The following is a 72089-nucleotide window of genomic DNA, read 5'->3' on the forward strand; positions in this document are numbered from 1 at the left end:
ATTCTCATTGTCCTACACAATATACCCCTCCATCTCCATCAAAATGGAATATTCCATTTACTGTCCTACACAATGTAAACTCTATTTTCATCAGAATGGAATGTTCCCTCTTACTGTCTAACATAATATACACTTCCTTTCCATCAGACTAGAATATTTACCCCCTACTTGTGAACACAACATGAACTTCCATTGCTAGTTTATTTTTGATAGGACTATGTCTACACTCAGATGTGGTTGAAGATACTGTTTTGTGAGAATGACGAATCCTTTTTCTCTAACCGAGGTTTCTTGGCAGCTGGTGTATTTTTGGTGTTAGGAGTGTGAGCTTTCCTCTGCTTTGGGCCTAAAGTAGACTTAGCACTAGAGACCTGAAAATGAAAATGTGATTTTTATTAAGATTGCAGTAAGTTGTGTCACCAGAATACCATCATAGAGTTTTAAACACTTCATAACATCCCTTTACTTAATTATGAACTAGTCTTCTATGTGAAGAATTTTGGATGAAGGTTATAGAATCATAATGGAAGCATCTTGTTCCTACATAGATACTACTTTCTGATCATGTAGCTTTCACACCACCACCACCACTACCTGAGATTCTCTAGAAATCTGTATTACGATTATTTTTTGTCAAGAAGACGTCACAGTGACCTCTTTTTATTAACCCAAATTCTACATTTTCATGTACTTATTCTGAAATATCCATGCATAAGAAGTGATTAAGATATGGGCCAAAAACTACTGTGCTGTTTCTTTTAGATTTTATGTTAAAGGTCAAAGGTAAAAGTCATAGTAACCCAACTTCAACACATCATCGTCTTATTATATACTTATTTTTAAAGTTTGATATCCACACATGAAACAGTAACAGTACTTTGAATATTTGCTTTTAACTGGCATAGAAAAGTAAAGGTCCAAAGGCAGAGTTAAGATCACAGTGGAGTTCACTGGCAGAGTGGGAATAGTTCTAAATAGCATATACAGCAAAATGGCCTCCCTGGCTGCTATATCAGTTTTGACAAGGTCAAAAAATAACAACACTTTGTTAGCTACCTTTCCTTAACATTCCCACCAATTTTTAGCTCAATGGCTTCAGTGAACCTACTGAAGTTCAAAATATGTTTTTCAAGAAGGTGCCCAAAAAATAAAAACACTTGGTCAGGATTACACAAGATCATTTCATATTTGAGCTCAACGCCACTGGTGAAACTTGTGAAAAAGTTTGAAATGTCAAAAGTTTACAAACGGTTGATGGCAGATGAACCACAATGACTAAAATAACCAACCTTCCGGTCAGATGACTTTGAAATACTAGTCTGTCACCGACACATTTATTTTTGGTTTTAAATTCATATACTGATATACATGTACATATACAAAGTGCAAGTTTTATTTTATTCTATTTTACATGTAACATTTACAGTGTTGTATATGTAAATTTAAAGTTATGCTACAGTGGCTTTCACCTTTTCGTAACCCATCAATGTTAAGTTATGTGTATGAGAGTGGATGCGTATCCACGTTTGTGCTGTAATTCAATGACAAGTGTTTCACATTACATTTTTTGTTTTATATTAATACTTATAACTGGTATAACTAAAAAAATTCGTCAGTATATAAATTCACAAAATATTTTTGTTTATTTGTTACTTATTCATTACTGTCGCGCCATGCAATGAGACACGTATCCGGTAAACAAGTGATAAAAATTTGGTCAATCTTTGATGCAAAATATCTCTGTTCATAGAAACACAGTTAAGTCAAACCATCAGATAAGTCAAATATTTCATTTCATCCTGGCAACTTATCTGTATAATGCTGTATACTATATACCTATATCCTGATTCAGTCATTTAAACACCATACCTAAACCTTGCTGCCGTAGAAAGTTCTTACCACTATAGAAATACACACGTACAGTTGTGTGACATTGGATTTTATAATAGACCAATCTAGGTAAAGTAATCATATTTTGTACCTTATTTCCAGATTTGTTTTCTTTCTCCTTCCCTGGAGATATGACTTGGAAGGTGAGGTTCCGCGAGTTCCTTGGACCCCCTGGGTTCACAACAGTGCTGCCTTTGTTGAACTCGGCAATTTTTGCCAGAGAATCTTTGTCTCGACTAAGAAAGGAGCCACGTTTCTGTCCCTAAATCAAACATTGAAATTGATAAAAACAGCTGAAATTAACATAAACTGCTTTTGCTTTTTAATTTACATACACCAATACAATATGGTGAGGATGTAAACTGAAGCCCCCTCCCAAAATACAATGTGACAAGAAGCAAGTTTTGTACTTTATGTGTGAAAACAAAACTTGAATATCCTCTTACAGTATAAAACTTTAACATCTCCTCCTACAATGCAAGACTTTAACAGTTCCTCCCATAATGTAAAGACTTAACTGTTCCTTTTAAAATATAAGACTTTGCAGTTTCCTTACAATGTAAGACTTTTACAATTTCCATACAATGTAAAACTATTACAGTTATTCTTACAATGTAAAACTGATACAGTTCCTCTTACAATATATAACTTTTACAATTCCTCTAACAATGTAAGACTTTTACAATTCCTCTTACAAAATAAAACTGTCATAGTTACTCTTTAACAGTATCTTTTATTTCATGATCTTTATAATTTAAAGCCATGATATTTTATTTCAGTAAAGTAAATCACATGCATGAACACATCAACTTCACATACAGAATGTTTGAAGAGGTTGGGAGTAGGTGTATCCTTTCTCTTCGGGACAATGTCTGGATTGGTTGGTGTTTTGGGTACAGAACTACTGGTGTTACTGCTGTCAGACTCTGTAACAGAAGTATTTAAGGAGACTATTAACAAATATACAAAATGTTTATCACTATTCATCATGAACGACACTTCTGTTTATACACTGCACTATCATAATTGCGTAATAATTCGAACCATTCAAATGTTGGAGTATATTTTAATATCATTTACCTGAAGTAGAGACATTCAGTTCAGTATTTGAAAAAAGAACGAGATTTTCGAGATAATTTGAAGTTTCTTTGGAAACATTAAATAGTATAAAACTGCCTTGTGGTAAACAGAATCATTTTGTAGTCTCTAAAAAGTTCTAGGTTAAAATAAGACCTAAATCCCTTGACAATGCTTACATTCCTTTACCACTGAACCCTATAGAAGAACATACAACCTTGTTGAGTATAAGATCTATTGACATTTTCATTAATAAATACATCTTATCACAGAAAATGAAATCTTGAACACCTAAAACCTCATTGGACAGAAGATTGCAATATAATGAGGTTTTATCAAATATGGAACATACAATTATCAAAATGAAGGCATATTACACAGCACATACAACAATCCAAATGAAAGCACTATACACAGCACATACAATGATCCAAATGAATCATTATACACAGCACATACAATGATCCAAATGAATCATTATACACAGCACATACAATGATCGAAATGAATCATTATACACAGCACATACAATGATCCAAATGAATCATTATACACAGCACATACAATGATCCAAATGAATCATTATACACAGCACATGCAATGATCCAAATGAAAGCACTATACAAAGCACAACATTATCCTAACGAGGCTCTTTCCATGGCACACACAACAATCCAAATGAATCATTATACACAGCACATACAATGATCCAAATGAAGACTCTATACACAGCAGACACAACAATCCATGGAACACACAACAGTCTAATTGGAGGCACTAAACACAGATCACATGATCAGAATGAAGGCTCTATACACAGCAAACAACAATCCAAATAAAGGCACTATAAATGGAAAAAACAATCCAAATGAAAGTACTACACGAGTCACACAAAATCCATATGACAGCACTTAACTTAATACTTATTCCTACAAAGCAACCAAGTTCAGTTATTCGTAATACAGTGATATTTGTAAAAGCTCTATATCAGCTATTCACAGAAAACCTACCTCTCCTCTTGAGGAATACTTTGCCAAATTTGAGGAACTGGCTTTCCTCTTCTTCCTTTCCTTGGTCCTGCCAAACCAATATACAAAGTTAATCCGAATCATCATTCTCTAACAAGTTCTGGACATTGTGTAGAGCAGGAAAGATGCGGAATCTGCTATAGTTCATGAAATGATACTGAGCAGTGTTATTATGCGAATGTACAAATGGTAAGGAAAATGATTATTTACATTCAAAGAAAAATTGCTGATTTCACAAGTCTCCTAAAAATTATCAATATCAATCTAAAATGTATCTTTTACAAAATGACTGTGTGATCTTTTTCATAACAAAGCAAAACTACTAACACTGTAATTCCAATAGAATTAAATGTAATATTAGGAAAGTAAAGTGTGACTTGTCTCCATACTAATAACATGGTGATAAAAACATTTTCAGTTATTAAACCCATCTGCACTAAAAAAAACAATTAAACTTTGAAAGATGACAGAAAAGCTCACACTGTACAAAACACCCACCATTTGTTCTTTGAGCCATTTCTCTCGCTCAAATCGCTCCTTCCTCCATCGGAGTTCATTCTCTACCTCTTCATCCTCCTTCTCCCCTTCCGACTCACTTCCAAACATGTCTTGCTGAGTGTCATCATCTACAAAGCAAACAATGGACATGTTATATCCAAATAGCACTGAAACTATACACATTACTTGGTATGCTTTGACTTATTGTAGAACATACAACATTACACAGATAACTTATTTCAAGGGTAGAGGGATCATTTAATGCAAGACTCTGATGAACATTTCAGATTGATTAAATGATTATTGACATCTTAGGAATTCCACCAACCATAACAGCCTGTCATATACATAAGATATTGTGACCAAGGTCCAGGATCATGAAACAATCTTAAGTCTGAAGCTGTCCAAAGGTTTTACTTCTGGATAACCCCATGAAGTGATTTTTACACCAAAACACCATGAAAAGAAATGTCATATGTGATTGGCTAAGCAAAAGCTTAAATAACAGATTGTTTCATTAGCCCCAGGCCTGAACAGATTTTTTCATCCCTGGAAATCTTGGAAATATGAATCTAGTCTTTGTAGGGCCAATATAGATGGCTCAGTGTGGGCATCAAATTGCATTGAAAATATATTAATAATCATATAATAGTGTTGGTAAAAATAACTTTGCAAGCTATGCAACTGCAAGACAACAAATTAATCATTTACTGATTACATTTTTTTTCCCTAAATCTAATGGATGCATATCTGCTGCATTAATCTAAACATTCTTTACCGATATTCCTCCATCTGAACTGTCTTTTACGTCCTGCTCCGTCAGAGTGAAGATCCCCATCCTGTAGGTACATCTCCTGAAAGCGCATCAACTCGCGTTTGTCTTCATCTATCAACTGTTTCCTGGAGAGTAAACACAGGTTGTACATCTTACTAAATAGGTTCATGTTACATGATACAGCTCCAATGAGATCTAATTTCTCATCATGCTGTATATCTGTATAAATTGAATCTATGTCAGTTGGATATTTTCCATTTTTTCTGTTTATTGTGATAACTATTTGTTACATTGACAAATGAATTTATCACAATGACACAAAATCTTAAAAATGTTGATAATCTGTTAATTAGGTTTGTTAAAATCCAAGATCGCCAGGTGTTATCTCTTTAGATTTTGCCAACAAAAACCAAAGGAAACCTTAAGAAACAGAGATCGCAAACTGATTATTGTCAAAATCAAAGGCAGCCTTCTGTTGACCAGAATCCTTTTTCGCTCATCCCAAAATAGATAACGCACAAGACGGAACAAAACGGAACTTTCACCAAAAAGTTTGAAAAAAAACCCAAACAATTCTAAATGTCAAAATCTAAGAGGCAGCTTGTCAGCCATTTTGTATTTATAATCTACCTTAAATTTGTACAGACACAACTAGGGACCCTTTTGGTACCGCCTCTCAGGCCACTGAGGGTTGGAGAACATGTAATTTACAATTTTGGTGTTCTTTTAATCATGGAAGTGTTTTTTTTAGTTTTATTGAAATCAGTTCTGGAGTTTTCCAGAATAAGTTGAAAATGTTAAAAGTTTACGAAACACAACTCAACAAAACCTGGAGTATGGGGTTGGATAGAAGTTCTACTGACAGTCCTATACAAAGCCAGAAGCCCTAGGGTGGGACAGATATTATACTGGAATGACTTTTAACAAAACTAGAAGTCCTGGGTGGTGATAAATGTTTTACTGAAACAGGCCTTAACTAAACCTGCAGTGGAGTAGTCATAAACAAAACCTGAAGACATGGAGTGATATAGATGTTTGGGGAGTTTGAGATAGAAATGGGAGTTAGCTTTGGCTGACTTGGGTCCTTATAGGATGTTTTGACATGGTAAATGTTTGTAGATAACTTACAAGTGGGCACGGCCGACCTGGTTACGTAACTCCTCTTCCCCAACTGTCACATCCTTGTCACCTTCCTCCATCTCCATGAAATCATCTTCCTCCGCAATATCCAAGTTTTCATCACTGTCATACTCACTCCCTGTTAGCCACAAAACACAGAGCTTGTGTTCTTGATCATTTGCATTTGTGTACTATCATGCAAAAATCATTATTTCTATTGTTGAAGCAAACAAATGATAAGTGGTTGTGATCAGAAAAGTTTCAGAAATACTGTACTCTATAAAATTTTGAAATTAATAAATAAATGAACAAAGTAAAGGAATTTCAAAAATTACCTGACAGTTCTGCTTCTTCATCCACAAAGTCTTTCTTGATAAGGCTACAGATTTGAAATAAAAATAACTTTACTCTATTTCTAAACAATGACAATTTCACTTTTCAGATCAACTCAGAAAATGTAGATACAGCACTAACACGCTTGAGAATCAATATTGTCTTAGGCTGCAGTTCACATGACTTGAGTATATATATATATATCTTAAGATGAAGTATTAATCTAGAAAGTAAATTTTGAACTAAATGGCACAGCAAGCATATTCCTGTCCATTTTCTAACACCATACAAATAATTACGTAAGACCAACTGAAACTGTATGGTGTTGTATAGTTGTTATTGTATTAACATGAGACATAACAACATGAGAAAAAATTGCATTTCCACATGCTGAATGTAAAATTTAATTATCAAACACCTGCAAGATGGCATACTGTCCAGGTGGTTTTGTTTCTTTCAAGTATAAATAATGGTTGTCTTTGATAGTAAAACAGTATATTGAATGCCATAAGATTCACTTATCAATCTAATCACCTCTACCAGATCAGACAGGAAATATAGTGTACAAAGTTAAAACAGTACTTGTAAATTGATAAACAGTACAAAGTTAAAACGGTACTTGTAAATTGATAAACAGTACAAAGTTAAAACGGTACTTGAAAATTGATAAACAGTACAAAGTTAAAACTGGACAGGTATATTGATAAATAGTAGTTAAAATTTTGGAGGAATTTTTTTTATTACTATGTTAAGGACCTACCCATGTTTATTGCCTGCAGTAAAGCCAGTGAACTTGTGAGAAGCCTCTCCATCCTCCTCATCTCCACTTTCTTCTATATGATCTGTGTCATTTCCCGCATCATTGTCATCATCACTGAGCTCATTCTGTAGGAAAGGATTCAACATTAGGTAAATAACAAAAACCTGTTTTACTTTTTGAGAGAAATCTTTTTATAAGTCCGTTTCACTTTTCTTCTCACCTTGTCATTGTCAAATTTCTCTTCTCCATCACTCACAATCCTAAACTCTTCCTCTTCCACATCATCATCTAATGGTAACTTGCGCTTCATTCCTGACTTCTGGGAAACTTGAGGAGTTTTGCCACTGAAACCAAAACAGAGAAAAATAGAAGTGCTCATTTCAGGTATCTTCAATCTATATCTTTTTCATGTTATCACCTGCCAAGCAATGGATACACAGGTTTCCCTTCCATCAGCAACATTACTCATGTACTTATAGCAGTAATATACAAAATATTTCACTTCAGTAAGAATATATCCTTGATCAAGGTAACCATACCTGCCAGCAAACTGTCCCGAACAGAGTCCCAGAAGTTCATCCATGTTGCCTTGTGTTTGCTGTGTTCCAAATAGACTCTTACAAGACTTCTTATCCTCACTCTGTGTAGCTGTCATTATGATTGTAAAGAAAGATGATTTATTAGTACGGCTAGTAAAAGGTAATTTGAAATTGGCACCTTATATTTTTCTGAACTTCTTAATACTTCACTTCACAAAATCATGGATTTGGACTTGTTGTAGAGTGCCAACCTAAGGTTAAGTAAGTTTCTGGTCATATCCTCTGGCCCTAACCTGGAAGGTATGGGTTCTGCCTTCTGACCAAGACAAACCAGAAGGGCATGAGTTCTATCCCCTGACCTATACAAACCAGAAGGGTATGGGTCCTGTCTTCTGACCAATACAAACTAGAAGGGTACGAGTTCTGTCCCATGACCAAGATAAACATGTTTATGGGTTGTCCCCTGAGCTACCCAAAACGGAAGGGTATGGGTTCTATTTTCTAATTTTGTCAAACCAGATGGATGTGTGTTCTCTTCCCTGACCTAGACAAACATGAAGTTGATGAGTTCTGTCCCCTGACTCCATCCCTCAGGACATCTTTACAAAACATAGTAAGGATGTGAAATAAAAGTTGAAAGCAGCAGTACACACACTGTCAATCATGTAATATATATATTTCACATCATAGTTTATACTCACCTGCAAATCGTCCAGAGCACAGCCCTAATAGTTCATCCATGTCAGACGACTCAGCATTGTCTGTATTTCCTACAGCAAATGAGCGCACATTTTTCTTGTCTGTTGATTCAACCTTTAAAAACCTACAAAAGATTAGAAAAGAAAATGTTGAAAAATCTAGATATTTCTTGTGTTTCATGAAAATATTTTAACTGCAATCAACCTAGTTAAAACATACAACACCTCCCCACCTAAATTTTTTAAAATGGTTAAGTGTGAACTTTGACCCTTTTATCTTCTTTAACCTTGACCAATGATCAATGAGTACCAAAATCTTATGCAATGTTATGGCTTGAGGTTGTCTTACTATCCTGTAAAAATGAACTAAATCTACTATGAGTTAATGAGATATCTTGTGCAAAAGCTTCATATTTCAAAAATTGATGAGTGTGATCTTTGACCTTTCAACCTTGTTTAAACTTGACCAATCATATCCAAAATCTGACCCAATGTAAAGTATGAGGTTGTGATATTATGATGTAAGTCTGGTCGAAATCTGTTAAAGGCTCATGAGATATCTTTTACACAAGCTTAATATTTCAAAGTGGACAAGTGCAGCCTTTGACCTTTTAACCTTGATTGAATACCAGCAAAATCATATCAGGTGTAAAATTTTACCATTGTTTTAGACATGTGATTTCTCAAGGAAAAAGTGTCTAGAGCTTTCTTTAGTTAGCCTTACCCATCAGCATCCAACATCTGTGACTGGGAGTCCTCCAGGTAGAAGAAAGGTACCTGGCTCTGTGACTGCATCTGTGTTGTTGGAAGAGCTTGGTTGTTTCCATAGAGATCCTGAGAGTCTTCAATGGGTGGAGGCAAATTGGGTCGCTTTTTCTGTGTCTGGATATGAAATAAATGTCACACATATAGTATTGATAGACATCTCCATTTAAAATATATTCTTGCAAAAAATGACTTGCCTAATATTGAATTCATATAACAATGAACCAGGTAGGATGACATTCTCTGATCATTTTTGCTAACAAATAATTCAAGAACATGGGATAATATTCTACTTTTTTCAGTTTCAATGAAAACAGACAATGTTGGAGAGATAACACTAATTTTTTTCACAATATACAGGTATATTGTTTATCAATGATAGATAAATTCTTTATGTTATTTGATCAAATATAAGAGGTATTTTTTCTCTCCAAAATATTAAAATATCAGTTACTCTTTGATTTCTGGAAATAGGACATTATTTTTTTTGCCAGACATAAAACCAATCAAGATAATATTAAAAATGACATGAATGACACTTGAATAAACAGATGAAATAAAATAATTTAGCACTGAACTGCTCTCACAATAGAATGCAACTTACTGGGGAAGTTGTCATGGAAACCAGGTGTTTGGAGAAGGGAGAAAACTCATCTTCTGCTTTTGAGTTTTCAACACTATTTGGTACTAGAAAACAAGGGACTGGCACTTCTGGCTCAACATGCTTTGCATCTGAAATCCATAAGATTACAGACAGTTTTTACTCAAAATTACTTATCGTAACATGTACTGCCTTCATACAAAAACAGGGATTATACACTGTGACAAATAAAATGCATTTGTAATTTTGCTGGTATGACACATGTTGTAAAGGTGAAATGTTTATGGATGACATGATAAAAGAAAGAGCACAATGATAATAGACAAGGCTGGCCAATAAGGTCAGATGGCCTCAAAGGCTAAAATAGCACAGCAGGTATTTTCAATATCACCAGTAACTTTTTATTCCTCATGAAATTGACACTAATGGTACTATATTCTCTTTCAAATGATCAAACTCTAAACAAACCACTACAGATTCAAAATGTACCTTGTGTCTGTTGGGCATTGTCCTCCACATTAGTCAACTGCTGGGCATTGTCCTCCACATTGGCCGATTGCTGGACATTGTTTAATGAACATAAATCATTACTGTCCTCATCGTCACTGATTTGTAAAACTCTACTTTTCTTTTTGGCTGATACAGCTTTTATCACCACTTCTGAAAGTATAACATCATCTGATGTGCATTGAAAAATACTTCATAAATTTCCTTAAAGAGCCAGACCCACCCCTCAACCGATATTATTTTATGTAAAAAAAAAAAATTCATAATTTTCTATTTTTCTCAGGTAGCCAAAGTTCTTACATTGTAATACCGCAATTTTAAAGTAAAACGCGACCAATCTTACGTAATAAATAGTTTAAAAAAGAATTTGATATGACTCAGTGCTAATTCATAATTATGCTGGAAGTCCTGCCCTCTGACGCATGCAAAGAACTGTAAATAAATCTGCGGTCTTCCAACCTGGCAGAAAGCGTGCAAGGGAAGCGGGGAAGAAAACATGTTTTGACGGCCTCTGAGGCGAAAAGAAGGAAGATGGCTGGTTCATACTCTGTATCACTCTCTATTTGTCTCTCTCATGTATTATCACTCTAAAATCATATTCATAAATACTCTTGTCATCGAATATTCGCTTTAGATAGATCCTTTTCGCGATGTTCTATATGTTCATTACTGATCGTAGCCCCTATTTGAGGGCCTCTTTTCCTTTTTATCGTAGTTTTTCTCGTAATCTGCACGTTTTTGTGTCATATCTAAGCATTGAAAGATGTGATCAATACATACATTAGATGATTCCATAAAGGATATATAGAGTACTGATTGCATTTATCGGTAAAATTTCTTTACAACCAATGTCATGTGGACATACTACTCACCTCTTCTTTCATTTTTGTTTTGGTTCTGACCGTGTCTGAACGTATCACGTGACTTTTTCTCATCAATATTCATATCCTGGTGTAGATTAATGAGACTAAAATATCTATAACGGAGTGGGTCTGGCTCTTTAAATGTTTTGACTAAAATTAATATCTTACTTTTCTATTTATCTTTCAGATATATTATTTTTGACTTGAAGGTGATTACCACTACAATTAATATTATAGGTTGATTACCTTCTTTTTCATCATCATTATCATCCTCCTCTTCGTCAGACAATTGTAACTTCAGACTGAGGCCGACATCATCCTTCTCACTTTCTTCATCATCTTCTGCCTCATCATCCACAAATGGATTCTTCTGAAAAACAATTTGAAATCCAATATTCTGTTAACTGGTAAAACAAATTGAGAACAAAATTTCTCCCATAATTTTGATTCTGAGAGTATCTTTCACATGAATACATGTATAATGTTATTTTACTGCAAATAAGCCACCTCCCTACCATGCGTCCTCCAGGACACAAAAATGATACTACAAGAGACCAATATATATTTTGAGATAAGCCTGACGTTCAATTTTCTCATTTGATAACATAGAGATGGTAAGAAAAAGGTAATTTCTTCGCACTTTCCTTCAGAAAAGATACAGTCACAAATTAGATATACATATCAATATTAAAATCCATGAAATACATTACTCTTGTTAATGACATGCGAAAATCTAAAGGAATTCTCCTTTGAAAATTTTGTTTGGACCTTTTCATGGACGTTAATTGAGAAATAATGGGTGAAAAACATTAGTTTTAGTTTTAGGCTTAATGGTTGCACTTAATATATTTGATATATTATTGATAAGATATATTTGATCTGACTTTGTAATATATATTTAGACCGTAATTTTCACTACTATGTGTGGATCAATACAATATTCAACAAACTTCAGCGTAGACATTGTTATCAGCAAATAGTGATACATACAAGTTGTCAATATCATCAGTATTTGCGGGTACCTACAATCAAATCAGGATGACAGACCCTATTGGGTAAGGAGAATGCTCGAAAAGAAGTCCTCTCTATACTTTCTCTTAATGTATTTTCACTAGAGGTAGTGGCTTATTGGTGGTGAGATATGATAGGCAATGATGTGTACCTACAAACATTATGACATCTTCTAAAAATTTCATCAATTTGTCAGTTTTGATCTTCAGGTTGTGTCATTTATCTCAGTGTAAACAACTTTCAGATTGTCTAATTTTCTTTCAGTGCACACAATGTTATAACCTAGCCTGTTTTGATCTTCAGGTTGTGTCATTTTCTCTTAGTGTAAACAATCTTCAGATTGTGTAATTTTCTCCAAGTGAAAACAATGCTGTATCCTTATCTGTTTTAATCTGCAGATTGTAAAATATTCCTCCAATGTAAACAATGCTGACAGCATGTTTTATCCTTCTTTTCACCTCTTTAGGTTCCTGATCCTCCTCTAATTCCTCATCAGCATCTCCAAATTGTTCCTCAAACTCATCATCTTCTACATCAGTGTCAGAATGCTCTGACATTTCTGCTTCATCATCCAGTAAAGCTTCCTCATCATCTCCTTCGAACCCTGCCTCATTGTCAAGGTCATAAACTTGCTGATGCTTCTGTCGGTTTTTCTCCCTTTTCTGAGCCATAACCACTGACAGCTGAGACTTCAGAGCCAGAAGCTTTGCTCCTAAAACATATTATATAATTCATATGCTTTACAATATCTAAATGCAGGAAAGAGTTCTCATTTGATTTTCTCAACAGTTCTACCAAATTTGCCTGGTCCAACCTTTCTTTGACATACAATAAATAGTAATGGTGACCTTGTCCTTAGAACCTTCAAACACAAACTTATATAAGACATTTTAAAGTTTAATTTTGTATTGACATCATGTAAGTCACTCAAGTTACACTACTGATTCATGATGATATAATAGAAAATGACACTTAAAATGTGGGGCACAAAACACGGCTGTAAAAATGAAGTGAAAAGCAGTCCAGATTTGATAAGAATTACTAACCTGGTGTGTCTAGTTTATATAATGTGATAGCTACTACATTACTTATCTGATAAATAGTACAAACCTGGGGTGTCCAGTTTAAGGAGAGGGTTTTCCTCCACTGGAGACATGTGGTAAGTAAATGTGTTTTCCTTGAGTTCCTCACGATCAGGTGCCATCTTCTCTTTCTGTATGACACTGTAATGGTAACAGTTTCTTTGTTATGAGGATGGAATGATAACAAAATTGTCAAGATAAACTATTCACATTTGATTACACTAGGTAGCTCATTGAATTTTTATAAAAAAAAATAATCAAGGAAAATTTACCTGATCTGAATGTCTTGATCAGCTTTCTTCTCTTTCTTTTTTGAATGTTTGAGAAACCTGTCCATGAATATTGAAATTTCTCTGTTTTTGGGGGTAGAGCCTCCACTGTCCTCATCCAGACTGATGAATGAGTTGGGTCCTCCACTGAGACGGGGAAGGGAATGCAGGTCAAGGATTGATACGTTGGTTAGGTTTGCATTAGTTGTGTCCTCTGTCTGACATTTATGTTCAGTATTTACACTGTCACTAACAGCACTACCATCATGGTCTGTGTTGTTACCTACCTCGGTGGTATTGCTTTCTTTACTCAAGTTTTTTTTCTCCTGTACACAAGAATTTGTATTTTCATTTGGATTCGGTTCTTCAATACCTTGAAGTTCAAATGATGACTCCATTTTTAGCTTCTCTTCTTTATTAGCATTTGTTTTCACTTCTTCTACAAGCAACTCCGGCAGTTCATCAAAGTCTTTGTTCTCTGATGCTTTCTGCTGTTCCTCAGACTGTGCACATGTCTTACTCTCAGTAAGTTCTTCACAAGTATCACCTTGACTACCAATGACCTTGCTAGTGTTTGAATGTGGATCAGGCAGACTGTCAGAATCATTGTCTGCTTCACTGTGGAGTACCTCAGATTTAGATTTAGTAAGCTGTGAACTAACTGATGGGTCATCGTTATGCGTATCCACTGAAAGGTCTACCTCCATACCATGACTATCACTAGAAGATAACTTGGGACTAGAAAATCTGGTCTTGGATAGAACTTCCTCACACAGCTGTGCCTTACTGTCAAAATAAATTGATGGTTTACGTACACAGGTATTTTTTGGTTACACATTTACAGGATCATGCCTAAGTTCCAGATGTGAATTGCGACAGATGGACACATACAGAAAACTATCACCATTCTTACAGTACCTCTACTTCTGAAGGCAAAATATAGTTCGAAACCTAAAAATGCTAAATTTATTCATATACTGACCTCAGTAATACTAACTTTATTTGTCTTTTCATTTGGATAATCATTTTACACATCAACGAGTGGGATGTTTTCCCATCATTTGTGATGTTCTCAATGTATTTGAAATGAATTCTATTTCACTGAAATACTAAACTAAACTGACCGTGAGTGACTGGCACCCTTCAGGGCTTTGTACTGCTGCTGTTTTTGAAGGGCCCGACCCAGGAAGTCCTGCAGTGGTCTCGGGCTAGGATTGTAGTAAGGAATGTTTGCACTGGACTCTGCAACAATAATTTGATTTAATTTTTCTACTGGTAGATAGAACAGCATTATTAATAAAACCAAACTTAGCAGAGGTTCACAAAAATAATACCCCAAACTCATTGATCTTTTTATTTTCAAATAAAAATCTGTCCAGGAGTTCACGAGATATTTTCTACACAAGCTTTTTATTTTAAAAAAACAATGAAGGATAATCTTTGACCTTTAACCTTGACCCTAGGCCACCAAAGTAAAAACAAATGTACAACTTGACTATGCTAGGTTCCAGTGTGAATATAACCTAAAGTTCTCCTGCAATTCAAGAGATATCTTGTACACAAGTTAGCAGAAACTAATGCAAGCACAGATAGATGAGCGGAGACCATTGCCAACAGATACACAAAGTGATTTCTGTATACCTCTCCTCTTAACTAAATAGGGGTAAAACCAGGTTTAGTAACATAGTAAAAATGAAGAAAACAGCATTGCATCCATTTAACATATATTATCATAATACAGGTATTTTACTCGGTATTTGCAGGGTCTAGTAAAGGGAATAATTCCAAATCATAAACTTCTGTCTTTTCTCCAAATTTTACACTGATTTGCCCATGAAGTAGTTTGTATGACAAAATGAATTTGGAGTTAAAATGTACCAGAAAAGTTATCATTTAACAGTGTGATGTAGAGCTCCTCACAGCCTGTCCAAACAATACATAAGGAATTATCACAAGTTATAGAAATGCTCACTATTTTGTGATTAGCGATATAGGAGAATCTTATGTACCATGTGCTTCAGTTCCCACTCACCTCTGACCATCCTTTGGGTCTCACTGTGTATACTCAGAATGGCTTCTTCCTTAGCCTTTCTTTGTGAGCGTACAGTCTCTTTCTTGGCTGCTCCCTAAAAATAAACCATTCTTGTACAACACTACATTGGTGTGGTTGGGTTGGGATGCAGGCATTTTTTAACCAATGGAAATTTTTCTTACAGCTTATAATTGTTCTTACAAAATAAACTGTTTTCAAAATACAGTTTCCCTCCCTTCAAAATACCTGTTTTATGGTCTGTACATAGAAGGAGATAAGTGTATCAAAGTTCTCAGTGTAATATATACTATCCAAGACCTCATAAAATTTTAGTCTTGGAGCTTGAAAAATATATCAAAATACCTTTTTCAATTGTTTCAATAGTTTTGGGTCAATGGCACTTTCATCAAAACCTTCATCATCTGCTTCATCTGGGCTACTCCGGGCCGATTCATCTCCTGTAAAGAAGATGGGATGGGACACATCTTTTACAATCTGAATTTCCTGTATATACCACAATACAAATCTTGACCTCCCCGATACCGCAGGGATACAACATTAGTCTGATCATGTTGTATGCACAAGGACATAACATCATTGACTACAATGAACACATATCCCCAAAACACTTTGAAGGACAGAACATCAAGGTTACCATATTTTCCAGGTTATAAGTCACACTGGGGTATAGGCCGTAGAGCTGATTTTCATAATTTTTTCCCCACTTTGATCCATATATCAGCTGCACTGAAATATAGGCCGCCCCCCATTCTTACAATGTGGTAACCATTATGTTGACCAAAGTTTGTTGATAAACAACAAAAGGCAATTGTCAGTGAAACATTCAAGAAAAAGTTTTCAAATGAATTTTCACAAATAATCCTTTACCATTTAAAATACATAAAATATCAAATACCAAACTCATCTGGCTTCAGGCCTTCAATGATTATCTATGCACAGATTGCTTAACAATCTCTTCACTAGTGTCTGTATGGTTAAATATTAACGAAGGCCCTTGCATGCTGACCTAATGCTCACAGTCCCATAATATTTCTTCTCGTCATTTACAAGTAGCCATTCCTAGCATAAACAAGCATGGTGGCCATTCTAGAATTTGACCTATCACCTGATGACCAAGGGTTTTTTCATTCTGCAAATTTTTCCTCTGTCCACATAAAAGCCGCATGCCAAACCCATCAGAAAAAAGGCTGTGGCTTACAATCATGAAAATATGATACATATTCTCAATATCAATATGATCTCATGACGCATCACAAGGAACCAGTAGTCACACATTCTAGACTATTAAACAGAAGGAAAAAGGGTCCGGATTACAACTAAAGGAAGAAATAATAGACAGATTGTTGTTTCAGCATTGACATGTAGCACTGGTGTAGCATTATACATTTGTTACTTATATCCTTACCACTGTCTCTGTCACTGTCACTCTCAGCATCAAACAGGTCTCCGTTTCCAAAGACTGGCTTCTAATAACACATCAAGATATGTAATTACCAAGAGTACATTTAACCAAATAACATTTTTACAAAATGGCCTTTCCTGTGACCTTACTAATTCATTAAAATAAAAAAAAAATCTATGTCATAAGAAACACTTTTGAATTTGACTATGGATTCTACTGTACAATCATGTTTTCAAGGGCTCAATTTTCATGCTTTTCTGAAAAATGCCTGAATCATGAAAGCTTCATTTTGTGGATGAATATAGCTAAATAAATCTACTTATACTAATTTTAACAGTTCGTGGACATATAAGTTCACACTTACAAAACCAATGTAAATAAAACCACCACAAAAAATTATGATTTTACAGTAATTTACTTAGGGAACAGAAGTGTTGATAGACAGAAACATGATTACTGAGCTAAGAGAAAATTGTAAAATGTATGATTATGCATGCATTTTTATATGCTTACCTTAAGCTCAGAAGTGGATGGTCCAGGATCTGTACCTAAAACATTCAATTTTAATATCAGCTCAATAAAAAAATGTACAGGATTTCAATTTTAAGGACGATGCAGTTAAGTCACATAAATAAATAATAAATAATAAATTTCTAACAATGCAGTGATTATTCTTTATTTTCTTTTTCTTCAATTTATTTTTCTACAGAATGAAATTATGGTATGCTCAACAAAATAAAACAATTATGGCAAATTTTAGGGTACACTGGATATCAAAATCATACATTTTAACATCTTGAAACATTCGTGTAGAGGGAATGATAGCCCTACTTACCTTTGCCAGACAAACTAGAATCATTGCTCGACTCATCCATAATCTGTAACCTCTGAAAGGAACAGATTAACAATTAATTTATTGACCATAACAAGATAAAGGATAAGATTTTTATCACATTATATAAAACTGGTTTAATTCAATGTTGCCATACCTTTTTCTTCTTCTGTGCAACAGCACTTAGGATCTCTTCATTGTCACTTCCCTTACTGTCAGAATCTGAAACATGTGTTTTTGTAAATAAAATCTTGCTGGGGGTTTATTCTTACATTCAAACTGAATTACTATTCAAACATCATGAATGTCTCATGATGAGTAGTCATATCAACAAATATGTTGTTAGTGAGGTAGCCAACACTTACTACAAGGAGACACCCACCTCAAAACGACACTTACTGTTCAATAAACCCAGTAAACAAAGTTGCAAACATATCAACTTTATGATAGAATGGCAGTACTCTTTGATGAAATGAGAGTTACAGTGATATGATAGAATGACAAAGTTCTATCATTGCAAGTAGTCATATCAAACATTTTGATATAATGAAAAAGTTTTTACCTTCATCAGTGTCATTTGAGTTGAGAACTGCATTCAGAACCTCTTCTGCTGTCTGGAACAAAGAACAGTAACTATACCTAGCTTATATGTATCTCAGGAATTTTTTTGAAACAGATCAAGTCCAGTCATTTTATGAATTGTCAACAACTTTTCACCTATTTTGTAATGTTTGGTATTCATAAAAGTCAATGCTCTCCCAATTAACCAACTATGAACGACCAATTAAAAAATGCTCAAAGGGCTGCCATTTCTCCCTGTCAACCTCTAAATCCAATTTGCATAAATGGAGGAAAAGAATTTCTCATAAAAAACTAAATCAACACTAGTCAGTGTTATTTCTTATTGAAGTTTTCACAAACTTTTCAACTAATTTATTGTTACCATATACATCATTTTCTATCAAAAGGAAAAGTATCTCAAACGCCTATTGGATAAATCAAGTCAGAAACTTGATTTCGAAAGTCCATGGTTGTAGGCCTCCTGAAAATGAAACTTAAAAGCATCTACAAAGACTTCAACAGTTGAATCTATAATAATAAGAAATGGCATGACCTCCAACACCTTCTGACCTTTGATCTTTTATCACTTAGTTGTAATAAAAGCTCTTTACATAACAACTGCTTACCTTTGTAACCTTGTTTCTTGATTCGATTAAGGAATCTACAAAAATTAAAATATTTCACCTGATTTTATGAATAAAAATACAAAAACGTTTGCACAACAAAATCTGTATGCAAGAGATTTCTTACAATTTCATTTTCACATCTTTGTCCGCATGCAAGTCAGCGTCTATTGTAATTTTAAAATTACTCTCACATATTTTTTTCAGGTTTAAGAAAATCAAGTGGCACAACAGTTTGCATTCATCCTATGTCAAGTGAAGAATTACCACACCAAATTTTATTGAAGAAAGCTTCACTACATTTCAAGATAATCAAGCTGACAATTTGTTAAAGCGATAAGTCAAAAATCATGCAAGCAGACAAGTTTTAAATGCAGAAAATAGCAACCGGCAGTAATTTTAACTCATTCAAATCGTGGAATACAAATGATGCTTTAAGAAAAATTCAACTACAAAATGACGAGAAAGTATTCATTAGTACATGTTTAGTCAAGAAGGAATCATGAATATGGTTTAAGTGCTCATGGAACTTACCAGGAATGGAGGAATCATTATTGTCATCATCCAATATCCTCGTCATCTAAAACAGCACACATTATATTATTTCAACATCACACAAACATATAAGTTAAACTATATATAAATCCCATATGTTTAATGCACATGACTATGATTATCTTTGATACTGCAGGGCTCTCGATCTGCCAGATTTGGGGCCGATATTCGGCCCCATTCCTAATGCAAAATAGTATCTTTTTTTCCCAATTTAGACCCTAAGTTTTCCTAATTCTAAGGAGAACACCATTATTTTTCCCAATTCAAAGGGCCCCGGTCCCAAAATGGGGTGTGAGAGCCCTATACTGTTTAAGAAATATGTGTAGAGATACTTAAAGTCCATGAAGAGTTCTAATAAACACAGATGTGCCCAAAATTTGTCAGATTTTTGCTCAATTTAACACCCACAACAGGCTACATCTTTTAAATACCAAAAGTGAATATTAAGAAATATTCATAATTGAAGAAAATATTCCTGTATATTTATCTAACATGATGACTTGGATAACAAAATTTATTTGCATTCTCTACTTTAATGACAATAACTTCTCCTATTTTGTATCTTTGACAATAACACAACAGAAGGAAAATATAGTCTTCAAAATAGGACACTTACTCGTTTCTTTGGTTTTACTTGAATATCTTCATTTTCGCTATCTTCACAATCTGCTAAATGGAGAGAAGGATTTTCATCTTCACAACTGATATCACCATCCCCTGTTGAAAGAAAGACATACAAAATAATATTCCAGTGTTTTTTCTGCTTATGAAGGCCATAGGACACATCATGTATGTCAGCAATTATAAAAAATACAAAAAATGCTCTACTGGAATCTGCATTTAAGAACCATTCATAATATACTTGATCTTTCAAATTAAGAATTTCCTTGAATTTCAGCTTGCTACACATTTCTTTGATATTTTTCAATTTTCACATAAAACTGTATACATTCTTTGTTGAATCAAATGACTGGAAATATGATGCATCTAGAGATGGAAACAGGTATAAACAACCTGACTGGGAAGGGATGGCGAGGCCTTTTTTTTAATTCAGTTTATGCATATTTGGGAAGGGGAGGGGGTTGCACAAAAATGCCTGTGTCATTGCTGTTTATTTTTTTGCAGCTGGACAAATTTTTTTCCCCTCTAAAGTCTATTCATTTTCACAAAAATGAAAACCAAAATGATTGGAAATTATATCTTCCAAAATCGAAAAAAGTATTTTCAAAATCAATACAGGCAAAGGTTGCAGTGAATTCAGCACTGTGGTGCAATTGTTGTACAGAAACAATAAACTCCGTTGCATTGTAACATATTAAAATAAAAATTATTTACTTATATCCGTCTTATCGTGTACAGATGAGTGTTGACTATCTTCGTCCATTCCCGAGTCTGTCTTTTCTGTGGAATCGATTTCTTTCATAGTCGTCGACACTTGTATCGTCTGTAACATAAAAACGTAACACTTTTGACGGGTACTAACAACATAGATACAGATAAACACATATCGTTTGTGATGCCGTCCTCCACAGCAAAGTCATCACATGAGCAAATAGAACTAATTTGTAATAAATTAACAGGAATATGATAGAGATATAAACACATTCCACTACGATAACATACTTGTGATTAAGAAGGTTGATCGAAGAATGAGGGAAACCGAAGACTTTGTTTACATTTTGCACAAGACGCTGAATCGATACAAATCAAGTGAAAACACATTAAAAAGATGGAATATCAAATTACATAACTTACTTCTGTACTCTGTGGGTCCTCCATAATGTTGATTTCCCTTCTTTTCTCTTCGGTTACAAATTAAATATCTAGCTAAATTGTATTCGCAATTTCTACCTCCATTTCTCATTTCGCGCGTTATTGTTGCGCATGTGAACCTTCTACTTCCGGGTCTTGTCATTTATTTGGTCGACACGATAGATTTTCCTGACACTGCAGAAAAATGACACATAGTTTTAAAAAATATTAATATTTTCCACACTGAATTGTTCTATTCACTTGTGGATGACAGTGTGTGTGTTTTTGGGGGTTTTATTTGTTTTTTATTCCTTTTCATTTCTTTCTTTTTTTTACACTCTTATCACGTTGTAAATTTCGTCATTCTATTTCAACACATTGGCATTATTAATGATTCTCTGGTGTCAAGATCACGGAGAAAATAGATTATTTTGAAAAGGGACCTCTTTCCAACAAATTTAGACATTGTTTGAACAAGTCATTTTATTGAGTCATAATCAGAAACCAGTTCTGACCAACCTGACTTTTTTTGCGACGACATTTTGTACGGAAATATTGGTTCAAAATAGCATCTTACCAAAGAATGACTATAACAGGGGTAGTCTTTTAAATGCCCGCGACTGGAGTCGAGTCAGGCAGCCCCATCCTCGGCTTCCACCGACTGTCACAATTTAAGCTTATCGCTATAGTGAGAGAGGAAACGAAGGGTAGTAACTCTGTGATATCAGAATGAGACCTGGATTGCTAGTTGTGCGTTCCACCAATGTCTCCCTTTCCGAGTAGACAGAAAGAGGCTACGTATTTACCACGTCTACTTATTTTTGTAACACCTGTCTGAATTTATGGGCATTCTTATCAAACTGATTTTTTGGATTTTTGTCACAACATAGTTTCAATTACGCAATCAATTTTTAAGCGCTGTTAGCAGTGCCTATCCAAGGCATGTTCATTGTTGACCGTGTGCCACTCCTGGAGATACATTAGGATATTATATTAAATAATTAAGTGATCATCAAGAATGATACCAATCACTCGAGGCAACCCTAAAGACATACGTAACCCGTCAATTAAAACTCCGGAACGTAAACGTCCGTCCATTTTTTCGTTTAGTCATCATATTTCACCTCACTAACAAGCTGTTCTAAGTCAATTAAAAATACATCATGTTAGGAGTTCCAGGTCCTTGACTACTCTAACTTTCCATTGATAAGGAGGCCGGCATTTTGAGGAAAATAGTTGCAATCGATGGACATAAAATACCCTCTTGGTCCTAGATGCACTTTCAGGAACCCAACTCCCTTCTTAGAAAATAATGCACCTACAACAACATCAGAATGGAGGATAGCAGCACTAAGAATGGGAAAATGAAATATCATATAAAAAATATATACCCCAACATCCTCAGAAATACCCCCAGCATCCTCAGAACAGGAAATCCAAGGTCGTCGAAAAGTTCACCGATTTTTTTTTTTTTACAATCCACGTACCATCAACTTTACCTCTGGAGTACAAAACATGACAAGTAGACCCGGATTTCATAGTGCTGTGCTTGGTAACAATGTTTGATAGAGAGAGGGCTAAACAACCAGACGAATCGACAATAAAACACTTGCTATAAGGACCCATGCGACGCCCAAGAATCTCGTACCATAAACTGGCGACAGGAATGATAGTATTACTGAACCATATGATGACAGGAAGCATGCTTAAACAATGCTTCCCTATGAAGACTGGTAGGCAGGGTTCTTTACGCTGTCAAGCAAACTTAAATCTTCCTGTGTACATTTTCGGCCCCTATGAGCTGTGAATCGGAAGCAGGGTAGTGACTCTGGGGGATGTTGTATCGACATCAGAAAAGGCTGGAATCATCTCAAGTCCTTCTTTGTGTACATTAAGTTGTCACAGGAAACTAAATTATTCCATGGATTAGAGTCGATGATGCCGTGATGCAAGGTGTAGGTAAGGGTGTTCCTGATATCCCTTGCTTGGATACCACCCAGTATGCAGGACGATTGAGTATTAGGGACTAAGTGTCAACTACAACAAGCTCAGGATAAGTTGGTGGTAAGTTCGCTTTGTCGACAAGTCCTGATGAAGTCCACATAGTACGGGCGGAACCGGTCGACAAGATTAATACACCTACCACCAACTTACCCTGAGCTTGTTGCGGTTGATACTTGCGTTGTTGGGAAACTAAATTTGCACTACATGGTAACAATGATAATTTCGTTGTAACTCAAAATAGTTCACACGCCATGCCATAATGTCTACCAGAATTTTGTTCCTTAATAGTCTCAATACAACCTTCAAAGTATGATACCTAGATACCACAACAAAGACTTGTCAAATTATGCTAGCAGATTACTCACCATTTCCGTCCTGTGCTAGGATAAAGGCATCAATGTCATTGGACTGTGCATACGTGTCTCGTCCCTGTCATGGGACTGTGTATAGTGTCTTGTCCCTGCCAATGGACTGTGCATACGTGTCTCGTCCCTGTTATTGGACTGTGCATACATGTCTCGTCCCTGTCATAAGATTGTGTAAACGTGTCTCGTCCTTGTCCTTGGACTGTGTATAGTGTCTTGTCCCTGTCATTGGACGGTGTATACGTGTCTCGTCCCTGTCATTGGAGTCATTGGACTGTGCATACGTGTCTCGTCCCTGTCATTGGACTGTGTATAAGTGTCTCGTCCCTGTCATTAGACTGTGTATAGTGTCTTGTCACTGTCGTTGGACGATGTATACGTGTCTCGTCCCTGTCATTGGACTGTGCATACGTGTCTCGTCCCTGTCATTGGACTGTGTATAGTGTCTTGTCCCTGTCATTGGACTGTGCATAAGTGTCTCGTCCCTGTCATTGGACTGTGTATATTGTCTTGTCCCTGTCATTGGACTGTGTATACGTGTCTCGTCCCTGTCATTTGACTGTGTATAGTGTCTCGTCCCTGTCATTGGACGGTGTAAACGTGTCTCGTCCCTGTCATTTGACTGTGTATAGTGTCTCGTCCCTGTCATTGGACTGTGTATATTGTCTTGTCCCTGTCATTGGACTGTGTATACGTGTCTCGTCCCTGTCATTTGACTGTGTATAGTGTCTCGTCCCTGTCATTGGACGGTGTAAACGTGTCTCGTCCCTGTCATTTGACTGTGTATAGTGTCTCGTCCCTGTCATTGGACTGTGCATACGTGCCTCGTGCCTCGTCCCTGTCATTGGACTGCGTATAGTGTCTTGTCCCTGTCAGTGGACTGTGTATAATGTCTTGTCCCTGTCATTCGACTGTGTATAGTGTCTTGTCCCTGTCGTTGGACTGTGTATACGTGTCTCGTCCCAGTCATTAGACTGTGTATAGTGTATTGTCCTTGTCATTGGACTGTGTATACGTGTCTCGTCCCAGTCATTAGACTGTGTATAGTGTCTTGTCCCTGTCATTGGACTGTGTATAATGTCTCGTCCCTGTCATTGGACTGTGCATACGTGTCTCGTCCCTGTCATTGGACTATGTATAGTGTCTTGTCCCTGTCATTGGACTGTGCATACGTGTCTTGTCCCTGTCGTTGGACTGGGCATACGTGTCTCGTCCCTGTAATTGGACTGTGCATACGTGTCTCGTCCCTGTCATTGGACTGTGTATAGTGTCTTGTCCCTGTCATAAGACTGTGCATACGTGTCTTGTCCCTGCCGTTGGACTGGGCATACGTGTCTCGTCCCTGTCATTTGACTGTGTGTAGTGTCTTGTCCCTGTCATTGGTCGGTGTATACGTGTCTCCTCTTTGTCACTGGTCGGTGTATACATGTCTCCCCTTTTGTCACTAGTCGGTGCATACGTGTCTCGTTCCTGTCACTGGTCGGTGTATACATGTCTCCCCTTTGTCACTGGTCGGTGTATACATGTCTCCCCTTTTGTCACTGGTCGGTGTATACATGTCTCCCCTTTGTCACTGGTCGGTGTATACATGTCTCCCCTTTGTCACTGGTCGGTGTATACGTGTCTCCTGTTTGTCACTGGTCGGTGTATACATGTCTCCCCTTTGTCACTGGTCGGTGTATACATGTCTCCCCTTTGTCACTGGTCGGTGTATACATGTCTCCCCTTTTGTCACTGGTCGGTGTATACATGTCTCCCCTTTGTCACTGGTCGGTGTATACATGTCTCCCCTTTGTCACTGGTCGGTGTATACGTGTCTCCTGTTTGTCACTGGTCGTTGTATACATGTCTCCCCTTTGTCACTGGTCGGTGTATACATGTCTCTCCTTTGTCACTGGTCGGTGTATACATGTCTCCCCTTTGTCACTGGTCGGTGTATACGTGTCTCCTGTTTGTCACTGGTCGGTGTATACGTGTCTCGTTCCTGTCACTGGTCAGTGTAACCATTTCTCGTCTCTCTATTATTGGTCAGTGTATACGTTTCCGATCTCGTCTTCCTATCTGTATCTTTGGTCAGTGTATGTTACTTTGTGAACAACGTCTACCTCGTTCTGTGATCTTTTTAATCCGGTATGATATTCACTTTGATGTAAAATTTGTTAGTCAAAAGACAAACACCAGCCAGAACAAATTTTTCATAACGTGTTTTATATGTAAAGTACATAACATAGCAGAATAATACGATCGATTATTAAATCTGATATGTAATTTGATGTATATAAGTAACATTTTACATACTTCATTGACAGTTGTTTGAAATATTCAACAAAAACAGTCAATAAAATGTCATCAGAGCAAAACGGAATGTTGAGAGCTGTGTGATTTATCAGCTTAGACATTGTCATTACATTACTAGTATGAACAAATTAATGATATGACCTTCCGCATCTAATCTTCCGGTCTCTGGATATGCTTATAGTCCGTGCTGATGGTCATTTCCTTTCATTATCAGAAATGTAGACATCTTTATTATTGTCACAGAAAATCTTATCTATCACAGATAAATCGTACGTATGATATTGTTTTATGTTGTATAAGTATGCTTTATCTGCGAGACATAATTGATTATGCTTTATTCGCAACAATAGTTTATCACGCTTTGTCTGCGAAAGATATAATCAAAATGTGCTTTATATTTCGCAAATTTATAGTTTATTTTGCTCTTTATCTGGGATACATTCATAGTTTGTCACGCTTTATCTGCGATAGATATGATTTTCTGGTAATTTTTGTCATTATGCCATACTTTACGATATAAATAAATTATGATGCTTTATCTAATATGATGTTGTCTAAACATCTGGTCAGCAATGGAAAAGGTGTTCACGCGAATGAGAAATCTACGTGCACAAAATAAAAAAATGCTATTTGTGACATAAGAAACGTTAGATGTGTCAGTGGTATCAAAATCAAATTTCCACCTAAATAGTAATCATAAAAATATAAGCATATTCAGTTTTCTAAAAAGCGCATAACAGAGACTGACAAACTTACACTGAGGATGGAACTACCCACGGTCATGTTGCCCGGATGGAATATATTTCTTTATCGCGTGATGGGCCTGTCGTCTTGGAATACATCTTAATTCTTTTATAGAGTCGAAATAAATATGACGTATTGTCACGTTATGAAATGAAAATCAAATGGCATCACACATTTGAAAATTATATAATGCTGTCACCATGGAAACGATTTAGAATCACAATGACTTATACAGCGAATGGTGTGTGTTCACGCATATACAAAAAACGTAAGATCATGGTTCTGGCTAAAATGACAATTAAAAAAAATCTGATATTCCTTGCATAAATATCGTGCTAACACAAGCTCCGGCCAGATGGATTCTGGCTTATAGTATGATACAACACATGGTTTGTCCTCAGTGTGAAGTAGGAAACATCACATGGTCCGAACACTGTGTGTAATAAAGAAACGTGACATATTGTACAACAAACAGTCTAGGACCAACAGTGTTGTGATATAGCATATCACATACTGAGCTGATGATAAAAAATATTTAACAAGAGAAAAAAACAAGTTTCGATAACAAGGTTAACAATACAACACAACATCTGTGTTTAGCGTTCTAGGAACGAAACTTATTTAACAATAATAACGACTTGTGAAATAGTAAGCTTTGACGAGTCCACACTAGTTCTACCTGACGACACAATCTGGTAGTGGTAGGAATCGGTCTACAGTGCTGCCAAACGACACGGTCTGCTAGTGACGGGAATTGTTCTGCAGTAAAATCAGACAACATAGTACTACGAGACAACAGTCCTGTAGTGGCGGGAATCGTCCTTCAGCACTACCAGACGACACGGTTCAATATACGTCAGCTTATTTACCATGCTGTCCGAGTATGATTTTAATCCACACATACATATATATATATATAGTCTAGCGAAGTCCGAGTAATATGTTTAAATTCACATCAGAGTTTATCTACTACCCTCACACGGAAGCTGTGTAGATAGCGACTCATACCGATATACACAATGTAGATTGTTTTGATGTTTTCATCATATAAAAATACACAATGTTTTTCGAAAGACACTTTTATCAGGCAACCACATATCGTCCGTTTTCATGGACACCCATTCTCAATATTAGTAACTTTTGATTTCTTCCTCATACATGGACATTTTTTAAATTTCTCTTTTATAAAATTGAAAATTGGCCTCAGAGAACCGATGTCATTTTGAGGGCCTAACATCCCCATTAAAACGGAGAACAGACCCAGCGAAAAGAATAGAGAAAATCCAATTGTGCAGAATAAAAATATGCCGAATTGCATGAAAAATGTTATTTTTGCCAAAAACATGAAGAGTGCAGCACCGAGAGTTGTGCACGCCCCAGAAAACACCGACGTGGCCATTTCTTCTAACATGTCACGTGTTCTGTTGAGGCGGTCTTTATGCAGTGAATTCCTGTATCCTTCCGCCAAGTGCACGACGTAATCAACCGCCAATCCCACGAGCATTGTCATATTCAGTGACGTCAACAGCTGGAATACAAAGCGGAACACAATGATATAAGTCATGATTTAAGAATTTATTGGTTACAATGAACCTACAAATGTCATCGGTAAGCTACTGCGAATTTTATATCATTTTATTTCAGATGTAAGACTTAAGGTGGTAAGGTACATTTCTCCCAGTCATACTTCTTTCTGATAACGTAAAGCTTCATTCCTATTGTAATATCGTATCTTATGGCTGAAGTATATAACATTATCACAGCGGACTTAGTCTATAAATAATTTATTCGTAACACACATACCCCGAGCTTCCAACCTGCCGTCGGAATAACCCCGATGACGCAGATGGTTGTACAACAGATCGACAGCGTAGCGAAGCTGCCTACTATGACATTCATGGTGGACAGACAGAGTATGGGGAATGCTAGAGACACACCAACTGCGATACCTGTTACAGCATTCTTTTCCATTTCCTACAACAGTTAACAAATCAGTATTGTAAACTCTCCTGTTCATTAGAATGAATGAAACACATCTTACACACTTTACTACAAGCTCTTTTACAATTCAGAAGACATTTCCGAGAAGACAAGAAGCCTACTACATTGCAGTTTCTGCCCACTTAAGTAGGTGAAACTGAAAAAGTTTGTTTAAGATGTGCCAAGAATCTGTCATTTAACGGCAAACGGCCAGTTTTCCTTTGCAAAACTTCAACGGAGATGTAGTTAAAGGCACATGTAACAAATATAAGTGTGTGTACCTACATCGCCGTATAACGACCTACCTTCTGTACGTATAACCAATGCCAGATATCGCGTGTTAACTGGAAACCTCCTTGTAAACCCACAGGCATCTTGTTTATCTATGAAAAAAATAATATAAAAAACCCGTAAAAATGAAATAGAAATATTATTGAGAACCTTATTTTTCAGTTTTTGTTCATTGTTTTCACCATTTTTCAACTCTGGTGTAAACACATCCGGGAACAGCATTGTTCTGCAGTGTGTAACCGTGGAATTGGGATATTTCTCAATAGCCCATTCTGGGAGGGTCTGAAAGAAATCATTCCCATTCCTTCTGTATAGATACTGACAGACTTCTACCCCTATATTTCCCATTCTCATAGGTATGCACTTGAAGCTCCCACACCCTTTTACATTCTCGGCCCCCTATCACATCGACTGCCAACATTTATCACTGTAGTCTACCGTCTGAGAGAAACGAAGGGAAGCAACTCCGGGAGATCAGAATGTATCGTTTTAATGCAAAGCTTTTGTACTTACCTCGGATTGCACGAAGGCTTCCCACCTCTCCACCTTCGGAATACCCTCGGAGTAGCCCGTAGTAAACCTATTGATGGTTGTGTTGATAGATACCATCATGTATTTGAGTTTATTGCCGTAATAGATAGCTGTAAGCAAGATTTGATATCCTCACTATATTGTTTACCAATACCAACAAACACAAGTTGTTTGGTGTCAATAGGTTATTTCCTCAGTTGTTGGAATGTCGATCTCCAAAGCTGGCCATATCTTAACTAACAAAAATGATAATTTGGTAGACACCTGTTTTCGTTTGTTTTTGTTTGCTTTTATGTATGCGTGTGTGGTTGACATTTTCATCGAACTTCAGAGAGACATTCTTCTTTTCAGTACCTCCGATAAAGAAAATGACAGTGCAATTTCTTATTAATTGTTCCCTCAATCCTTAATCTGAATCGACAGATTGTTGAACTTATGTCCTTAAGCATTTTGTAAACAACAATGATTGCTGGCCAGTTTTGTTTGAAAGAGCAAACCATCGAAAATCATCATTATCTTGATAATTTCTGACAAGTATGCCAGTATTATCGAAATTAAACAGTCATGAAAAAACACATTTAAAGTATTCCAAGTGAAGTTAATGACATATGCTGTCGTTCGGTTTGAGCTAATTTTCATTATTTTTGTAAAGTCTTTTGAAATGTTTCACACGATACTTTTATACGTTACAAAATATTAGACGGCGTTTATCAAATCTTTGCATTTAAATGATTAGGCCTCTCTGCTTTAAATGTGTTTACGATATCAAATATTATTGTCTGCTGCCAGGCACGACAAATTAGTTATCAAAATATATTTCTGTATGTGTTTTTGACATTACAATACTTACAGGAGTCCGATAGCAATTGTTGAGACCACGTCCCTTTCTGTTCCCCAAATAAGTTGTTATAAGTTGAAAAGTCCGCCGTGAACGTCTTTGCATAGCGGTTATACATCCAGTACTGTATCGCTATCTGTGTCAAACAATATGATAAAGTACATTACTGTATTGCTCTCTGTGTCAAACAATATGATAAAATTACATTACTGTATCGCTATCTGTGTCAAACAATATGATAAAGTATATTATTGTATCGATGTCTGTGTCATACAATATGATAAAATTACATTACTGTATCGCTATTTGTGTCAAACAATATGATAAAATTACAGTACTGTATCGCTATCTGTGTCAAACAATATGATAAAGTATATTATTGTATCGATGTCTGTGTCATACAATATGATAAAATTACATTACTGTATCGCTATTTGTGTCAAACAATATGATAAAATTACAGTACTGTATCGCTATCTGTGTCAAACAATATGATTAAGTACATTACTGTATCGCTATCTGTGTCATACAATATTACAGCTTATGTAAAGTATGGTATCTTTCTCTTTGCCTTAAAACCACAGTATACTATAGTAACATGAAGTACTGTATAGTTATTAGTGCCATACAATATAGTCTGTCAGTATTAAGTATTGTTTTGTATAGTTGTGTAATACGTTTTGATCTGGGTAGACTATACATATTTTATCTATGTAAACAAAGTACGCGTACAATAATATACCAAATAGGTAAGCGCCTCTAACTTCATGTTAAAGAATGTCGAAGTTTTTTTTAAATGAAGAAGAAATTCAGAACTTGTGACACCTAAACCAGCAGGAATACAATGACATATCGACAGTAACATCGTCTAGTGCTTGTCGATCAATTCTAAGATGCAACATACATTTTTTTACATAAATCTTATTTACGTTACCTCTAATGTGTTAGGGAAGTTTGAATTAAACTGAGAAACATCGTAATGAGTGGACTCAGCGGTCATCAGGTTGGAAACTTTGGTGTAATCCCAGGGCAGTGACACATCAATGGCCAAGGTCGTAGACACGTTCTGGAACAAAACAATACCTTAGTTACTCCATATATATAAATATATATATTCATATGTACATAATTCATTTTGAGGAGGGTACAAATGACACTTCCATTCCTTATAGAACAGATAGTACACAAGACCCGAGACGAGATCTATATTGTAGGTCATTTGTAAACCAAGAAAGAGGGATTTAGATCTAATGATTAGATGATATCAGTTTCAATTTCAGGCGTGTTTGATAAAATTAGCAAGAAATGTAGGAGCTTTAAGAACTCGTTTTAATAGATATAACACCAGTTTTAATAGAAAGGACAAGTTTACAATAGTTGTATGCTGTTATAGCGAGTACACGTGTGAAAAAACGTTAAAAAATCTCTGTAAATTTAGGTTAGTTAAACATGTTGATGATAAAGTTTGTTTTGTGGATGTTGTATTCTCGATATCAAAGGTTTCTTTTTGTATAATGAATCAGAATGTGAGTGACAAGTCGGACGATTTCAATAGAAAGCTACATAGCTGACATATGTTTCAAAGCGGCAGTAGGACCCATCTCGCGTACAGAACAGCTATCGGTGATGTTATGTTAATTATACTGTCCAATGTTCTGCGATGTAATGTTATAAGTAAAATGTGTTTACAACGTGATAATGTATTCTATGTAAAATACACATTGTTTCAAAAATTGAAAAAAAAAACTAATATTTTTGTTTTACTTCTGTAATACTCATGTGAACCTTTACCGTATGGCGTTATATTAAACTGTACTATTTTTGCACTATCAGGTATAAACTGAGTGTAGATTTCACTATTGACTGCATTTCTATTAATATCTCATACAGAACTGATCGTTATACGGCAACAGCTATACCAGATGTTATTCAACAAGAATGATGAATAGTATAGTGTTACAATAAGTTCGCCAAACGAAAACAATGAAAGTTACAGTATTAAAAGCATATATTATACTATAAACTCGTATTTAACAAATGATACCGCCAGATTTATCTTTATCTTCTACATTTTGTAAAAATAGAGTAGAGAAATTTCACCTGATACCAACCCCATTCCATTGTTTGTAAATTTTGCGAAAAGTTTTTACCTTACATCATATAATGAAAGATTTAGCCACAATAACACATTCGTCTGTTTGTATTTTAGGTTGATAAAACAAAACACAAATAAAAAAAACCAAACAAACAAACAAAAAACAACATATTCAATCGATAGCTTAACAACCTATAATTGATAATTAAAGAATTTACCAACAATTCCACCCACTACCTCTCGCTATCCCATCCCCTTCCCTGTGTGGCGTTGGAAACAAATTACTGTATATAGGTTCATTGCTATATTGATTACCATGATGTGACAATGAACGACACTCTTGAAAAGAAATTAAAATATTCATTTCACTCAACAATAGCATTACCAGGTATTTAAAGTTTTCGCATCTCAGATCTGAGAAAAATACACCCCCCCCCCAAAAAAAAAGCACACACACATACAAAGTTATCCCCCTTTCCATTGCTTGCTGATGATATTATAATGGGACACCTTGATAAGCGTTTTTAGACAGATCTTTACCTGACAGGAGTGGTGTGGACTCCTTGTGTAAAATGACTAATTAATCATGGCTTGTTAAGAGATATACCCATGTAGTCTAGGATTGGGTTTTATTGTGATATTTTCTAACGTGGCATTGTTCGTTATTAAAAGATCAGAATGTACTAAAGATACACAAGTGAATAGCACCACTTGATACAATTTAGATAAGTTACAATAGAGTGACTTAAACTGTATCATACGGCTATTTCGTCCTACTAGGACTCTTCAGTAATGCTGCATCATACGGCTGTTTCGGCCTTCTAGGACTCGTCAGTGATGCTGCATCATACGGCTGTTTCGGCCTTCTAGGACTCGTCAGTGATGCTGCATCATACAACTGTTTCGTCCTACTAGGACTCCTCAGTAATGCTGCATCATACGGCTGTTTTGTCCTTCTAGGACTCGTCAGTTTTGTTAAGGGCCTACATGTGAACGGTCATAACGCGTCACTCCAATGAATACTACGTATTGGATAGAGATAAACAAAATATCTGAAAAACTACCTATCAGTTCACCTACCGTTAGAAATGTACCGAGATCCCGGGTAAAGCAGGCAATCTCAGGGTCACCATTAGAATCTGTCTTGATCTCGTACGTCGTAAGATCAGACGCAGACATACCATACAAGCGAGTGCAGAAATCCTGAAAAATAGAAACAATCAGAGAAATTAAACTTTTTTATGGCCTTAAGTTAGATTTCTGTGATTTAAATCAAGTTCTGTTCGGCAGTGATATATATAATAGTGTATGGAGCCTTGCATCTATCAATGATATATTGTTTTAATAAGGTTCATTGATATAAATATTTTTTTTCTCCAAAGTCTTTGTAAACATAAATTTGTGATAAATGATGGAATTGATTCTATGCAGGTCAGATGTGTACATCATATATAAGTCTGTGCAACCGAGTAAGGTCAGACAATGTGCATTATATAAGTCTATGTACACGGTGAAGGTCAGACAATGTGTACATGCTATACGTCTGTGTACAAGGTGAAGGTCAGACAATGTGTACATATTTTACGTCTGTGTACAAGGTGAAGGTCAGACAATGTGTACATATTATACGTCTGTGTACAAGGTGGAGGTCAGACAATGTGTACATATTTTACGTCTGTGTACAAGGTGAAGGTCAGACAATGTGTACATATTATATAAGTCTATGTACACGGTGTACAATGTACATTAATGTGTGTTTACTATGTTAGCTTGAGATAAGCTGGAGGCGGTAAAATGATGTGTGTTTACTATGTTAGCTTGATGTGAGCTGAGGGCGGTAAAATAATGTGTATTTACTATGTTAGTTTGAGATAAGGTGAGCTGAGGGCGGTAAAATAATGTGTATTTACTATGTTAGTTTGAGATAAGATTGGGACGGTAAAATAATGTGTATTTACTATGTTAGCTTGAGGTGAGCTGAGGGCAGTAAAATGATGTGTGTTTACTATGTTAGTTTGAGATAAGATTGGGACGGTAAAATAATGTGCGTTTACTATGTTAGCTTGATGTGAGCTGAGGGCGGTAAAATGATGTGTGTTTACTATGTTAGTTTGAGATAAGCTTGGGACGGTAAAATAATGTGTATTTACTATGTTAGCTTGAGATAAGCTGGAGGCGGTAAAATGAAGTGTGTTTACTATTGGGACGGTAAAATAATGTGCGTTTACTATGTTAGCTTGAGGTGAGCTGAGGGCAGTAAAATGATGTGTGTTTACTATGTTAGCTTGAGATAAGCTGGAGGCGGTAAAATGAAGTGTGTTTACTATGTTAGCTTGAGATAAGCTGAGGGCGGTAAAATGATGTGTGTTTACTATGTTAGCTTGAGGTGTGCTCTGGACGGTAGAACTGTGTTTTTATAAAAGCATGAGATTGACGGTTTAAGTGAAATGATGTGTATATCCTATGTTAGCCTGAAATAAGCTGTAGACAGTAAAATTATGTATGTTTTAAGAAAGCATGAGGTGAGCTGTAGACGGTAAACAGGTGTATTTTCTATGAAAGTAAAAGTCACATGTATACCATAAGGGCCTGTTGATTGGCAACTGGATTTGGGTCGAACGTGTCATCATAAACGGTGGTGCCTCGACAAGTGATGTCGGAGAAATGGCAGTTAGACCGGTCCTTATTTCTCAGACCCCACAAAATGTGTATTGTCACCAAGTTCTCCTCCGCGCTCACATAGAAGTCATACTGTTCAGCGTCTATTGCCTTGGTGTAGTGATGGGAGTCCTTCCATACTTGCATCTGTAACAGTCAAACAATATAAGGTATTGTTATTGTTATAACTTACAGGATAATTATCATTTAAAGACTTTCCGAATGTACATTACTCCTCTGAAGTGATCAAATGTTAGATAATGAAACAACGAACATTTATATGTTAATCAAAGTTATAGAAATACTAGTTATTAGACTGGACAATATTGCTGCATGTGTTGTGACGCTAACTTACATTTTCGTTGTCCGGTTCCAGTTTGGATGCCTGGTACGCAAATACAGCGACGACACAAGCAAACACCGGAAGTAAGCACCATCGAGCAATCTTATGCGTGATAAATCGGAAATAATAGTCTCGGAAGAAGACGACCAGTTTTTTCTGCTTGTTTTTGTCTTTTTTGCCTGTATGTTTGTCGTTGGACTCGGGACTAGTGCTAGCAGTCTGAACCGCTCCATTAGGTACTCCATTTGTCACATGTCCATTGGCTATTCCGTTACTTACATGTCCATTGGTTAAGAATCCATTATTTATATGTCCATTAGATTCGCGGCCATTATTTATCTTCGGATTAGCATCTTCAATATCTTCAATCACTGTTTCTCCTTTCATTGTTTTAATGTCAGATTTTCCATCAGATAAAACAAATATGTTCTGCATTGGCTTCACTGAGTTGTTGTTGAATTTGTCTTTTTCGCTATTTTCGTTTGCTTTCTTACGACAGCAACGAAAACATGGCCATTTAAATTGTTCAAACTTCAGATGATACATAGTGACAACACAAGGGAAAAATATTATCACTGTCAGGTAGTTATAAAAGATAATCACGGCAGCAAATACTCCAAAGGATTTGGTGGCGAGGAGGGGTGAGATAGCGCTGCAGAGAAACGCTACTATCGTAGTCAGTGATGTAATAGCCATACTCTGTGCGGATTTGCTAAATGCATCCGACATACGGTGCGCCAGTGAAGGATATGACTGAAAAGATGTCAACCTCCAAGCATCATAAAACACAAACAAATCGTCTGCTCCGATACCAAGGGCAATAAAAATCGCCAAAATATGGAAAAAGCCAAAATACTGGAAGTCAAAAATAACTCTATATATCAAATTACCTCCTACGAAACTTGTTATAATACTTAGTACTGCAAAACCGGCGATCCAGAATGATCTCGTGTGAAAGGTCATGAAAGAGAAAATGAAAACCATACTCCCTAAGGCTAGCATCATGTCAGCCATGGCCTGGGCAATCACATCTTTGTTCCAAAGAACATAACTATAGTACCAAAAATCAACAGTCGTGAGCTTTTCTCTCCAGCTTTCCAGTTTGTCTTTCAAAGGGCCCTGTAAAAAGTCGCCAACAATATCTTTCATAGTCTTACACAAATAGGTTCCGCTGACCGAACATCCTATTGGGAGAATAGAGCGCGTTAAGGACCCTACAGCAGTGGTAGGTGTGATAATGAACGACTTAGGGAGGAAAAAATCGAAGTCTGACTTGGTCTGTGCATTTGTGTGAGCCTCATACAACACTCCTGGAATGTTACTGAATGTCGGATCGTTGAAAGTGGAACTGATGCTGGCGTAGGTGCCGTCAAAATATCGTAGAATGGACACAACATTCACACATTCTAGCGAGGATGAGTTGGTCTGACACCAACTTGTGGAGTACCCGGAAGCAGTTACCAAATCATTTTCCACCTGTTGCATCAGTTGAAGCGTTTCTCGGGTGAAAATATTGCCCCCGTTGCTGCTATAATAAAGATCAAGCGATGACAATGCATGCCGTAGACCTCGCTCCCAGGATGGATAGCCGTTGTTGGAAAGTTGTCTTGTGAAGGAATCGGTGTATTCGTCTTTGTCACGGTTGGCATAGTCTCGGAGTCTATAGGGGACAGAATACACCTCCATCGGCAGTGTGTCAAAGCTTGTCGGGAACAAGTTGTAACCACTGAGGAACAGGATGCCAGAAATTATCAGCACACCAATCTGTATACCCAGCGTTATAACTACAACACAAAGTATTCAGGATAATCATAATCACAACTACAACACAAAGTATTCAGGATAATCACAACCATAACACAAAGTATTCAGGATAATAACAACCATAACTACAACACAAAGTATTCAGGATTATCATAACCATAACTACAACAAAAAGTATTCAGGATAATCACAACTACAACACAAAGTATTCAGGATAATCACAACCATAACTACAACACAAAGTATTCAGGATAATCACAACCATAACTACAACAAAAAGTATTCAGGATTATCATAACCATAACACAAAGTATTCAGGATAATCACAACCATAACTACAACAAAAAGTATTCAGGATAATCACAACTACAACACAAAGTATTCAGGATAATCACAACTACAACACAAAGTATTCAGGATAATCACAACTACAACACAAAGTATTCAGGATAATCACAACTATAACACAAAGTATTCATGATTATCACAACTACAACACAAAGTATTCAGGATAATCACAACCATAACTACAACACAAAGTATTCAGGATAATCACAACTATAACACAAAGTATTCAGGATAATCACAACCATAACTACAACACAAAGTATTCAGGATTATCATAACCATAACTACAACACAAAGTATTCAGGATTATCACAACTACAACACAAAGTATTCAGGATTATCACAACCACAACACAAAACTACAACACATTCAGGATTATCACAACTACAACACAAAGTATTCAGGATTATCACAACTACAACACAAAGTATTCAGGATAATCACAACTACAACACAAAGTATTCAGGATTATCACAACCATAACTACAACACAAAGTATTCAGGATTATCACAACCATAACTACAACACAAAGTATTCAGGATTATCACAACTACAACACAAAGTATTCAGGATTATCACAACTACAACACAAAGTATTCAGGATTATCATAACTACAACACAAAGTATTCAGGATAATCGCAACCATAACTACAACACAAAGTATTCAGGATAATCACAACTACAACACAAAGTATTCAGGATTATCATAACTACAACACAAAGTATTCATGATTATCACAACCATAACTACAACACAAAGTATTCAGGATTATCACAACTACAACACAAAGTATTCAGGATAATCACAACCATAACATAAATAATAGCATACAGGATAATGTTTATCACAATTATAACACATAGAAGTATTGTGAGTCATTAATTTTCGCGGGTAATTGATTTCTTTTTTATCATTTGGTTTTATTTCGTTATTTAGGAAACGTTTTTGAGCTACATTTATCAACAAAATAAAGTGTCCGCGATATATTGATTTTTCGGAGAAAAAACACGAAAATTGAACTCCTATTAAACGTTTTTGAGCTACATTTATCAACAAAATAAAGTGTCCGCGACATATTGATTTTTCGGAGAAAAAAAACACGAAAATTGAACTCCACGAAAATATATGATTTTACAGTTATCTTCAGGATAATGGTCACTACAGTTAGGCAGGTTACGAAGGGAGAATGCTGTTTTTCAGCGATTAATCAATTTTCTGAACGACATGACTTGCTGCTAGATATATAACCGGCCATTAATACTGTGAAATGTATCCTTTCTAGTATTTACTATATCGTTCATCTAAGATGAAATCTAACAGTACAAACAAAAAGATAACAACACACGATTGTGATATTGTAAGTTATGGATGTACTCACAGAAGCTCTTGAATGGATGATTTGTGACGATACGACAGTAGAAGAAGGGTTTCTTCTCTCGACGTTGTTTCTGTAGTTCCTCTGTGGATGTTTTATCTTTAGACGCCTCGTCAGCATTGCTTGATGCTGTGGTAGGAGGAGTTGTGTCATTTTCCGGTTTGTCAGAGACATCGCGGTGTTGTGGTAATTCGCCTTCAGGATGTTCCATGTTGGATCAAACAAGGGTCGTAAGCTTATAATGAATCTGTAATCATAAAAAACACAGGTTACTAGTGGAAAACAGTAGTTAAAGAACAGGCCCTTCAACAGATAACAAAGGGTAGCAAAAGAACAGACCCTTCAACAGATAACAAGGGATAGCAAAAGAACAGACCCTTCAACAGATAACAAGGGATAGCAAAAGAACAGACCCTTCAACAGATAAAAAGGGATAGCAAAAAGACGACTAAGGGAAGTAACAAGAAAAGTATTCTTTATCAGGTAATTTATGGAAAAGAATTGGAAAAGATGCTTTACTTGGCAACAAGAGGAAACAACAATTCACACACGCACGCACGCACACCCTCACACACACACACACACACACACACACACACACACCACCCCTGAAAAAACCGACTTAAATCCAGTAAAGAATAAAAATCCGAAGACGTTTAGGGATGACTGAATTTGACAATTCTCAGACATGACGGTTTCTCTCACTATAAAACCTACTCATTATCATACCACCAGTAACCCTACCGATATAAACAGACGTTTTCAACATAGGACTGAGGGAAACTGAGAGTGGGAAACAAACAGCAAAATCTGTTATGCACTAAGAAGGCATCGGTAATTTTACCACGATACACGTCATCTTACAGACATGTTTTAGAAACAAAAATAGTGAAAAAATGAACTTGACGTGAAATTGGATTACTCCTGATACAATAACATAAGAGTATCATAACTGCAACTCAATTATGAAGCATTAACAGCTATTAATGATAAATCTGTGAATTGAACGAAGGTTGCCGAGTACTGCTGAAATCATTTTAACACGTTGAATTACAGTGGACAATAAGACTGGTGTGGTGTTAATACAGCAATGATGTGACTCGTCGACTCCATCACAGGACTAAACCCCCACTTCAGGAGCGATTAAGTTACTCAATCTATTAATGCCTACACTTCATGATTATCCCCCACACTTCACGACTTTAAATCAAAACTATAAACATTTGTTTGAACTGTTCTGCTTGAGGAATAATTCCGATTGACACAAGATATAAAAGTTTTTCTGTATCCGACAACTGGAAACGTGACAAGGCTAACCCCTGCAGTCAGACTCATTAGGTATAATTTGTGGTCCTAACAATGGTGTATGTGTCGGACGCTCGGCGGGTAAAATGGCCTCCTCTGACATACAATCACATCCTTGTAGCCTCTGTATTTCCCTCGGGTCATGCTTTCTCCAGAAACTTGCAAATCATTGACAGGTATTCGATTCAAATAAAACGTGAAAGTAATTAATGTAGAAGTCGGTAGAAGTACGTCATACCAAAACAGACTTAATCATGTAGGCACACGTGAATTTTCCATATCGCTATATCAAAATTCTCAGCATGTTGTTTCAGCAAAAAAGGCCAAGATCGGTTGAACATGTGCATAATTGATTTGTTAAACTGCCTTCTCTAGCTGAGTCGTGGTCTGTTACCACACAGGGTGTTAAGCCCACCGGGAACACTTTACCCGGCCACAATCTTAGGTAACACTATGGATTTGATATAACAGATGGGCAATGTTCGAATATTCCGAAAAAAACAAGGGGTCGGAAAATATGCCTTTTCACGCTGTTATAGGTGTTTGGGAACTAAAGCAGTGTTGGAGCTAATAAATAATCTGTACGTCACACTTGACGTAGTGCTAAACCTGACTTTATTCAATATTAGAGTCTGCATCTGGGTTTGACATTATTCGACTAATTTTGGTTTTCCACACTCGCATCATAGGTTTCAATAATAACTTTCGAAACAGTTCTATAGCGCAGCATAAATGTTTCTGTTAAATCATATCTCATTCTTTGAGCATTGAAAGTTGTTATTCATGTGAGTGTGTTTTGTACAATATTTTGATTTGATCAAGTCAAGTACTTTCTGTAATGTATCTAGGTATGACATGGCAGTGATAAAGAAAATCATGCACTTTTAAAATTGTTATTTCATTTTTGTTTTTGCATTATTGTACAAAATGAAATAATACCTTTAAACAATACAAGACAGAAATTGTTTATTCGAAGGTTTCCAGATCATTAGATATGTAGAATTTACTTGAAAATCATATTTCAGTATGAACGAAATGAAATCAGTCTTTAAAGAACAATTAAATAAAATAACACTTAACAGTGGTCGTTTGTACAAAATAAAATTATAGTGTGGCCCTTTGTACGAAAAAGATATTATACAAAAGTAGCCATTGGTACAAAGTAACATTTTATAACGATCGTTTGTACAAAACAATATATCAAAGTTTGAAAATTTGAACAAAATAACATTTGACAGTTGTCGTGAAAACGAAACAATATTTTGCATTGGAAGCTTGAAGAAACTGTGAGTGTTCGTTATACAACATTATATTTCATTGTGGCCTTTTGTACAAAATAACATATTCTAGTGATGGCATATACAAAAAAAAACATTTTGAAGTGATTGTTTGAGCAAAGTAGCATTTTATGTTGGTGGTTTGTACAAAATAACATTTTGCAATGCCCGTTTTTTTTTTTACAAAATAACATTTGAAAGTGATTCTTTGTACAAAATAACATTTGATAGTGATCGTTTATAAAATATTATATTTATATAAAATACAGTGACTGTTTGTACAAAATATAGTTGTCTACATTAGCAAAGCAGTCTAAATATTAGAAAATAAACCCCATCTTGCTGTCAGAACGAAAAATTATCAGTGCCTGTTTAAATCTAAATATTTCACACGATGACGCTTAGCGCCTATTGACGACCATATCGCTGTTTCTGTCGAGACAGTCATGTGTGAGACAGTGTAGTTGCCTCCTTATAAGTCACTACCATTATCAGTAGCCTACAGGATGAAAGTTATGAACTAAATAAGGTTTAAGTCTGCAGTATACAATCAATCATTACAGAAGTTATTGTGACACTGTACGATACACACCTTACCTGGTTAGTCTGCTGACAACTCTGATACAACAAACTAATGTTGACGGCTATATAATCGATCTTAAGATGAGGAATAAACTGCTCTTTATGTACATTAAATCAATGTTTATCAGATGATTTTGTAATTTTGATCGATACCAGCTTTCTTGATAAAATCGGAATTGGCAACAGTGAAATACTCTATTGTTTTGCTGTGTTGACACTTCCGTACAAAATACGGGTTATCAAACAAAATCGGTCTCTTCTTGTTTATAATACATCCATTTTATGCCGGAAATGTTATTTTTCCGGTATTTGTTTTTTCAATCTCAAGTTTTCAGTTTTTATAAAAATAAATAGCAGTTCCTATAAGGGTTTTGTCACATACCTGATTAAGACAATGCTAATAGTGTTACACAATGGGAATGGTTAGAACAATAGTTGTGTGTTTCGCTGAGTACAATGCTATATTATCTAACAGAGATTGACACTAACGTAGTTCCTAATCTCCACAGATGAATATCTTCACTTCTAAATTTTAAATCTTGTGTTTTTTGCTGTGGATCTTGTGATGTACTTTCAACAAATCGCGTGATTTGTAATGTAAAATTTCATAAAATATTGAATATAAAGCACAAGCTACTGTGTATAACAAGCTTTAAGATACAAAACACACGATATTGAGTACTGGGAATGAAGCACGTAACTCACAAGAATATTACAAAAACTTACACATAGAAGAGTTACTTAGTTGTTCAGTTTATTTATGATTGTGATATCTCCATTTATTGTCATCATCCGCATCTGTATTATGTTAAACAAATATAAAAATGATTATAATATCGCAATCTATGGTCATCATCCTCATCTGTATTATGTTAAACAAATATATATAAGATTATAATATCTCCATCTATTGTCATCATCCTCATCTGTATTATGTTAAACAATTATATATATGCTAATAATATCTCCATTTATTGTCGTCATCCTCATCTGTATTACGTTAAATAACTTGAATATAGCTACCCATTATACATGGTATCGATTTCAATATCTCGTGACATACCTGTAAAGGTAAACAAAAGCATATCCTTACAATGTATAACAACATGACAGGCAATACAATGTTAACTACCCAGCACTGCATACCGGTATATATATACTAGGTCAACGATTTGTTAAATACTTTATCTGAATAATTACAAACAAAATAACACAAGAGCAGGTTACGTAAGCCCCATGCCCCATATATCAATACCGGCCATCTTTTAACGACATTTGAATTTATACCAGTATGACCTGGAAAAGAAAGTGAAGTTTTGAAAATTAAACAACCTTCATCATCATCATGTATACCACATATAGGCAATTACGAGTTCTTGTTCAGAATTTACACACTTAATGTTCTACTCTGATAAAGGTTATAAATAGAATACTCTATTGAGATGATGGATCCCCTATTACAAATGTTTTACGTAAAGAAATTCTCTAGTCAGATCTGTGATACGGGCATTTAACCGTTCTACAATGGTTCCGTGACAAAGTGCGTCGTCATTAAGGTCAATTCGACCAAGGTTGCGTTGATAAGCCTAGGCTAATGAGTTCTAAAATCACTGATGTTTCTATTAAAGTCAATTCGACCAAAGACGCGCTGATTAGTCTTGGCTAAAGAGTTATTTTCCTGTCACTAGTGACCGTTATCTATATTGTATAATAGTCCACCGGCACAGAAATGACCATTTCGCTCTTGACGAATAGAGATCAGCCAAAAATTCTAGTGCATATATGATTGCATGACATGACTTATTAGCCCTAGTTTTAACCGGTACGACAGCAATGCATACCTCAAGTACAGTAAAAGTACAAAGTAATGGAATTCATGTTTTAAAAGTTTTCGAAGTACACTGGTGCTTCGAAATAGTAACGTTTTAGAAAACAATGGCCGATTTAGCTTAAAGTTTAGGAATTTTCACTGACTTATTAGTACATTTCTATTTCGGTGAACACGACACACGTGGACGCATGCAAAACCAATCTGATATAAAGTTATTTATAAACATGAAGACATGAAGATATATTTTGGGAACTCAAAGTCCGTCTGTAGCCTGGCCGATTGTTTAATTGTTTAACTCATAACCAGGTCGTCTATGGTTATGCTGTCTCTTGTAACAAAGTTGTCGGTGATTAATAGTAAATATATGTTTGATAGCACATATAACACTTAAGTGTTTTCTTTATTTTTATGTCCTTGACAAAGATCGTAACAAGTCTTTAAAGTCTATCTTCCTTTTAAATACGTTAATAGTAAGGAACATGTCGGCCTATTTACCCGCACATCAAGAACTCGACATACTTCTAAGTCAATCTCGATCTCTCTCACCAAGAACTCGACATACTTCTAAGTCAATCTCGATCTCTCTCACCAAGGACTCGACAGACTTCTAAATTAGCCGAATTTACCCATCTGCCCTGTCACCAAGGACTCCATAGACTTCTAAATTGGATGTATTTACCCATCTGCCCTGTCAAAAAGGACTCCATAGACTTCTAAATTGGATGTATTTACCCATCTGCCCTGTCAAAAAGGACTCGACAGACTTCTAAATTGGCCGTATTTACCCATCTGCCCTGTTACCAAGAACTCGATAGACTTCTAAATTAGCAGTATTTACCTACCTGCCCTGTCACCAAGGAATCGACAGGCTTCTAAGTCAGCCATACATACCCTCATGCCCTCTCATCAAAGACTCGACAGACCTCTAAATCGGCTATATTTACCCCCACCTGCTCTGTCACCAAGGACTCATCTGGCTTCTAAGTCAGCCATACATACCATCATGCCCTCTCATCAAGGATTCGACAATTTCTTCGTCGACCGTAGATAAATCAAATAAAGATCTCTACACCAGCTGATTCACTATGCCAAATTTCTTTAATTTTGCCTGTCGTAAACGTTCATTTCTTCATTGCATCACCCTCTTATCGCTAACAAGGATGTTCCTTTATATTGAAAGTTTGTTCCCAGTATCGCATCCTAGTACTTCGTTTCCACATCAATCTATTTCAACAGTGTCAATGCTAATGTTTGATCATATGTCTCTCGTTTCCCAAAGTTTTGCTTACTTATTATATTTTTCTGTGATTTGTTGCACGCCTATCCCTTTTAGTAAATATGTTTCATAATAAGGTGCGACTACTTAATTAAACTTACATGACATTAATTAGTATTATGGTTCCCTAGTTACAAAGGATTTTCTTTTAATTTCTTAATGATAACAAAATGCACTACATCGCGTTGCTCAAAATGTAACATATTTGTCAAGACTTGCGATGTCGGCCTGGTTACCATGAATATATTTCCGTGTCCAATTATCTAGCCACAGAAAGCGTCTGGTTTATACAAAGGGCCCGACCTTAGGTAAAAGGACTTGGATAAACAGACGGTTGTCTGTACAATTCGTAAATAATTAACAAAATCATAGCAGCAAACAGGTAATGCAACATATCGACTAAAGCCTTTTCTTTCATATCAAACCAAACGTTAGATAGAAAAAATAGTTTCTTTGTGTTACATCTTTCCATTAGAGTCTTACGTAAAACACTGTCATAGATTTCTTTTATGCTTTTTCCCGATGTGACATTAATAAATGACCGCTTCGTTGTTTCCTTGAGTCCAATTTACACACTTTTTATGATTTTTAAAAGCCTAATTTTCTCCCGTCCAACATAACAAAAATATAATTAAAGTTATATCACATCGGGAATGTGGATGGTAAGGAACGGTTGTCGTCGATTAAAATTAACGCAATACAGCCACAATGTTTGAATAGGTGCTTACTCCACAGGAAGCGCTAACCTTGTAATATTAACAATACAACGTCCATCATGCGCCTTGATGCGGACATTTTATGAAAGAAGCTTGCTTATATGAATTTTGGTGAAATATAATAAAAATATTTATGAGACAAGGTCATTGTGGATTATTTATCACTTCACTTTTTTTGAATTTGTATGGCTTTTACATTACAGGATAAACATCATCTTCACAAACTCATTATAAAAATTTAACATACCTCTTATACGCATAACACGTATTTATTTAACTGTACATGCTCACCCGCTTAAAGGTCGAAAGGTCGCAATAGCGGACGTAAACCCTAATAAAGATCATAATCCAAATGACGTTCAATGAAACTAGGGCAAACTATGAACAAGAGATAAATTTATTGGAGACTCATGGAGAAGTATAAGGAGAAAAAGACCAGGTATTCCGAGAGAGTAAGCGTTTTCTGTTCACCGATGACACCCGCAATGCAAATCTTGGTCAATTTAATAAAGTAGTGTCACTATCTCAAATGAGAACAAAGTATACAAAAACAGAACAGGCAAATTTACGAACATCTAACCCGTGCAGCTTCATCGCACAAAGAAATAGATTATTTCTCAATGAGATAAGTAGACTTGGTATGGAGGGATGTTGCTATCAGAAAGTGAAAAAAAAAGTCGCGATAGGGAAATTGAAATCATCCCGCTTATCATATAGCTTGGTGGAAAGCTGACCATATTAGTTTCGTTGCAAGAAAAGATCGAGATAAGCGACTGACGTAGAAGAGTCTGTCGTATCCTTGATTTCCAATTCAGGAGGATATACATGAGCACGGTCAATAAATTTATTGTTTATAATGGCAAGACGTCATGTAGCTGAACGTGAAATGGAAGGACTTTGCAAGGCCTTTGTGACCTGTTTTGATAAAATCTTCGTAAACAAAAACAAGTCAGATAACAGAGGGGCACAGTTAGTTCTCTGAAAGATTTTGTCACCAAACTCGACCCAGCCAGAAACTCAATCATTTTGACATATCTTCCTTATATTACACGTGTTTTATAAAGGTAACTGTTGATCAATACATTCATTACACAAGTAATTACACAAGCAATGAATGGGAATTTGTGTCCGAGTATATCATTAACGTGCTCATTGTAAATATCTTGATTCAATAAACATTAGCGTTATACAAGTCCTGATGGCATATACTGCACACTACCACCTACCCACAAAACTTAGGTCTGCTAGGAGTATTATCATACTTCCGTTGGAAAGGTATAGATTTCTAAAAAAAAATATTTTTCACTCCATGTAGATGGTATTCAATCCAAAATAAAGGGACCATTATTTACTTATCATGTAGACTGCATTCTCTCCAATGTAAAGGTTGTTTTAATTATCTACTACAAAGAAGGTTTTCATTTCAAATTGAAAGGTATATTGTTTACCTGTCATAATTTACGTCACGTTTATTTCCGAATAAAGAATTAGAATTAGAATCATGAATATGTTTCTCTGAATGTCTTTATCATTTTAATAAAGTAAAAAAAAAGTGATAAAAATGTTGATATAATGCTTTACCTCGAAGAAATCGTTATAACACACATGATTCATCTCAACCTGACGAAAGACGTGGAACTTTTCAATACAATTAATATATCCATATTGTTATTGTTCCTGTTTCATAAGCACACAACTTAATGTATAATATAAATAGCCTGGACATTGGTTTTATCCACAGGCACCTCTATACACCGTACAAAGACTACTACCTGCCAATAGTATATGTAAATATTGTTATACAATATACACTCATTGTTAACCACCTGGTTACATAAAAAAACTGCACAGAAGTTAAGTTTTCTATAGACAAGGAGTAACCTCAGACTATTCGGGGAATATTAATTATAGCGTTATGTAAACTGGGATAACGTCCATGAGAACAACCTATGACTACTGACAGTATTGCTTACGACATAACAATGATACAAATGTATCTGTATAAGTCTTAATTCTACTATACTACACTTGAGTTTATGTTATACAATAACCTGAGTTTCATTATAACAAAACATGAACATGATTGTAAAAATGTTATACATGAACCTGATTGCCACATTGTTATACATGAACCTGATTATTACAATGTTATACATGAACCTGATTATTACATGTTATACATAAACCTGATTATTACAATGTTATACATGAACCTGACTGCCACATTGTTATACATGAACCTGATTATTACAATGTTTTACATAAACCTGATTATTACAATGTTATACATGAACCTGACTGCCACATTGTTATACATGAACCTGATTATTACAATGTTATACATAAACCTGATTATTACAATGTTATACATGAACCAGAATGTTACAATGTTATACATGAACCAGATTGTTACAATGTTATACATGAACCTGAGTTTTGTAATATTTTACCTGTGTCTGTGGTGTAGCAATTTCCTGTTGCTGCGATAGCAATCCTTATCACATCCAAGGAAGTTCACACAAACAAGAAGTTTCAACTCTAAGTATATAATAGTATATCCAGCAATATATTCTAACCTGCGTTGAAGGAACGGACCATTCACTGCTTATGACACTGACATTTCTACTCCTGGACAAAGTTATATAATGACGGTCTTTCGCGTGTGAAGGAATACCGTAAATCTAACACTTCTGTACTATTCAATAAGACTATTCCACTGTGTTTGTTAACCATACATTACTGTTCCTGCTCTCCCTGAAGACAGTTATTCCGACTGAAATATTCCAAAATACATGGTCCATTCTAATGCAACACAGACCACCATGTCACAATTAGACCACTTCCTCTGGAATCAATACACACATGAATGTGTGTATATATATACCCGTAACAGGCCGTATCGATATAACTTAAGGGCACGGATCGTTGGTTATTCGTGTTGTTGTGTTTAGTTCAGTTGCACGGACCGCCAGTCAGTCGTATCAAATAATTCCAAGGAGACAAAGTCTGACTACATGAAGCTTTTTAACCTGACCTCAGGTATCATGAGGATGTTTTATTATATTTCAGAAATGTCGGATTAGAGGAAATGTAAGATCAGTTATGAAAACTATCCATCGTGCCCATTTCGTACTAACTATTAATCCCTAATACACCGTAGTGTTATTACATGCCAATTTACGAAACACAATAGCTTTTCCAACTTACATGACCTGTATTTCCAAAGTCTTCTATACACGTGCTGCCGGTCAAGTGGACATATGTTAATATATCTTTCTGTCATTCGAGCGGATTTTGTTTTGTAAACTTTATGTATCTGTTATTTATTTTATATGGGACATTTATATTGACGTTATGTTTCCTTGTATTTGCTATGTAATGTTTGTACGGATGAAGATCTTTATAACATCTGATTTATTTAACTGATATCACCTACTGACAAATGCTAAGACATCCACATATATAATCAAAAGGAGCATATAACAAAGAAGTCTCTCGTGCTAAAGACGGTGGTGCCTCATGATTAGGTGGCGAGGGAGAGGCTGTATCATACTTAAATAATTCAATTCTGGTAGATATATACAATGGACAAGGTCAATGATTATAACACCAGTAACTCTCACATCTAATCACTGGTTATCACACCAGTAACTCCCACATTTAATCACTGGTTACCAGTAACTTCCACATTTAACCACTGGTTATAACACCAGTAACTCCCACATTTAATCACTGATTATAACACCAGTAACTCCCACATTTAATCACTGGTTATAACACAGTAACTCCCACATTTAATCAGTACTCCCACATTTAATCACTGGTAATAACACCAGTAGCTCACACATTTAATCACTGATTATAACACCAGTAACTCCCACATTTAATCACTGATTATAACACCAGTAACTCCCACATTTAATCACTGCTCACACATTTAATTATAACACCAGTAACTCCCACATTTAATCACTGATTATAACACCAGTAACTCCCACATTTAATCACTGGTTATAACACCAGTAACTCCCACATTTAATCACTGATTATAACACCAGTAACTTACACATTTAATCACTGGTTATAACACCAGTAACTCCCACATTTAATCACTGATTATAACACCAGTAACTCCCACATTTAATCAATGATTATAACACCAGTAACTCCCACATTTAATCACTGATTATAACACCAGTAACTCCCACATTTAATCACTGGTTATAACACCAGTAACTCCCACATTTAATCACTGGTTACCAGTAACTTCCACATTTAACCACTGGTTATAACACCAGTTACTCCCACATTTAATCACTGGTTATAACACCAGTAACTCCCACATTTAATCACTGGTTATAACACCAGTAACTCCCACATTTAATCACTGGTTACCAGTAACTCCCACATTTAATCACTGGTTATAACACCAGTAACTCCCACATTTAATCACTGGTTATAACACCAGTAACTCCCACATTTAATCACTGGTTATAACACCAGTAACTCCCACATTTAATCACTGGTTATAACACCAGTAACTCCCACATTTAATCACTGGTTATAACACCAGTAACTCCCACATTTAATCACTGATTATAACACCAGTAACTCCCACATTTAATCACTGATTATAACACCAGTAACTCCCACATTTAATCACTGATTATAACACCAGTAACTCCCACATTTAATCACTGATTATAACACCAGTAACTCCCACATTTAATCACTGGTTATAACACCAGTAACTCCCACATTTAATCACTGATTATAACACCAGTAACTCCCACATTTAATCACTGGTTATAACACCAGTAACTCCCACATTTAATCACTGATTATAACACCAGTAACTCCCACATTTAATCACTGGTTATAACACCAGTAACTCCCACATTTAATCACTGGTTATAACACCAGTAACTCCCACATTTAATCACTGGTTACCAGTAACTCCCACATTTAATCACTGATTATAACACCAGTAACTCCCACATTTAATCACTGGTTATAACACCAGTAACTCCCACATTTAATCACTGATTATAACACCAGTAACTCCCACATTTAATCACTGTTATAACACCAGTAACTCCCACATTTAATCAACACCAGTAACTCCCACATTTAATCACTGGTTATAACACCAGTAACTCCCACATTTAATCACTGGTTATAACACCAGTAACTCCCACATTTAATCACTGATTATAACACCAGTAACTCCCACATTTAATCACTGATTATAACACCAGTAACTCCCACATTTAATCACTGGTTATAACACCAGTAACTCCCACATTTAATCACTGGTTATAACACCAGTAACTCCCACATTTAATCACTGATTATAACACCAGTAACTCCCACATTTAATCACTGATTATAACACCAGTAACTCCCACATTTAATCACTGGTTATAACACCAGTAACTCCCACATTTAATCTCTGGTTACCAGTAACTCCCACATTTAATCACTGATTATAACACCAGTAACTCCCACATTTAATCACTGGTTATAACACCAGTAACTCCCACATTTAATCACTGATTATAACACCAGTAACTCCCACATTTAATCACTGGTTATAACACCAGTAACTCCCACATTTAATCACTGATTATAACACCAGTAACTCCCACATTTAATCACTGGTTATAACACCAGTAGCTCACACATTTAATCACTGATTATAACACCAGTAACTCCCACATTTAATCACTGATTATAACACCAGTAACTCCCACATTTAATCACTGGTAATAACACCAGTAACTCCCACATTTAATCACTGGTAATAACACCAGTAACTCCCACATTTAATCACTGGTTATAACACCAGTAACTCCCACATTTAATCACTGATTATAACACCAGTAACTCCCACATTTAATCACTGGTTATAACACCAGTAACTCCCACATTTAATCACTGATTATAACACCAGTAACTCCCACATTTAATCACTGATTATAACACCAGTAACTCCCACATTTAATCACTGGTTATAACACCAGTAACTCCCACATTTAATCACTGATTATAACACCAGTAACTCCCACATTTAATCACTGATTATAACACCAGTAACTCCCACATTTAATCACTGATTATAACACCAGTAACTCCCACATTTAATCACTGATTATAACACCAGTAACTCCCACATTTAATCACTGGTTATAACACCAGTAGCTTACACATTTAATCACTGATTATAACACCAGTAACTCCCACATTTAATCACTGATTATAACACCAGTAACTCCCACATTTAATCACTGGTAATAACACCAGTAACTCCCACATTTAATCACTGGTTATAACACCAGTAGCTTACACATTTAATCACTGATTATAACACCAGTAGCTTACACATTTAATCACTGGTAATAACACCAGTAACTCCCACATTTAATCACTGATTATAACACCAGTAACTCCCACATTTAATCACTGGTTATAACACCAGTAACTCCCACATTTAATCACTGGTTATAACACCAGTAACTCCCACATTTAATCACTGGTTATAACACCAGTAGCTTACACATTTAATCACTGATTATAACACCAGTAACTCCCACATTTAATCACTGGTTATAACACCAGTAGCTTACACATTTAATCACTGATTATAACACCAGTAACTCCCACATTTAATCACTGGTTATAACACCAGTAGCTCACACCAGTAACTCCCACATTTAATCACTGATTATAACACCAGTAACTCCCACATTTAATCACTGGTTATAACACCAGTAACTCCCACATTTAATCACTGGTTATAACACCAGTAGCTTACACATTTAATCACTGATTATAACACCAGTAACTCCCACATTTAATCACTGGTTATAACACCAGTAACTCCCACATTTAATCACTAGTTATAACACCAGTAACTCCCACATTTAATCACTGATTATAACACCAGTAACTCCCACATTTAATCACTGGTTATAACCCATGTAACTCCCACATTTAATCACTGATTATAACACCAGTAACTCCCACATTTAATCACTGATTATAACACCAGTAACTCCCACATTTAATCACTGATTATAACACCAGTAACTCCCACATTTAATCACTGGTTACCAGTAACTCCCACATTTAATCACTGGTTATAACCCATGTAACTCCCACATTTAATCACTGATTATAACACCAGTAACTCCCACATTTAATCACTGATTATAACACCAGTAACTCCCACATTTAATCACTGATTATAACACCAGTAACTCCCACATTTAATCACTGGTTACCATAACACATTTAATCACTGGTTATAACCCAGTAACTCCCACATTTAATCACTGATTATAACACCAGTAACTCCCACATTTAATCACTGATTATAACACCAGTAACTCCCACATTTAATCACTGATTATAACACCAGTAACTCCCACATTTAATCACTAGTTATAACACCAGTAACTTACACATTTAATCACTGGTTATAACACCAGTAGCTTACACATTTAATCACTGATTATAACACCAGTAACTCCCACATTTAATCACTAGTTATAACACCAGTAGCTTACACATTTAATCACTGGTTATAACACCAGTAGCTTACACATTTAATCACTGATTATAACACCAGTAACTCCCACATTTAATCACTAGTTATAACACTAGTAACTCCCACATTTAATCACTAGTTATAACACCAGTAACTCCCACATTTAATCACTGATTATAACACCAGTAACTCCCACATTTAATCACTGGTTATAACCCATGTAACTCCCACATTTAATCACTGATTATAACACCAGTAACTCCCACATTTAATCACTGATTATAACACCAGTAGCTTACACATTTAATCACTGATTATAACACCAGTAACTCCCACATTTAATCACTAGTTATAACACCAGTAACTCCCACATTTAATCACTGATTATAACACCAGTAGCTTACACATTTAATCACTGATTATAACACCAGTAACTCCCACATTTAATCACTAGTTATAACACCAGTAGCTTACACATTTAATCACTGATTATAACACCAGTAACTCCCACATTTAATCACTGGTTATAACACCAGTAGCTTACACATTTAATCACTGATTATAACACCAGTAACTCCCACATTTAATCACTAGTTATAACACTAGTAACTCCCACATTTAATCACTAGTTATAACACCAGTAACTCCCACATTTAATCACTGATTATAACACCAGTAACTCCCACATTTAATCACTGGTTATAACCCATGTAACTCCCACATTTAATCACTGATTATAACACCAGTAACTCCCACATTTAATCACTGATTATAACACCAGTAGCTTACACATTTAATCACTGATTATAACACCAGTAACTCCCACATTTAATCACTGGTTATAACCCATGTAACTCCCACATTTAATCACTGATTATAACACCAGTAACTCCCACATTTAATCACTGATTATAACACCAGTAGCTTACACATTTAATCACTGATTATAACACCAGTAACTCCCACATTTAATCACTGGTTATAACCCATGTAACTCCCACATTTAATCACTGATTATAACACCAGTAACTCCCACATTTAATCACTGGTTATAACCCATGTAACTCCCACATTTAATCACTGATTATAACACCAGTAACTCCCACATTTAATCACTGATTATAACACCAGTAACTCCCACATTTAATCACTGATTATAACACCAGTAACTCCCACATTTAATCACTGATTATAACACCAGTAACTCCCACATTTAATCACTGATTATAGCACCAGTAACTCCCACATTTAATCACTGGTTATAACACCAGTAGCTTACACATTTAATCACTAGTTATAACACCAGTAGCTTACACATTTAATCACTGGTAATAACACCAGTAGCTTACACATTTAATCACTGATTATAACACCAGTAACTCACACATTTAATCACTGGTTATAACACCAGTAACTCCCACATTTAATCACACCAGTAACTCCCACATTTAATCACTGGTTATAACACCAGTAACTCCCACATTTAATCACTGGTTATAACCCATGTAACTCCCGCACTATGTGGCATTGCATGGATTTATGAACAAACATCCGAAACAATCACATTCATCAAAATATTGGGTAACTGTATCTTATTCTTATCTTTGGTTGAACCGATTTAGCCAATTTCTTTTTCATTTCCAAACATTAAAATGACAAGTATGGTATAATAAGGTTTACAAAACGTGTTGACACTAAATCTACACTCGCGTGTCTTATATACGATCTGAAGGAAACATGAGTATTTGGCATTTAATAGTGAAAAAATGTCGTCCCTGTTTCATGAACGTACTTCCTTTTCTCCAAACATATCTGTACGGACTTACTGAGTTCTAATGTTTCAAATGTAGACTACAGATTGGCGAAATCTATGTTAAATGTAAACGTTAAATACTGTACGTATGTTTGGTATGGGCCGACGAAAAATATAGTTTATGTGATAACACGACCTAAATAGCCTTGCTTGAAAAAGGGTTATATCGCATTTCAAATAAATCAACTATTATTTAGTCTATGACCAGTCATGTGGTATGATATCGTTCAAGCAATGGCATGGCAGATTATTTATTGTTCAATGAGACTTACCACTTGACCAAAAATGATCCACTAGTCATTAGGCATCCTAATATATAGGAAGTAGCATGTAGTTCAAAAATAAAAACGTGTGATGATTGGATAAGCTAAAAATGTTCACGTATCGCCATGTATAAATTTCCAACATCGAGAGAAAAATATAACCTCTTGGTATTATCTAATAGAGTGTGCTAATAAGATTTACAGAGGAAGACTCAAGTTTATAAACTGGGGAACAGAAATGCTTCTTTAGCAGTAAACAATGCAGCGTTTAATCAGCCTTGTTACTAGGGGAAGTCGGGTAGTAAACTTACCTGTTAACACTGAACAACAAGACAGAGGTTTCAATACTATCTTACTGAAAGATTTGGATAGTGTCCCCGGGCTTACCCGAACAGAGATAGGGATGGTGTGTCACGAGGAGGTCCCACTCCATGCACCCGACGACATTTAAATGGTAATATGTGTGAGGTCTCCACAATTCCATGGCTCCAAGAGTCGATCGGTATCACACGGACGCTTAATTACTCTTGTTTTTTTATCACGACACTTTCAAAGAAAAAATCAGAACAACTTTTTATTGGAACAATTTGTTCAAAATAATATAGAAATATTTGTAGTGTTGTTACGCAAACAAGTTCTTTGATCTTTAGAAGTGTTTGGACTTTGCGATCAGATTAACGGCGACACGTGATAGTGTTTGGAATTATTCGGCAATGATCGTACCTTACGAGGCGAACAATTAGATGAGATACCCAATAATTTTACCGATTGTTTGGAATATGTAACAAGTCTTATCGCGAGACAAGTCACCTTATACCCGTGTATCATTCCATAAGAATGCATGACAAAAACGATCACTCTGGAGTTAGAGCGTAATGTAACTGACAGCTGTCAAGAAGAGTCCGAAAACAATAGTAGTAGTGTGTACCTGTTCACTTTGGTTGTACTTGTTCACATGAACGAGACGATTTATGAGATATTGTCTAGGTGATATACCGAGTTCCTTCCCGCTTCCTCTTGCATATCTTCCGTTCCGGTTGAACGCATTGATTGTAACTAGACATCGTTACAACGATATAAGATATTGTCTAGGTGATATACCGAGTTCCTCCTCGCTTCCTTTTGTAGGTCTTCCGTTCCGGTTGAACGCATTGATTGTTATTTTCTATCACAAAATGATCGCCGACAAAAACATAAGTTAATTATGAATTAATTATTCAGTATGTTCTATGCTGACTTGCTGTTCGCACCACAACTGATCGTGAGATCATGAAAGATGTTGGAAGCTTCATTCTCATAGTTGATATACCAGGGAACATTCCGCCATGCTCATATAAGCATGCTGTAAAGTAAGGCTCTGGTCCCATATAACCTTCCTAACATTACGCAGTACATCAATAACTTGGCAATTTATAAATGTCAACATCATCTATATTTTACACCAGATTTCTGTCGAAGCGAACATCCCACCATATTTCCATCATGAAAATAATATAATTTCCTACAGTTACTCTACGCATATTGCTTCATTTATAAGAAAACAACAGCTGAATTATCGTCGTGTTCTTGTTCAGCCACACCTGATAAGTAGGGTCCGCCTTAATAAAAGTAATAACAGATTTTTCTTTTTAGATCATTTAATTTTTTATCCTTCTTCTCTGGTTATGAAAACCTTTTTTTTTCAATGAAAGTTGAACGATGGAATTGGAAGGCGGTTTACGTAAATGGTTATGGACTAACCTTGAGTATTTAGGTCGTGAAAAGCACATCTTAAACCAAGTAGAAATATACCAAGAATGAAATCGTAAAAATGAACGAATTTCTGGTTGACGAGATTTCGGTGGTAATAGTTTCCAACATACTGTTAATACGGTCTTGGGAAGAAACCTGCACTATTTTTGTCTGAATTTAGAGAAGTGGTTATCAAATCTGGTCACAAAGACCTTGGGAAGTCAAGTAATAAATATATATGATGTCTGGACTTTATCTACATTACAAGATATTAATTGACCATGCCTATCTCATGTTATACCCACCGGAAACGGAAATCAAGAACGCAACTGACGTTTCTACATAATCTTTAGCAATATGGTCCGCTATCGACAAAACTGTATAATAAGATGATTATTTCGATTTTCCTATCGCGAGGTTCCCATTTCTATTAAAAAAAGTATCCCAAAGGTTGGACTTTGGATTTCGCAGCTGATTCAGTATGTTTTTAGTATTCTGTTCATGTTTTTGCTGACAGCAGATTCAAAGGGTTCCAAGAAATACAGGTTAACAAAGAGCATGTGAAAGTTTTATGGTCGTAATAAAGATTTCATTGGGAAATACTGAGTTAAATGTAATGATGCACGTTAGTTGTCGTTAGCATTGCTCTCGTTGAGAAGCATGCCTCTTGTTATTTTTCAAGGGTCTCGGTGTATTTCCCTTTGTTTTTTCTTCGTATTTATGTTCCTTTTTCAATTTAGAATTAAGAATTTGAATTACGTTTCTGTTGATAAGGGATTATTGTCTTGTATTTCTTTTTTTACTCTCTCGTTTTAAAGACATCATTTTTTGTCACCTTTCATCCTATCAAATCTTTCTGCGAATCGTTCTTGGATCGCTCTAAATACATGATGTCTCTGATCTCGAATTATGTCGGTGACGATGTTGAGTTAATTTCTCGGTTTTTTTTGTTATGACTGTAGATCGTTAAATTTGTGATATTGTTTTTAGATTTACAACAACGTGTTTTATGTAACAATAGATTTCACCTGATGACAACATTCTATTTAAATCCTTTGTACCAAATGATGTTCGCATGTCGCGGATCCAAACAAATGCCTATCTATTTCGATGACTAATTATCAGCCAACAACCGCGTTCGATGACCATGTAATAGTGACTTCCGGATGTAGTAAATATAGCTGACTTCCTGTTGTGATGAATACATGTTATTTTACTTCCGGTAACTTTGAAATACTTAGCAGATTCCGGTGATACCATCAAACTATTCCCATCCACAACTTCATTAAATTGTCTTGATTAAGAAAGAGTCCGGAAGATAATGCTGAAAATTACGATATGAAAATTGTTTGAACACCAGTTTTTGAGCCAGAAATGTATTAATGTCGGTAAATACCGTCTTTGTAGGTATATTAAAGATCATCTAGATTTAAATCTTATCAGTCATTGAATTCAAATTTTTTTTTTGTCCAATTCGGTAATTTTAAAATACATGAGCATGTGACATCAAAAGCACGACATGTTTGATGTTGACCAAAATGGGTGTATATTTCTATTTTAAACTATTATAATCGGTTTTATCTGACGTAGTTAGAATAATCAGCAGGTTGATTATACGCCGCTTCACAAATACACCTGACTTACAACTAGGACGGTAACCAATTATGTAACTCCCTCCCATTCCAACACACAGAGCACCCCAGGGACGCACACCTGTATATCTCATTAGCAGGCTCGATACCAACCTATACTTGTCAGATAAAGAGGAAGGTATTATAAGGCATTATCACCTGTACTGAATGACCTTGAAACAATGTCATTGTTTAATATATGTGATACAGATAAGAACAGAATGAAATCTTCAATACATACGTGTGTGAATAGATGTTCTTCCAGATCGATTAAATACACCTGTTATTGTAAACATATGGTATTTTTTACATAAGTAATTGTTTAATCAATAGAATAACCCTGAAGTATTTCCTAATGTTAATATGTCTAGTATCTTCAGTCAGATAAGTTAGCAGACTCTGGAATGTCATCTGCAACTCCATCGACCATATCACAGGGCTATAGGCACCATGGTTTATTTGGACTTGAACCTTTTCGTCATGGTCATGTAATTATTGAATTGAAATAACTATCAAAACAAGGCTGTCTATTTATATTATATGGCTACTGAAAACTAACGAGTGCATTGTGCTGTAGAAACAGTTAATCTTGGAGAACGTTCACAGTTACAACACACCTAGGACCACACGCATAGATCAATCGACTGCTGCGTTCAGTCAGCACCCCCGTTAGGATTTAGTTTCAGAACTCAAGCTGCACAGGCCAAATACTTAAAATATTGTATTTCTTACGTTTGCAAGTATCAAGGTCGTATAAATATTATGAATAGATTTTTTATGCTTTTAAGATCACATTTCTTAATCGTGTTGGCAAATGGTCAGTAATTGATTTGTGATCGACGGTGCCAATACAAACTACCGGTTTGATTGCGTAACGTGAAGAGGGTTAATTAATGGCTGCATTTGTATAAAATGGCTTCACGAAAATTTTCAGGGGAATTATTTACAATGAAAGATGTAAACTCAACCTAATTCCTTTATTTTTGAATTAATGTATTAAATCAAATAGTAGTAACACGTTAATGTAATTTCTTCATCAGTTATGAAATCGTCGATAAGCAAAGGTCATCAGTCAAAATGGCTGAGGAGACAATTACCAAATGAAGCAAGACCAAATGGTAACATCTCAAAAGAAAAATATGAAGGAAAATAGTTGACTAAAGAGGAGACTACAGCTAACGGTAAAGGAGACTGCAGCTAATGATCAAGGAGACTACAGCTAATGGTCAAGGTGACTGCAGCTAATGGTCAAGGAAACTGCAGCTAATGACCAAGGAGACTACAGCTAATGGTCAAGGTGACTGCAGCTAATGGTCAAGGAAACTGCAGCTAATGATCAAGGAGACTGCAGCTAATGGTCAAGGATACAACTGCTAACAGTCAAGGAGACTGCAGCTAACGGTCAAGGAGACTACAGCTAACGGTAAAGGAGACTGCAGCTAATGGTCAAGGAGACTGCAGCTAATGGTCAAGGAGACTACAGCTAATGATCAAGGAGACTACAGCTAATGGTCAAGGTGACTGCAGCTAATGGTCAAGGAAACTGCAGCTAATGATCAAGGAGACTGCAGCTAATGGTCAAGGATACAACAGCTAACAGTCAAGGAGACTGCAGCTAATGGTCAAGGAGACAACAGCTAACGGTCAAGGAGACTGCAGCTAACGGTCAAGGAGACTACAGCTAATGGTCAAGGAGACTACAGCTAATGATCAAGGAGACTACAGCTAATGGTCAAGGAGATTGCAGCTAATGATCAAGGAGACTACAGCTAATGGTCAAGGTGACTGCAGCTAATGGTCAAGGAGACTGCAGCTAACGGTCAAGGATACAACAGCTAACGGTCAAGGAGACTGCAGCTTACGATCAAGGAGACTGCAGCTAACGGTCAAGGAGACTGCAGCTAACGGTCAAGGAGACTGCAGCTAACGGTCAAGGAGACTACAGCTAATGGTAAAGGAGACTGCAGCTAATGGTCAAGGAGACTACAGCTAATGATCAAGGAGACTACAGCTAATGGTCAAGGTGACTGCAGCTAATGGTCAAGGAAACTGCAGCTAATGATCAAGGAGACTGCAGCTAATGGTCAAGGATACAACAGCTAACAGTCAAGGAGACTGCAGCTAATGGTCAAGGAGACAACAGCTAACGGTCAAGGAGACTGCAGCTAACGGTCAAGGAAACTACAGCTAATGGTCAAGGAGACTACAGCTAATGATCAAGGAGACTACAGCTAATGGTCAAGGAGACTGCAGCTAATGATCAAGGAGACTACAGCTAATGGTCAAGGTGACTGCAGCTAATGGTCAAGGAGACTGCAGCTAATGGTCAATGATACAACAGCTAACGGTCAAGGAGACTGCAGCTAACGGTCAAGGAGACTACAGCTAATGGTAAAGGTGACTGCAGCTAATGGTCAAAGAGACTGCAGCTAATGGTCAAGGAGACTGCAGCTAATGGTCAATGATACAACAGCTAACGGTCAAGGAGACTGCAGTTAATGGTCAAGGAGACTGCAGCTAATGGTCAAGGAGACTGCAGCTAATGGTACAGCTAATGGTAAAGGAGACTGCAGCTAATGGTCAAGGAGACTACAGCTAATGATCAAGGAGACTACAGCTAATGGTCAAGGTGACTGCAGCTAATGGTCAAGGAGACTGCAGCTAATGGTCAAGGAGACTGCAGCTAATGGTCAATGATACAACAGCTAACGGTCAAGGAGACTGCAGCTAACGGTCAAGGAGACTACAGCTAATGGTAAAGGTGACTGCAGCTAATGGTCAAGGAGACTGCAGCTAATGGTCAAGGAGACTGCAGCTAATGGTCAATGATACAACAGCTAACGGTCAAAGAGACTGCAGTTAATGGTCAAGGAGACTACAGCTAATGGTCAAGGAGACTGCAGCTAATGGTCAAGGAGACTACAGCTAATGGTCAAGGAGACTGCAGCTAATGGTCAAGGAGACTACCACCAATGAATACAATTGCAATCAGCTAAAAAGAACATCAATGGTCGAAAAACAATAATAAAACGGTTGATAGGAACATGTTAGGTGATAAACAGAAGGTTGAGGACAAAACAAATGGTGAATGAGAAAAGAATCTGAGGCGAGAGTCAGAGCAAGTCGTGATTGTCGATTGTGAAGTTTACACTATAAAGAGACAACATTGTTGTATCGCGCATATATCATACGCAGCAGAAAACCAGGATCATGATTAAGACCACCCAACATGTTGAAATTAAGGAATGTCCTTGAGTCAACTTAGCTGAAGACGATTTTCATATTGATATGTGTGTATGTGAATTAATAGTGCAGTGGTGTACCATTGTCCATGTTCCGTTTTATTACTTGTTTGAAGGCTCGTTGTCTATTTGTGTTTCAAAGGAAAGTTAATTTATGAAAGTTTTAAGATCCCATCTGGGTTAGCAAGGAAAGGTCATACTAAAATGAATACTAGTAGATTGTTTTGAATGAGGACAAGCCATTTTGTAAAAACAATTGGATATCAATTTCTTTTAATACATAAGCTAAAACAAAGAAATTTGTAAGAAATTGTAAAATACACAGCTTTCAACTGCCCGGTAGAGAGAGTTATTCTAACAGGTAGGAAAACATGTATCGGCACAGAAACAGTGATGACAAGAATCGATTAGGTCTAGACAAGCGGAAAGCGATATCTATCAGCGCTGTTATTATGCACACAAGGACATATCACATGTAGTCTGTTTAAACTTATAAACGTTTCAAAATTATTATTAGATCTTATTCTAAATAATATTCATCTTACGATGTGAATGGGTTACATTAAAATCAATATGTACGTTGATATTTCACAGAGCAAAGTAAATAAATACGTATACGATATAGGTAAAAAAAACACTGATTTAAAAGTAAGATTCCGCCCAAATAGGGATGTTATCGAAATGTGTAAATGTCTCCGTGTTTTAAAACAATATTGGATGTTAATGCGTCTATATAACGCATGGCGCCCATTATACTAGACGGGAGGGTGAGATCTATAGAGACCTATTGTTCTCTATCACTTGATACCATCAGCTGTCCACCCCTAGTAATCGCGTCTTTAATAATACATCAGCATCCGAGATGACTCTTTGCATACCATAGTATAGTATAGCATAGTATAGAGAACTAGAGTCGGACACAAGCTGTAGAGAACTAGAGCCGGACACAAGCTGTACTAGGGCCGGACACAAACTATAGAGAACTAGGGCCGGACACAAGCTGTAGAATCCTAGAGCCGGACACAAACTGTAGAGAACTAGGGCCGGACACAGGCTATACAGAACTAGGACCGGACACGAGCTGTAGAGATCTAGGGCCGGACACAAGCAGTAGAGAACTAGGGCCGGACACAAGCTGTAGAGAACTAGAGCCGGACACAAGCTGTACCAGGGCCGGACACAAACTATAGAGAACTAGAGCCGGACACAAGCTGTAGAAAGCTAGGGCCGGACACAAGCTGTAGAGAACTAGGGCCGGACACAAGCTGTAGAGACCTAGAGCCGGACACAAGCTGTAGAGAGCTAGGACCGGACACAAGCAGTAGAAAAAATAATACCTAGCCAAAATATCATTCTACTTGGAGTTTAAAGAGGTAACTAATCAGCGAACACATATTTGTCCTTGTAATATGTAGCATAGAATATGTAAACCCAGGGTGATCCGGTGCAGAATTGCGTGACTTCGAATGACAAGATCTTAAACATCAAAAGAAAAATAACAAACAAAACAAAAAACAAACATTTCAGATGCAATCAATTTGACAAGGCAGACTTGTTTATTTCCGCTATGGATCTGTGGAACTAATCTTCTTTGATTTGATAAAGATTAACAACTGAACAAGTCTTTTCAATAAAAGGGAGATCCGTTTATATTAATCGCAGTGTACCGATGGATACTCCGATAATATACCACCTCTCCGCGGTGTTATATAGCAGAGGCGCGTTCGGTATCATTCAAAATTAATGAGTTAGTTAAACCATTATTTGCTACTTAATCAGTGGAATGACCGCTAATCCAGAATCGTGACTGAGAAAGGCGGCATCCTGGAGGTACAAATTAACCAACAAGATGGCCGCCCAAATCAGCTCACGCCCTTATCCACATCAACTTGCCACGGCTGTTCCAGAGTTTTCTGTTTGTAAACAAGAATTTGAATCTTCATTGACATCATGTCAAGGGAATTCCACACAAACACACATCTTTTGGGTTTCGTTTTGTCGTCTCTGACGTCCAGACGCTTGTCAGAAGCGCGATTTATTCACGATTATGGTGTACTTTACAGATTGGCTGCAACTTCCAGTCGTCCATTTTAAAGTTGGATTCAAATTTCAACCCTCTAAAGGTATAACGAAAACATTGTTTAATCAACTATCGACCAATCGTACCACTGACATTGTCTCTGTATTATATCACTGACATTGTCACAGTAATACATCACTGGTATTGTCACAGTAATATATCTGATATTGTCACAGTAATTTATAACTGATATTGTATCATTGACATTGTCTCTGTATCATTGACATTGTCTCTGTATTATTGACATTGTCTCTGTTAAATATCACTAACATTGTCTCTGTATCACTGACATTGTCTCTGTATCACTGACATTGTCTCTGTATCATTGACATTGTCTCTGTATCACTGACATTGTCTCTGTATCACTGACATTGTCTCTGTATCACTGACATTGTCTCTGTATCACTGACATTGTCTCTGTATCACTGACATTGTCTCTGTATCACTGACATTGTCTCTGTATCACTGACATTGTCTCTGTATCATTGACATTGTCTCTGTATCATCATGACATTGTCTCTGTATTCATTGACATTGTCTCTGACTGACATTGTCTCTGTATCTGTATGACATTGTCTCTGTATCACTGACATTGTCTCTGTATCATTGACATTGTCTTTGTATTACTGACATTGTCTCTGTATCACTGACATTGTCTCTGTATCATTGACATTGCTTCTGTATCACTGACATTGTCTCTGTATTACTGACATTGTCTCTGTATCAATGACATTGTCTCTGTATCATTGACATTGCTTCTGTATCACTGACATTGTCTCTGTATTACTGACATTGTCTTTGTATTACTGACATTGTCTCTGTATCACTGACATTGTCTCTGTATCATTGACATTGCTTCTGTATCACTGACATTGTCTCTGTATTACTGACATTGTCTCTGTATTACTGACATTGTCTCTGTATCGTTGACATTGTCTCTGTATTACTGACATTGTCTCTGTATCACTGACATTGTCTCTGTATCATTGACATTGTCTCTGTGTCACTGACATTGTTTCTGTATCACTGACATTGTCTCTGTATCATTGACATTGTCTCTGTGTCACTGACATTGTCTCTGATTCACTGACATTGTCTCTGTTTCACTGACATTGTTGATGTATTAGATAACAGCCATACTCGTGCTAGATATTACTAGATTAAGTTATAGTTGTGTAAATGACTTCATATGATTGTGATTTCTCGTTATAAGTGTGATCGTTCTCTGGGAATGCACTGCTAATGTCGAATGTAAACAATTGTGGGTACCCATTCCTGTTAACGCCGTACACCGATAACCTCAACATTGATTGCTAAAGGTACCTGTCTCCATCTACAACACACCCCTGTATGTTAAAGCCCCAATATACGTAAAAATCACTATAAAAAACAAACTTTATCTTATTTTCCCCGTAATATATGTAACAAAACAAATGCTTTCCTTTAATTAAACAAAATAAAACTGACTGTTTTCAATTGAAATAAAAATTGAAAAAATCGGAAAATAAACAATGTGGGACCCACAATAATTCATACATTACCGCTTGTAGCGATGACATTGCGCATGCGCATATTCCGCGTGTAAACATGGCAGACACAGTACAGACGTCCACCAGTCGCTTCCTTTCTTTCCAATCATACATCAGGCCAGTTCTGAATTCTTACGTTATAATTGTGCGTCGTATCGTTTCTAAACTAATTATTCCTTCTAATAATTTCCCAAAAAACTGAATGTTTATGACAGGAATACCTCAAGTCTACGACAAAAACTTACCGTAGACATATCTGCATGTGCTTCCTCTATAAGTAGAAACCTCAACTCTCGAGAGATCAGGTCATGAACTTTCCGACGTGTTCGACAACAATCGTAATTTCGATGGCGGCGTGTTTAAAATGGAGGTGTGTTTACAAATAGCGAGTTTCCACTGCTCATATATCAATACTTTATGCACAAAGTCATGGTAACTATTGTTTGAATAACTTAATTTTAACTACATCTTAGAGAATATCTCAATAATTATGTGTGATTCTACACTAAAGTTTTGGTGAATGTTACGTATATTGGGGCTTTAACGTCTCTCTAGTGATGTGGCCGACAATAAATATTGAAATCTCTCAGTAAAGTTCTGGTATATGTTGTAAGTAATAACATTAAAACTAACTAAACTGCATCTTTATCTTTTATTGACAAATCTACATCCAACAGAAAACCGCTTCAGTTTCAAGTCCACCATGGTGGACCGTGGTAGTTCCACTTGAGCTGGATTTGTGGACCGGAAGAAATTTAAACAAAATCATACTTGGTTTTGCCCACTCGCACAGCCATACATCACAAACATCTTAATCTCATTATAGTGTGAATGATAGTCTCTGTGCAGCACCAGGGTTGTGATAACGGAACCCATGTCTTTTATGGAATGTCCATCTTTGTAGCAGAAATGAGAAGTGTCCCTTTCTGTCCCATATCCTGAGGGATATGTATGTGTTTGTCTCGAAGATGAGACACGATCCCTTTCTGTCTCTCGGACATGTAGGAATAAGACACACACGTGGTATATCCGTTTACTTGTCCGCACGACTAGATACCACAGAGCGCATGCTCCAAAGTGGTGTTATTACCTTTGTCGGTTCTTGTAATCTTTGACTAGCCTTCCAAGTTCTGTTACAGCCTCATAGACTCCCTCTCCTGTGGGAGCGCAGCAAGACTGTATGTGCCATTTCCTGCTCCGCAAAGAACGTAAATCCATGGCGTCAATGATTTCAGAGGGTTTCATGGCATCTGAAACCAAACAAGACATTTTTAATTCAATCATAACTAGATTCATAGATGGAATGGTGAAATTTCGGAAACCGTACAGATCTACATATATATTCACAAAAGTTGGTACAATAATACATCAAATTTTACTTTCCCTTTTACTAAGTTGGATGAGGTGGTGTGAACTTGTTGTATTCTTTTTCAAATCAGTAAACTGGTTTAGTGGAGTAGGAACTCATCTAATATTTAGTGCGATTTTGACAAACTGGTTTTTGTAAGAAAAGCATGCGGCTAAATATTGTACTAACATCATCATTTGCTCCTACTGATATGGTTATATACGTCATTCTTACTTTGGGATGTTTTAGTATTAGAATGTAATATTGTGCTAAATATGCTGTATGCTATTAATTAGTAATATTGTAGTAAAAAGTCCTTTTGCACAGTATGCGAACAATTTTCGAATGTACTCGCATTCACCAACGACGTTAATGACTTACTCGGCATGTCCATTTTGTTGGCGATGACCACTACCGGACAGCTGGCAGGCATATCCGGACTGTTTACGATCCCAAACAGCTCTTCCTTGGCCTCAGACATTCTCTGTCTATCCGAGCTGTCCAACACGAACATCAAACCTGAAAACGAAACAGTGACGTCAAATTGCGTTCATAAATCAGACTATTGTACCCGCTGTCCCCATTACATGAACGTAGGAGGCGACTTAACTTGGGATCTTCATACTTTCTTTCTGATGATTCCGTGACACTGTCTCACGCATGTAGGGAACGTTCACCCCTGTGAGGAAGGCTTTGAATTTGTCCTCTGTCCGAGACATACCAATTGCTTTAAAAATGGAAGTAACTGCTTTCTGCTTAACGTTAAAAATATGGTAGATCTAACGACTGGTTTTCTCGTCCGATATAATGTGACCTGATGGGGTGTCCTGTGTTGGGGTCATCGTCAGTATACTTCAGTGTGATTGCACTATAAAGTATATTTCAATATAGTTTCGCGCTATAACAAAATAGATAACCTTTACACGAACATTTCGCAGCCTTGTATACCTCGGGTGGCCGTCCTTAAATAAGTCTTGCTGTTGATAAGACGCAAAACAATATAAATAAAATCAAACCAAGTATCAGACATTGGAAGAGACAGTGACGTAAAATCGAGATAACAATATGGACTTCGGGAAAAATTAGTACTTCTCTGATGGAACATCTAGTATGGTGTATTCAAACCGGTTTAATGTGCTCCCAGACTTACTTCCCTTCATTCTATCAGTATGGTATAGCGATTGCCCTGACAGCTCAACCGATGGATCCATACTCAAGACAAATACAACAGACAATAGGTGAAAAATATGGTTGACTTAAAAATAAAGCGAGATAACTCTTGTTATACCTTCCGCCTCGCTGTAGTAATGTCTCCAAAGCTGTCTGATCCGGTCCTGACCGCCCACGTCCCACACTGTAAATGTCACGCCTTTACACGGGGTCACGGTCTCCACATTAAATCCCAAGGTAGGGATTGAGGACACCACTTCATTCAACTTCAGTTTGTACAGAATAGTCGTCTTTCCTGTATAACAAGACACGCTAGTTGTATAATCTTACTATAGTTTATGTTTTATATCCATCTTCAATTTTTATTGTGCATAATCAGTAAATAATTATAATTCAATAACAACATAATGAATGCGGAAATTAACACTAAATTATCATTTAATGTGCATATTAGGTAATTGAATAGATATCAATAACAACATAATGAATGCGGAAATTAACACCAAATTATCATTTCAGAGACCGAAATCTTTATCTAAGATTCAGCATTTTATACACACATCATGCCGTAGTTTTAAGTAAACACATACATTGTACACACATGACTACACACAGCTCTTTCAATCAAAAGAATTGTTATATATATAAACATCCTCACACTCAGCATAACTGATGACTTAGAACGAAATAATAAACAACAATATAACCACAAGGTTATGAGTATTTGTAATATATGTAGTTTAAACTTAACATATTAGTAGATAATATAGTTTAACTTCTCATAGCCACGAGGAGGATGTCCTACCTGCATTATCCAGGCCCAACATTACAATTTTGGACGGGTCCTCCTCTCCAAACGATGACAATGCATCGTACAACTTCGTCAGCCACAATCCCATTGTTACAGTGTATACCAGTAGAAGGATTTATCCAGTTATGATGGTAATACTTCTCCATGCTCTTTATATAGGGCTGTTGTACTGATGACATTTTTTCACCGACGTGGTATTGTTTACAGTTGCGAACAGGTAGGGGATTCCACGCTGGAGAAAATGACGTCACCGAAAGGAAACCCCGGCAACAAAGACACGTGATACAAACAGAGCACAACGCAAAGCTACGATAAATCTAGGCGGATCAAATCGACCGCACATGCTAGTTATGTACATGACCTACTGAAAATTTACACATAAAGTGTCTAGTTGATGATTCAGTTCGATGTGACAGAAAATCGTCCGTCCATTATCAACCGTTCTGATCTCCTAGACTTACTTCGCTTCGTTTGTCATTATAGTATGGCGATAAATATTATCAACAGGACCTTTTAATTGTCCCAGATTTAGATTAGATTAAAACTATATTTATAACCTGTCACAATTCTAGTTATATAAAGTATGGTTAGCTTACAACAATAACCCGTCACAATTCTTATTATATAAAGTATGGTTAGCTTACAATAATAACCTGACATTGTTCTAGTTATATAAAAGTATGGTTAGCTTACAACGATTACATGTCACAATTCTAATTATATAAAGTATGGTTAGCTTACAACAATAAGCTGTCACAATTCTAGTTATATAAGGTATGGTTAGGTTACAGCAATAACCTGTCACAATTCTTGTTATATAAAAGTATGGTTAGGTTACAACAATAACCTGTCACAATTCTAGTTATATAAAAGTATGGTTAGGTTACAACAATAACCTGTCAAAATTCTAGTTATATAAGGTATGGTTAGGTTACAGCAATAACCTGTCACAATTCTAGCTATATAAAAGTATGGTTAGGTTACAGCAATAACCTGTCACAATTCTTGTTATATAAAAGTATGGTTAGGTTACAACAATAACCTGTCACAATTCTAGTTATATAAAAGTATGGTTAGGTTACAACAATAACCTGTCAAAATTCTAGTTATATAAGGTATGGTTAGGTTACAGCAATAACCTGTCACAATTCTAGCTATATAAAAGTATGGTTAGGTTACAGCAATAACCTGTCACAATTCTTGTTATATAAAAGTATGGTTAGGTTACAACAATAACCTGTCACAATTCTAGTTATATAAAGCATGGTTAGGTTACAACAATAACCTGTCACAATTCTAATTATATAAAGTATGGTTAGGTTACAACAATAACCTGTCACAATTCTAGTTGTATAAAGTATGGTTAGGTTACAACAATAACCTGTCACAATTCTTATTATATAAAGTATGGTTAGCTTACAATAATAGCCTGTCATTGTTCTAGTTATATAATGTACGGTTGTATTACAGTAATAGTCTGTCATTGGTCCCGCTATACAATGTATTGCGCTATAACAGCAGCCTATCGGACGTCTTTTTAATTGTCACTGTGATATATCATTGTTTTTTCACGGTAATGTATCACTGACCTAGCCACTGCAATTTTTCACTGACATTTTCACTGTAATATATGTGTGGGAGGATCCCATATGCAAGTACCATACTCAAATTTGGGTCGCACAAGTGCCTAATAAGTTTTTTTATGTCTAGTTTGTGGTGTATAGAAATGTAAGGTTTCTATTTAAGAAAACTTAGGGCGTTGTTATTATTTGATGTTCCATTGTTACACTGGATGTTCTACTTGAGGTTAGTGGTCTTTCTCCAGTGTCCATAGATTTACTGAATACGAAAGAGAGGACTGAAGCACTACATGACCACTGATGGTGTTTAGTCCACATGCCTTGTAGGGGTTACTGTTGTGTACGAGCTCAGAAATATCATAATGATGTTGATATTCGGCATAATGGGATGGGGGCTTAGGCCTTAATCAGGAATGGGCGTGTCAGTTTCGGTGGTAAATATTGAGTGGAGGTGACAGTTTCATACATTTGCCTTCTCAGCGTTGTCAGTTGTAAGTAGGGCCTGACGTTCAGGTGGTGGAGTTCCGTTTTTTCGGATCTCCATCTTATTATGTAAGAGTAGAATGTTTTGGGACTGGCTTTGGTGTCTCCGAGTCGGTGACTTTCATCAGTTGGGAGAACACACATGAGCTTTTTTCAATATAGTTCTAATACGATTCTAATTTCTTCCTACTTTTAAGGGGATTTTTTACTTTTTTTTTTTTTTTTTAGTTGAGCTTGTTTTTGTTTTTGTTTTTTTTTTGTGATAAGTCTACTTAGGGAATTGCTGACCCAGGAAAGTTTGTGTGGATGAGCATCTTACTGGGGATATTGGTGTCTATAGAGGATATCTTACTGGGGATATTAGTGTCTATAGAGGATATCTTACTCGGGGATATTAGTGTCTATAGAGGATATCTTACTGGGGATATTAGTGTCTATAGAGGATATCTTACTGGGGATATTAGTGTCTATAGAGGATATCTTACTGGGGATATTAGTGTCTATAGAGGATATCTTACTGGGGATATTAGTGTCTGTAGAGGATATCTTACTGGGGATATTAGTGTCTGTAGAGGATATCTTACTGGGGATATTAGTGTCTGTAGAGGATATCTTACTGGGGATATTAGTGTCTGTAGAGG

At 36.1% G+C, this 72089-nt stretch overlaps 3 protein-coding genes and 1 long non-coding RNA gene across 4 annotated transcripts; all 4 read right to left on the reverse strand.

The window, feature by feature from the left end:
- Nucleotides 1-227: 227 nt before the first annotated feature.
- LOC132561769 (claspin-like) lies at nucleotides 228-21620 on the reverse strand. The gene is made up of 33 exons (XM_060226468.1): nucleotides 21597-21620; nucleotides 21177-21285; nucleotides 20458-20558; nucleotides 19821-19866; nucleotides 19290-19324; nucleotides 18665-18716; nucleotides 18260-18324; nucleotides 18106-18157; nucleotides 17784-17818; nucleotides 17274-17334; nucleotides 16211-16305; nucleotides 15848-15941; nucleotides 14940-15057; nucleotides 13819-14601; nucleotides 13575-13687; nucleotides 12923-13176; nucleotides 12795-12797; nucleotides 11700-11823; nucleotides 10573-10761; nucleotides 10087-10214; nucleotides 9442-9599; nucleotides 8721-8842; nucleotides 8020-8128; nucleotides 7701-7824; nucleotides 7481-7605; nucleotides 6723-6766; nucleotides 6397-6526; nucleotides 5272-5393; nucleotides 4494-4621; nucleotides 3978-4044; nucleotides 2710-2816; nucleotides 1982-2152; nucleotides 228-371 (listed from the first exon to the last, which is right to left on the reverse strand). Exons 1-33 carry the CDS (start codon nucleotides 21618-21620, stop codon nucleotides 228-230), a joined length of 4032 nt encoding a protein of 1343 aa, XP_060082451.1.
- On the reverse strand, nucleotides 18260-19317 carry LOC132561781 (uncharacterized). Its single transcript, XR_009554724.1, has 3 exons — nucleotides 19290-19317; nucleotides 18665-18716; nucleotides 18260-18324 (listed from the first exon to the last, which is right to left on the reverse strand). It is a non-coding gene; the product is annotated as an uncharacterized LOC132561781 (long non-coding RNA).
- A 6492-nt stretch (nucleotides 21621-28112) lies between the features above and the next one.
- On the reverse strand, nucleotides 28113-39442 carry LOC132561782 (uncharacterized). Its single transcript, XM_060226479.1, has 10 exons — nucleotides 39235-39442; nucleotides 35753-37524; nucleotides 35320-35544; nucleotides 33820-33942; nucleotides 31579-31710; nucleotides 30657-30780; nucleotides 29789-29916; nucleotides 29290-29367; nucleotides 28808-28978; nucleotides 28113-28532 (listed from the first exon to the last, which is right to left on the reverse strand). Exons 1-10 carry the CDS (start codon nucleotides 39440-39442, stop codon nucleotides 28113-28115), a joined length of 3381 nt encoding a protein of 1126 aa, XP_060082462.1.
- Nucleotides 39443-67142: 27700 nt separating this feature from the next.
- Nucleotides 67143-69473, reverse strand: LOC132561775 (ADP-ribosylation factor-like). Its single transcript, XM_060226473.1, has 4 exons — nucleotides 69380-69473; nucleotides 68693-68869; nucleotides 67786-67923; nucleotides 67143-67306 (listed from the first exon to the last, which is right to left on the reverse strand). The coding sequence occupies exons 1-4, from the start codon at nucleotides 69471-69473 to the stop codon at nucleotides 67143-67145; spliced, it is 573 nt and encodes a 190-aa protein (XP_060082456.1).
- Nucleotides 69474-72089: the final 2616 nt, after the last annotated feature.

This window comes from Ylistrum balloti, unplaced genomic scaffold (genome assembly GCF_031769215.1).
Source record: "Ylistrum balloti isolate Yb309-2 unplaced genomic scaffold, AGI_CSIRO_Ybal_v1 Utg371276, whole genome shotgun sequence".
NCBI lineage: Eukaryota > Metazoa > Mollusca > Bivalvia > Pectinida > Pectinidae > Ylistrum > Ylistrum balloti.

What these genes read in the sequence shown, in the direction of transcription:
- LOC132561782 (XM_060226479.1), bottom strand. Translation starts at nt 39,442, where the DNA reads ATGGAACATCCTGAAGGCGAATTACCACAACACCGCGATGTCTCTGAC. An exon ending in TCATCCATTCAAGAGCTTCT is followed by an intron (nt 37,525 to 39,234) that starts GTGAGTACATCC and finishes TTTGTGTTGTAG; the next exon opens with TTATAACGCTGGGTATACAG. An exon ending in CCAATCAACAGGCCCTTATG is followed by an intron (nt 33,943 to 35,319) that starts GTATACATGTGA and finishes TCTATTTTTCAG; the next exon opens with GATTTCTGCACTCGCTTGTA.
- LOC132561769 (XM_060226468.1), bottom strand. Translation starts at nt 21,620, where the DNA reads ATGGAGGACCCACAGAGTACAGAA. An exon ending in GTGCTCTGGACGATTTGCAG is followed by an intron (nt 8,129 to 8,720) that starts GTGAGTATAAAC and finishes TCATAATGACAG; the next exon opens with CTACACAGAGTGAGGATAAG. An exon ending in TGAAGAAGCAGAACTGTCAG is followed by an intron (nt 6,527 to 6,722) that starts GTAATTTTTGAA and finishes TGTGGCTAACAG; the next exon opens with GGAGTGAGTATGACAGTGAT.
- LOC132561775 (XM_060226473.1), bottom strand. Translation starts at nt 69,473, where the DNA reads ATGGGATTGTGGCTGACGAAGTTGTACGATGCATTGTCATCGTTTGGA. An exon ending in GTTGGGCCTGGATAATGCAG is followed by an intron (nt 68,870 to 69,379) that starts GTAGGACATCCT and finishes CTTGTTATACAG; the next exon opens with GAAAGACGACTATTCTGTAC. An exon ending in CAACAAAATGGACATGCCGA is followed by an intron (nt 67,307 to 67,785) that starts GTAAGTCATTAA and finishes GTTTGGTTTCAG; the next exon opens with ATGCCATGAAACCCTCTGAA.